General features: G+C 31.1%; 1 protein-coding gene across 4 annotated transcripts; it reads left to right on the forward strand.

The window, feature by feature from the left end:
* Nucleotides 1–7,086: 7,086 nt before the first annotated feature.
* LOC115885346 (facilitated trehalose transporter Tret1-like) lies at nucleotides 7,087–56,534 on the forward strand. 4 transcript variants are annotated; one of them, XM_030904229.1, is made up of 7 exons: nucleotides 7,087–7,299; nucleotides 16,430–16,789; nucleotides 24,515–24,682; nucleotides 42,005–42,122; nucleotides 42,176–42,387; nucleotides 53,091–53,255; nucleotides 55,508–56,534. In XM_030904229.1, the coding sequence occupies exons 2-7, from the start codon at nucleotides 16,684–16,686 to the stop codon at nucleotides 56,233–56,235; spliced, it is 1,497 nt and encodes a 498-aa protein (XP_030760089.1). In that variant the 5' UTR covers nucleotides 7,087–7,299; nucleotides 16,430–16,683; the 3' UTR covers nucleotides 56,236–56,534. The 4 variants fall into 4 exon arrangements, with proteins under 4 accessions (XP_030760089.1, XP_030760108.1, XP_030760099.1 ...); XM_030904248.1 differs by having other exon boundaries at nucleotides 16,645–16,789; XM_030904239.1 differs by having other exon boundaries at nucleotides 7,087–7,225; nucleotides 16,472–16,789.
* The last annotated feature ends 15,555 nt before the right edge of the window (nucleotides 56,535–72,089 follow it).

Here is a 72,089-nt window from a genome sequence, read left to right on the forward strand (position 1 = left end):
AAGTTTCTATCCGCGCTGACATTCTTCTTATTAAATTATCCACGTTGTCTTGGGGTATGTTTTCCCATTCGGCTAATGCTGCATCAATAAGCTGTACGAGATTTCCTGGATTGTTTCGACGAGCTCTAACCCTTCTTTTGAGCTAGTCCCACAAGTGTTCGATAGGGTTTAGATCTGGTAAATAGGCAGGCCAGTCCAAAACTATGACACCTTCCGTTTCAAAGATATTTTCTAGTCACTCTGCTGGTATGGGGAGGTGCACTATCACGCATGAAGTTGAAATTATCCCTCAACTGTAATCTCCAAAGACTGACATATGGTTCTAGCATCAAATCAACATTTCTCCGACCCGTTAAAAAAATAGCGAGGGTGCCATTTAACAGTGGAGTGGTTGTTCATTCACAAGTTGGAGTTTCGGTCACAAGATGTGACCGAAAATAATTGAATACGTCAATCAATCCTAATTTATGTCATATACTAATATACACTAAATCTCGATTTTTTATCGAAAAAAATAAAATAGTTATGGAGGTGAGCCACGTTTGAGACGCACCCAGTATACTACTTCGTTTATGTGGTTTGTGATTGTGTCAATACAACATGTTTTGTCTATGATTTGTTTGAATTTAGTTTCCATACACTATTCCTGCTAATGTGGAATAGAAAGGGGATGGTGGTTTGTATTTTTTAGAGCGTCACCTTTTTTTATCCTCCGAGAATGTAGCTATAATAATCTGGCAAACCTAGGCTTGTCTGATTATGGACATTCTTTTAATTTTCTAGCTTTTCATTAACATCATTCCGCAAACCAAAAGAAAATGCAAAAAGAAACAAAAAAACAAACCCTTTAGCAAATCCGGTACCCTACATAACCGAATTAAAGTATTTAAAAAATGACTAGCTTGTGCGACGCGACGCGCGACGTCAAGATTATGAATTTATGAAGTATGTATTTTTTGGCATTAATTTATAAGAAAGAGGCAAGTCTGCAAACGGGAAAATCTTTCGTAATCTGGTTTCCGAGCCCCACTTGGCGCGACCCAGCCAATTTGCCTCGAGGTCGTTTTTGCGGAACATTCCAATGGAACGTTCCGATCGGATTCGATTTCCTCGAGCGCTATTGCGAGAACGCCTTTTCAGTTTTTCCGCCGTTTTTCCGGCGTGGAAAGCGAACGTATTCAAATCCGACGACGGCGCCACTTCACAGACAGACGCGTTCGGAAATATCCAGACGTAGACGACGTCGTAGGCGTTCTGGAGAGGCGTCGCGTCGGCTATTTCCACTAGTGCCTAGACAAAGAAGAACGTCTGGCTGAGTCATGCTATTCCAGAAGAAAATACTCTTTAATCTTTCACGTGGGATGACGTGACGCAATTGAAAATATGTTTACTTTCATATAGAAATGGGCCGAAGAGTAGCAAAATAACATTCATTAATATATGAAAGTTTATCTGCTGTAAAACAATTTAGCAAACTTGTTGACTTTCGTTTAAAGGTGGTAACTAACCTAACCGTGGTTTTACCTCTTTTTAAATTTGAATAACAATTACCTAAATTGTAATTTACCCTGTATAGGTTGATATTTAATTACAATAATCATTGTATGTTAAATCAAATTAAAATTTGACCCGAAAAGTTTTACAGGGTGAGACAAAACTAATAATGTACATTGGTCACTTTTAAAACCAAGTTACTCCTTTATTTTAAATGGAACATCCAGTATATTATTCCGGTGTTCAATGAAGAATTTATACAGTAGATCTTTATTATTTGAAAAGATCTAGATAGCTGTGATATTCATTTGGTTAATTTAATAAAAATTAGAGGATTTAGAGTAAAATACCCAACGTAATAAAAAGATACACGTTTAAAACATGTTTTAGTTATCACAGAATTAAAATTAGATATAAACGTATAATTATGTTACAGTTGAGGGTTGGAAATTGTTTTCAATTTAATAACAACTTTTTTGAACAACGGGAAGGTACAGCAATGGGTAATCCATTGTCTCCATTTTTGGCTAATTTATTCATGAGCAGGTTTGAAGTGGAGGCTAAGAATCAGTTTGAGTATTTTCCAAGAGTCTGGTTTAGGTATGTGGATGATATTTTTGCTGTTTTTGACACACATTCAGACACCATAGATAATTTTATTTCTAAGTTAAATAATCGTTTTCCTTCCATTAAATTTACGCATGAAATTGAGAACAACGTCAGATTACCTTTTCTAGATGTATTAGTTATTAGAAATACTAATAATTGCCTGGAATTTGATATCTATAGGAAAAATACCACCACACGCAGATATATTCCTAATGAATCATATCATAGTGTTGAACATAAAATGGCTAGTTTAAATTTCTTAGTTCATAGATTACTTAGTTTCCCACTTTCCAACGAAAGATATGAAACAGAAAGAGATTATATTAGGAATGTAGCTGAGTGTAATGGATATTCTCCTTCACTAGTTGATAAATTAATTAGAAAACGTAGGTATAGGTTAATAATTTCTGAAAATTCAACTTTTCATGTGGAGAAAGATACGTCTAAATATTTTTCAATACCGTTTGATAGACAGTTATCCTGTGGTCTAAAAGGAATTTTTAAGAATGTTAATTATAAACTTGTGTATAGTGCTAATAATAAATTACAACAATTATTAGGGAATCCAAAGGATAAAACACTCCACTGGAAAGGTCGGGTATTTATGAAATTTCTTGTAAAGATTGTAATCAGAAATATGTTGGGCAAACTAGAAGATCAATATTAACTAGATTTAAAGAACATTTAGCTCATATAAGATATGGTAGACCGGATAAATCTTGCGTTGCCGAACATATTGTTGATAAAGAACATTGTATGGATCTTAATAATTTAAAATTAATTAAACAAGTCTCAAATTACAGGCAATTAGATGCATATGAAAGCATCAGAATTAAAAAATGTAAAAATAGTATGAACAGAGACAACGGTCCAGTTCCTTCAAGTTCTTTGTTCCTACTACTCTAGTGGTGGAAATCTAACTGTTACGCTCAGTGGGCTTTGACTCGGTTGGCTACATTTTGCCACGCCCACTCGGTGCCCACTGAGCGAGTATATAAACGCTCAACTTGTAGATTGTACTTTAGTTTATAATCATCTGCTGATGATGCTAACATGGTTAGCGAAACGCGCGTCTAGTGTGAAAGTAAAAGTGTTTTGGTGTATTGTGGTGATTTAGTGTTTTATTTTGCTGTATAATTATGTGAAAAAAAAATAGCTAGATGAAATCCAGTACTCAAAATGCGCTTTTTTCTATTCGCTGCATAAAATGATTCTCTTTTCATGTTAAAAGGTATACGTGGAGTTCTACTTCGAAAAGCAGCTACAAAGCTGACCAATGTTCAATATTAATTTTGTCTCACCCTGTATAACTTGTTGGGTTGTTTTAATTTTATTTAAAGTACAATAGTTATTTTAACTACATATTAGATTATACCGGGAAAATTCCAATTTAGGTAGCTTTTATTGAATTTTAAAAATTGTTCTTTATTTTTAGAAAATGTTAAATAAGTAAAAACCTTACATTTTAGTCATATGCTTCCCTAATAAAACTCATCTTTATTTGTCTCCTAGAATAGGAAAATTAATTCATATATAGGGTGTTTTATTACAAAAAACGAAACCCCTGTAGAACTCTCTATATTTTTAAAAAGTGCTCTGAATTAGCCTACATATGCTCACAAAATTTCATTTCAGTACAACTGTCGTTCTCCTTAGAGCCTCTGTGTCGTATGAGTGTCGCCACCCTTTATATGGGGGACCCTTAACCCGGCATTTTTTAACTAAAAATTATCTAAATAAAAAAAAAGTGAAAAAATCCAAATTTTCAAAAAAAAATCGCCAAAAATACCTCTTTGGCGTGCTTCTGGGGTAGAAATATACTACCCCTAAACGTATTTGCACTTATTTAACACTCACCCTGTATAACTATAAAATATATTGTGATATAAAAATTTTAGTTCTCTGTGAGATGTCTTTTATATAGTATGTATTTGTTGTAGAAAAACTGTACGTTTTAAAAATTTATATCCTCTACACACTTAAAACCCTATTCATCACTCCTACGAGACAGACTACCCTGTCCCTTATATTACAAGCTACGTTCTTATATGCACTTTGTCAACAAATGTAGCGCTCACGAAAGGATGTGGTTATAACGAAATGTCATTAAGATAAATGGATTCTTAGGTGTTCTAGGTGTGCAATTTTACAGTCAACTGAGTGGTGTGTATTACGCTGTGTATTATAGTGGACAATAATATGACCAAGACATGATATACTTTTCGTATTATTGCCGCTACGGCAGAATTATATTTAATCATTTTTATTAACACAATACTTCAACGTAATGATATATGTCCTTCTCGTTAGTAAGTACAATAAAAGTTGTTTCGGTGTTATTGAACTATTTTTCTTCGGTATCTGTTGTATGTGCCTCAATAAATTTTGCTTTCAGCAACAATTTTCGAATACAGGGTAGTGTTTCTCATACGACGCGGAGGCTCCAAGGAGAACGGTAGCGTTGATTGAAGAAATAAGAAGATGCGCAATCTTATGGGCGATTTCGTGGCACAAAATCTGTCCGAGATGTAGTTGGCGTTACCGTCAGCCTGTCCGAGATTTAGTATCGCTCTGTGCCGCTGATAGTGGTTTACAGCGCAGCGGATAAAGAATACTGTACCGTAGTTCTGATTTCAGTCGACAGATTTAATGGTTGCCGGAGACAGTGTTGCCAGAACTACTGATTAATTTGTAGATTTACGGATTTTGGGTACAGTACGTTAATAATATTGATTTTCTATCGTTAAACAATTTAATGATAATATATGATTAATAAATAAATTAATATTATATGATTAAACAAAAAAACGGCGTCAGAGTTGGCTTGGAAATGAAGATCTCTGTTATTTCGTATATAAAATAGTATGGTAAATGTCAATAATCGTCATTTTCAAGACAACTAAAGGACTTTTTTTGATCATACGACATATTCAGTACCTATAAAAGAATTTTTATTTTTGTTGTTTATTCTGTGTTTAACACGAATAAATTTTTAATACATAAATGCCAGATTTTTCATCCAAAGATATTTTTGTCAAACCTATTACAAATATTACACATTTTAATACGGCAACACTGTCGCTTTCAGATCCACACCGTCTTCGATATGCCTTCGCTGGCCGAATTAGAGTAAATAAGTATTCTATGCGTTGACCGAAGAATGAATGGTGTCACCACCGTACAGCACTTGAGACGTAAGGGAAAATCAAATTAGCCTTGTCACGAATTCGCCGGTTAGGTTGTGTATCTTCCCAATTCTTTCAATCAACGACGGTAGTTTATATTGAAATGAAATTTCGGGAGCATATGTAGGTTAATTTAAAGCATTTTTTAAAAATATATAGTTTTACAGGGTATCCTCAAAAAAATTACGCATCAAAGTTGTTTTTTTTTTGGTGGAACACCCTATATATTAATTTATTTTTGGATTCTAAGAAAAAAATAAATGTGTGTTTTATTAAAAAAGTGTATGACTAAAATGTAAGGTTTTTGACATACGAGTATTTCACGTTTTACAAAAATAAAGAATAAAGTTTAAATTTCAATAACAGCTACATAAATTATAATTTACCCTGTATAGCCTGATATTTAGTTAAAGTAACTATTGTATAAAATGTCATACCTATGTGGCGGATTTATTTTTCCGTATTTCGCCACTGCACTGCAAGAAAATCTACAAAATAAAATAATTAATTTTTGTAAACACTTCTGCGTTAAACCTAAACGGACGCTGCTTGTCAGAAGTTATGTTTATAGTAATACAAATATGCCTAACAAAGAAAAAAATGCTTAATGTTTCGGAAAGTTATCTCTTTCCGTCGTCGGAAGCAAAAAAAATACAACGAATAAAGAAAAAAACTATTTAAAATATTTAAATTCAACTATTCGAGAACACTTTACTTTTTTAAAACAGACACGTCTACAAGAAAACCGTTGACGTTCTGTTAAAATGACATTTTTAACTTGATATTTAAACTTCAAAATTAACAATATTACTACGTGATAACAATTACTTATTAAGGTAAAACCAAAAAGCCCCAAACTTTCTGTATGCTTATTTTTAAATTTTACGTATGTTATGTTTATTTATCTTGTTGTATCTATTGTTCTTTAAAATCGAAGAAGCGATTGCCATACATTACTACCGTATGATCGAATAAAAACGGCGTCAACGATGGCTATGAAATGAAGATCGCTGTCATTTTATATGTAAAATTATATGGGAAATGTCATCGATCGTCATTTCCAAGCCAACTGGACGCTGTTTTTTTTCGATCATACGGTAGCATCTGCAGATGCATGAGCAAGACATTTATTTTTATTAGATTGAATCAAAAAAGCCCCTTTTATTTTTCTTTTAGAGGTTATCGCTTCTTTCATTATAATTTTGGCGTTATTAAAATTTATTCTGTGCCCTGTGTCCCAAGAATGCTGACAAATCTTAGATTTGTGAAAATCTCCCTTTCTTAAATAATCTTTTTGTTCTTTAATTCTGACATTTAAGGGTCTAGATGTTTCACCAATGTAAAATTTATCGCATTCACAGGGTATTTGGTATATTACATTTTTTGTTTGCAGTGCAGTGGCGAAATACCCATAAATGTTTTTTTTGGAAATAACCATTGTATGTAAAACCAAATTAAAATTTGATTTGAAAAGTTACACAGGGTGAGACAGAATTAATATTGAACATTGGACACTTTTAAAAAAAGTTACTCTTTTATTTTAATTGGAACACCCAGTATATGATAGTAAAATTTACTTCCAATATACAAGTATTTCCCTAGAAGTTATTCGACATAAATTTTTAGCAATCGGGATGTAGCTGAAGAAGATAAGTAAGTTTTTTTTTCTTAAAAAACGTCTTGAGATAGGAATAGGCAATAATAAGAACAAAGAAAGTTACGGTAACTTCTTTTTCAAGGCCAAGATCTTGGCTTAGGCCGCTTCGCGGGTCAAGAACGCCAGTTGATGACCTGCCGCAGCCACACCATCGGCGCTTTGCAGAAACGATTTCTAAGTTGATAGGGTCCAGCGAGTCGAATGATCTCTTTAAACAGTGAAATTTAATTCTAAGTGGTTGTTTCTTGTCAATTTGGCGTTTTAATGTGTGTCAGTGCATGTTAGTTTGAAGGATTTTGAAATTTGGATATAGATGTAGGCAATAATTGGTCGGATTCAGCGCTAAATTTGAAGGTAGAGTTGTGAATCGATAACTATTATCTTCCAATTATGTGAATAGTTGAAATAAATTGTTTTGTATGTATAGTAAAATATCACAGACAGACAACAATTTAGACAACCAAACAAAATATGAAAGTTGGAATTCTCCAACATATACACTCAGATAAAAAAACGCAACGTATAAATTTTTGGTCAAATTTAAAGTGTTATATTTTTGTTATTTTTAGCCCTATTTTCATGAATTTTTTAGCAAACTATATATAATTATATCAACTTTAGTTCGTAAACTCAGTTTTTTATAACCTTTAATAATTGGCATATTATACAGGGCTAATCGAGGAGTTATTTTTTATCCTAACTTTAAAACACCCTGTGCAATAATTTTGTGTGTACATTTTTCTAAAATTTCCCGATAAGAACCATGTCTCCTGAGCATTTTGTTTTTTGGATCATGTCAATACATGCTTTGGTTAATTTTTGAGAGCGAAATGAACTGATCATGATCAATTTGCAATTTTTTCAATTATCATTACCTTTGATGTAATTTTTTAATATGACGAGATGGTTTTGGTGACTATTGTCGTAACGTCATATTACGCTGTATCGGTTACTCTATCCTAAATAAAAAAAAAACGTTAAAGACTAAGGATACAGTCCTAGTTTTAATAAACATTAATAACGATAACAGAACTAACGATATTAAGGAAAACATCTGTAATACTGAAGTATACAAACAGAAAAAAAAAATCTAAAAATTACCCTAATACTGTGTATTGCCTCCCCTGGCTGCTATAACTGCCTGTATATGTCCATTCATCCTGCCATTGAGGCTGAATATATCATATTGCGTTATGCTTTGCCATTCTTCTTTAAGAACCAAGCGAAGTTCATTTAATGAAGCTGGTACCGCTTTGCGACCTCTAACCCTCTTGCCAAGCATTTTCCAAACGTCGAACATGATGGGTACTTCATAGTAGTATATAGTTCACAATAATCACCAAAGCTGCCTTGTCATATTGAAAAAAAAAAACTTCAAAAAGAAATTATAATTGAAAAAATTGGAAATTGTTTGGTGGCAAGTTCATTTCGGTCTTAAAAATTAATCAAGGCATGTATTGTATGATCCAAAAAACAAAATGCTCAGGAGACATTGCTCTGACCGTAAAATTACATTTTAGGAAAATTTACACACGAAATTATTGCTCAGGGTGTATCAAAATTAGGGTAAAAAAACAACCCCTCGATTAACCCTGTATAATATGCCAACTACTAAAGTTTATAAAAAACTTCTTGAGTTTACTAATTAAAGTTGGTATAATTATATACAGCTTGTTAAAAAATTCATGAAAATAGGTCTAAAATTAACAAAAATATAACTCTTTAAATTTGATATAACTTTATAACTCTTTTTTTGCATCTCAGTGTAGAATCTCATAAATATAAAATATATAAAAATGCCAAGTCGTGCAATGCAGTTCTTCCACTACAAAAAGTTCTGAGATCTCATTTAAAATCAAGTCAGTTATCAATACCTATTCAACAACTTTGGTATAAATTGTTCTCTAATAAATTACCTATCAACATTTATATTAAAAATATAAACATTATAATAACTAATTAATATATTGAAAAATAAAAAAAAATCGTCAGACAAATATTCTAATAATTTTTTAGTCAAGAGTTTTATATGCATTAAATTACTAAAAATACTGTTTATTTTTATTTTGTATGTAGAAAGTGCCTCTGGTAAAAATCTATTATAAAAATGCAACACTATCAAGAGTCTTATAGTTAATACCAAGAGCAAGGTCTTGGTCTTGGTTTTGCATTTGCTCATCACTAGATGTACCTAGGCATTTCTAAGATCCATATTCAGAGTATATTTAGATATTGTAATTAATGAATAGTATTTAAATATTTAGTTGACCAGAGAAATGGGGTTTTAAAAAGAAACTACTAATTTCCAATTAAATGCTAATTGATCTAGAGAAACTTGTTGAAATTATGGTTTTGCATATATGCAACTAATTAACATAGCAGCTTGCGGATTGATTATACATTACTTAAGATTTTTTTTAAAATAAATAAATTAAAGGATTGGTAAATATGGAATTCACAGTATATAATAACAATAAGAAATGTTGGTTAAACACTATAATTATATTTATTTTATACTTAAGATTCATAAATTCGAAAAAACGAAGGATAAACCTTTTTTAAAAATTTATTGATGCTAATTTTAATTGTTGTGATAGCCTGTGATGTCATTCTGTGTACAATAATTTGAATTTATTTTTAGCCAAGAATGGCGTTTTTTAAATTTACATAAAAAACAAGTTTCTTTTTGATCCTACACGATACAACATATAAAAATGTGTTTTTTGTTTACATTTTATACAGCCACATGAGCTTTTGGAAGATTTACGATAATTCATTTTATTTCTGACGTATTTTATTTCACAATAGAAAAAAAAGTTACCAAAATTTATTTGGTGTTTGAAACTAGTTGAAACAATGTTTTTTTTTTAATTTTCTGAATTTTGAGGAGTTTTGAAAGTATTTTATATACCTAGATTATTATAGTGTGTTACGAATCAGGACAGATTTCGACAGATGACATCCAAAAAATGACAGAAAATGCAATTTGATTGTTAAATGACAGAAACAATTGTCACTGTCAGAAATCCTGGTATTATGGACAGATTATAGTATTACTTGACAATGGTAAAAGGAAAAAAATATTATTAAAAATTTAAATAATTGAAAAAGCAAACTATCTAGCTAGAAAAATAGCGAGAACTCTAGTGACTGGACTAGAACCGTTCTGCTTCACAAGTGGAAACAAAACTTAAAGCGGAACTCAAGAACCTGGAAGACTCAATTCGTAACCTGAAATGGGAATCCTCCAACTGTCTAAGACACTCGAAGAAATTTCCCAGAACTTACGACCGAGAAAAATTAAAGATTTTTCTTGATTTATGTAAGAACAATCTTTGGATAATCACGGTATTTTTAACAAGACACTATCTTCTCAACGAACACCTCAGTAGATTGAAGCTAAGAAACAACAGCAGATTCTGTGGGGAAAATGGGGAAACACCAGAACACCTCATCACTGGCTGTGCCGAGACGATAACCATTTGTGCCATGAAATTCAGTACGACTGATATCGGAGATGGAGAACTAACCTCTGTAAACCGTCTCAGATACTGTCTTTTGTCACAGTCCTGAGACTAAATGATGAGTTATAACTAAAGAATGGGGGATACACAATAGATCTACATAGAGCACAGAGACGGATTGATAAAAATGAGTGCATTACTGTGTGCTGCTATTAATTGTAGTAATAATTCAAAAAATTGTTCTTTGAGTTTTTTTAGATTTCCATCGGATATAAATCGGCAAGCTGATGGTAATTATCAATTAACATTTAATTATATTTGGTTATTTTAGAAGCTGAGATATTATGTAATTAATTAAATGTTATTATTTTTTTTAGCAAGTGGGCAGATTTTAAAAATAGTTTTTTAGATATACAGCTTGTCTCAAATATGCGCATGAAAATATTTTTCGGTCAGGGGATTTGCCATAAAATTTTCATTCCAATAATAGTTTACGAGATAATTTATATAGATTTATTTTTGAAACAATTTTAGAGTAAATATTTTGTACATCTAAAGTCTCCGCAAATTATTCATATTTTTTAATTGAAAGAATTTTATAATAGCATAATCTCTTATAAATTTAGTGGACTGTATTTTTTATGTTTTTTATTTATTTTAAGTTTATTATAAGTGGTCGTAATATAACAATATTCAAAATATTATAGACAAAATATTGACAAAGCAAACCTTTGAAGGAGGGTAAAAAGGCAAATAACTCACAATCTTTAAGTTGTTTAATTAAAAAAAAAATTAATGCTTAAAAAAGCAAGCGACATTGAATTTAAAATATTCCCATCTTCAGGCCCAAAGCTAAAAACGGCAAAATATTGAGTTTATATTTGAGGGAAGAAAAGTGCCACGCCTAGCTTTAAACCACCTTAAATATACAGGGTGGACCATTAGTGCGAGGAAGTCCAATATCGTCGTCGTTGTCGAAGATGTGAAAAAAGTTTTATTCATATGTTTCAAGGTTTATAAAGGGGCGTATCCTAAAATATTTAGTTATATACAGGGTGTCACAAAAAAGTGCCACGACTATACTTTGCCTAGCTAATAGACCACGACTATACAGCTACGTCAGTGGTCACGGGAGGCGAGAACAAGGTCATATAAAGTGGCAGAAAAAGAACAAAGGATTTGACAAGGAGTAAAACTACTAGTTTCCTTATACTATGTTAATACCCCACCCATACATTCTGCATTTTGAAGGTCTGTGGTCAAGTAGAACTGGATAGCAACACTGGATAAACAATTGAAGGAAACTGAAATTTAAAAAAAAGGAAATTATTGAAATTGGTCACGAATAGAGATTTTTTTCAACTGATTTGCTGTGATGTTGTAATAATTTATGTTCATTTATATTCATATTATATGTTTTAAAGAAATTGAATTAATTAATTCAATAAGAGTGACATTTTATTTATTATTTTACACATTTTAATATAATTAATATTATTTTACATTCTTCCAAATTGTCGTCGTTTTTATCTATGTAATTTATTTATATTAAATATCGTTTAAATAATGACGTAGAATGACTCTTAACGTTTCTAATGAGACATATTGGGAATACTCGTTAAGTATGAATAACTTAACAGAAAAGGTACTTTTTACAGAAATTGTAATTTTAAATACATACTTCCCATAAACTGTTATTGCTGGGAAAACATTCCTAATCACCTTTAACAATATTATGCATTTTTCTGTTATATTTTTTCTAATTAATTTAATGCTAATTACATTATTATAAATTATTTATCCTCATTTATACTGATAGGTGAGACGTGTACTGTTTAATGAGTTTTTTATTGTTTTAAAGTTTTGTTTTCCTTTTTTAATGATCACTTTATATTAGTATAGAGGGTTGTCCTATTTTTTGTAACTACACCGGATATATACCTTTTTCGTGTCTGCCAGACATTTAGACTCGTTACTTGTTATAGACTACTGTTCTTTTGCGCGTGCCTGGAACGGCGCGCTACAATCGCACAGGAAAGAGTGCTAATAATAAGTTTTTTTTAAGTAAGGCTAATCTAAAGGAATTTCTTTGTAAACAGTTTTGTTTGAAAGGAAGTTATTTGTTATATGAGCTACGCCGGAGTCTCGCTGGACCCTGTATGCCAATAAAAAATAGTTTTTAGTAGATTCACTTTTAGCGGTCTTTGCTTATAAGGCCTGCCGTCTATTTAGGAGAATGTTCTACTATGAATTATTACCAAATACTCATTTTAAGGCTGAGGTAACCTAAGTACTCATTTTTTAATTAATAATAAAAACAAAATAATAAAAGTTTAAACTTATGTTTTAAATTAAATGAAGGGTCTTGACTGTTTTTTGTTTGTTACTTCTTTAATAACCTTTATTTTACTTTCAAGTGATTTAAAAGAAAGATTTATATCTGTAGCACCCTGTATATATCAATTATAATGACAATAAATAACTTAATAACTTATAGAGGTAGGTAATGGTATTTGGATAAAAAAATTGTATTATTTATTTCATCTTGAATTATTTTCCTGTTCGTCGCTCATTTATGAATTATTCCACAAGATTTTTAATTGTTTGGGAATATAAGTTACTTAAACGAAATACTTAAAAATCAATTTTGATTTATACTATACCCTAATGCCAAAGAGCGTTTCTCGATGATGATCTCACTCGATATTTTTTTTCTATCTGAACTTTAAAAACAAAAATAAAACAGTAAAATGAAATTAAACAACAAAAACAAACGTCTAGAACCGTTTGCATTATGTTTTCGTTTGTGTACATTTGACGTACCCCTACACACCAGTTCCGTTCGGTGTGTACGAGCCTTATCGTATACCGTATGATAAAAAAACGGCGTCAATTTGGCTGAGAAATGACGTTGATGGCATTGATCATATATTTTACATATAAAATAAGAGAGAAATTAATTTTCAAGTTAAATCGGACACCGTTTTTCATTATATGGTATCAGATGTTGTGTGGTTTATGATTTGACCCTCGCAATTGTCTAGATATCCAGGTTTTTAAAGATTTGTGTTACTTGATTTTTTTAAGAACAGAACCCACCGCAAAGGTATACCGGGTGCGTCTCAAAAGTGGCTCACCCCTATAACTTTTTCATTTTTTGAGATGAAATAACGAGATTTGGTATGTTAGTATATAACATACATTAGGATTGATTGATGTATAGAATTGTTTTTGGTCACTGCTTCCTGTTTCACTGGAAATGACTACAACTTTTGATTTTTAAATAACACCACCGGTATATTTTTAATTCATTTGATAGAAAATAATACTCTGAATAGAATGACATATCATATGTCAACTTTTGACATTTTGGATTAAAAAATATTTTATTTTAAATTTCAATCTAAAGTACCATGGCTGTATTAGAAATGATAATTTTTAATCAAAGGGCCTTGGAAAAATAGATTTCATCGTCTAATGTTTTTCGTGTCTTGTCTTGGCCGGTTAAAAGACACCCAAATCGTATTTTTAATCATATGTCAAGTTTTTCAAATGGAGCAAGGGTGGCTCATTACAATATTCGGAAAAGCATGTTTTTACGCATAATTTTCCTGGCACACTTGATATTTCTAGTCAAATTATCATTATAAAGAGCATGTTACAATTTCTAATAAACCATATGCGAAATTGTATACAGGTGGCCCATCGAAAACGTTCCGCAAGGCATAACGACCAGGGTATTTTTTTTCAGAAAATTCAAAAACACGTCAATTTTATTTGTGAGGGGGACAACTTTTGCCCCAAAAATTATTGCAAAATCTTCAACCCTCTAAGCGGGGGTGTCATCCCCCAATTTTTTTCAAATGGAAAGGGGGGTCAAGTGGTACCGCAATGAAAAGGGCTTTCTATTCTCTATATTTTACCGCTTCGTTTTTGAAAATCGGTCGAGTCATTCAGAAAATATGAAGGATTGAAATTTGAAAAGTTTATTTAAACATTTATCAGAGTAAATGATAAGGATAAATTCCTTCAACCAATTTGCTATTTTTTCTTATTATTTCTAGATGTTTACGCATTTTTTCACTTGCCACAAGATTGAACGATCAGGTGGGGTAGTTGCTAGAGAGCTGTTCTGTGACTTGTGTGTTGAAGTTTTTCTCAATATCGTTAAACTTTTTAACAATTATGGTGTACTCGCTTGCAGAAAAAGTGGAAATAATCGAACTAATTCATTAGAAGACCTGCGAAGACGAATTATTGATGTTTGTCGCGAAGTGACCCCGGAAATTCTTCAGAATGTTCGAGAACGGTTTGAAAATAATTTGTATTACTGTATGGAGGTTGACAAGCAACATTTTCAGCATTTGCTTCATTAATAAGTTAAGTTTTTTTTAATTAATTCAATTTATGCGTTTTTTTTGCAAAAAGTACTTTTAAAATTTCAATCCTTCATATTTTCAAAATGACTCGACCGATTTTTAAAAACGAAGCGGGGAAATATAGGGAATAGAAAGCCCTTTTCATTGCGGCGCCACTTGACCCCCCTTCTTATTTGAAAAAAGTTGGGGGATGACACCCCCGCTTAGAGGGTTGAAGATTTTGCAATTATTTTTGGGTCAAAAGTTGTCCCCCTCACAAACAAAATTAACGTGTTTTTGGATTTTTTGAAAAAAAATACCCTGGCTGTTATGCCTTGCGGAACGTTTTCGATGGGCCAGCCTGTATACATATGATATATCATTCTATTTCAGAGTGTCAATTTCTATCGAAGAAAGTAAAAAAATACCGATGGTGTCATTTAAGAATTAAAAGTTGTAGTCATTTCCGATGAAACAGGAAGTGAGCAAAAACAATTGAATACGTCAATCAATCCTAATTATTTATGTCATATATTAACACACCAAATCTCGTTTTTTTATCTGAAAAAAAAAGTTATAGGGATGAGCCACTTTTGAGACGCACCCGGTAGGCTTTACTCAATTATCTTTAATTATTTTCTCCTTTTTTAATTATTAATTTATAGAGAAATTAAGAAAAGTTTGCGTGCACGTCATCAAAGACGTCGAAACTATAATAGAATAAATACAAATTCTCTTGAAATTTAGAGCGCACTTTTTCTTTTTTTTTTTATAATCATATTTATTCTGGTTAAAAAAGACAGCACGCTGTCGCATAAGTAAACGAGGGCCCATGAAAAAGGCTTTATGTAGGTACCACTCATGGCAAATGTTTCCGGTTGTCATGAAGTTTTTTTTGCAAATGAGTTTTCGTTGGCAAATTTCAGATTATATCTGCGTTTTGTTTAGTTAAAACGGCGATTTTCATACCAATAAAATGGGAAAATCCCTAAACAGACGAGATCAGGAATTCGTCTCGTTTCTACTTAATTATTTTCAACAGAAAGAGAGTGCTGTTAAACTGGAAATAGAGAGGTAGAAACCTTTTTTGTTTATATTTTTGCTTAAGTTTTGCGTCTTTTATTGAAAATACATAGATCTTTCATGTATTTCAACTGCGTCCAATATCAGTTTACTGACTGTGAATAGAATCTCACAAAAAGTTAAGACTTATGTTAGCTACTTAGAATTTTACATTTTTCAGTTTGTATTCAGAAAGCTTGCTAATAAATAATTAATGTGCCTATGCAAATTTGGAAAAGACGATTAAGTAAATGTGACGTTATTAACCAAAAACTTTGCAGAATTCAACTTAAAATAGAATTAACTTAATGACGTCTTTCTTTGATTGGGTTTCAACCGGCTTGTTTGTCAACTGGTCGCAGCATATGAGTGTACCACCGGTGGAAAAAAAATTCCGCCTTCTCCTACCCAGAACGAAAACCGTCGTTTGTTTTTTTTTTGACGCAAACGTCCAGTTCACTTGTGCATTTAGGGTGTGGGTTTACAAATGACCTTAAGGATATAAGCCGGACTTACACGCGTTTCTGTTTTTTCATTCTTGTCTGTCTGTGCTGTATCGCTCGCACTGTCTAATTATTGCCTATATTGACAACAATAAAGAACGAGACAGAGAGACTATTTAAAAATTCACTCATAAATCAGCATAAAATTACTGTTGCCGCTAAAAGACGTTAAGTTTATTAGTTGTATATATAAAAAAAGATATAAATCTTTTGATCTCGGTTAGTCTTGTGGAAGTAGCTGGTCGGTGAGGCAGAGTTGATTGATTTTCTGTGATGGATTATTAGTTTTTTAAAATTGTTTAATTTATTTAGTGTGTTTGAAGAAGTTTTATTATAAAAATAGTGTGAATCATGATTAATATAATAACAAGGTTTTCGAAGTGGTTTGGCTCGAAAGCTGTTAAAGAAGAGAAGAAGGATGGCGAGCCCTTTTTTATGTACCTTAGTGTTGTTTTGGGTAAGTAATAATTTTTATTAAAAAATGTGTTTTTAGAGGAAACTTAGAAATAATGCATACTGAACTATAAATTTCGTATCGCCATTTAAACAATACATTTTTAAGTAAAAATATTATTTTATAAAAAAAATATTTAAAAATATAAAAATGCCCTAATTGGATGCATAATATGATTTTCCAAGTGAGTTTGATAGTAATTTAGATAAATATGTGCGAATAATTGGTGTTTTAATAGGATTAATTTCGAAATATGATTAAAGAATTCTTCATTTTTTTAATTAATTTGATCTTCAAATTTTGTATATTCTTTCAAACGCTAGTGTGTTCCTTCCTGATTTAATTAATTTTGTGAATTTATGCGGCAAGCCTGGGCCACAATGCAGACTAAGTATATAGAGTGTAAAAGAATAAACGTTAAAAAAATGTGGGGGGTGATTGATTTAAAAAATAAGGAATGTTTGCCATTTAAAATTTATAGATGTAACTCTTTTTATTAAATTGTTAAAAATGGGTTTGTTGGTATAAACTAACAAAATTGCAATTTGGGCAGGTTTCTTTTTGTGTATATCTTTTATTCCGCACAGAATATAATATACTTATTGTTAGTTACATTTAATTTAATTTGTTATATTTTTTATATCACTGCTAATTGTGAAATAAAAAATAGCATATAATATTTTTCCATTTTTTTTATATTTAAACATTTTTGTCATTTTGTGCAAATTGAGATTAAGGCATATATTTATTATAATTTTTGGATCAGCCTAATGCAGATACCTTTGTATAGAAACGCCAAATCAAATAATTTTATAAATAAAACATAATTTTATATGAAAACCTGCAATCTTTTAAAAATCGTAGTCATTTAAATGTAATTTATATACACCCTGTATTTGTATTAAAATTTTACATTTTATTAAAATAAATACAGGGTTACTGAAATAAACGGGAACGGTCGATTATTGGGTAAAATGTACAAGGTGCCGCAAAAAGTTAAATACAAAAGTTATAGGATTTTTAAATGTCTAGTAGCTAGTAGTAAATTTAAGTATACAGGGTCGGTCATAAAGTTGTGGCACATTAAAATTTATTTGTTTTAAATGCAACCCCGTGTATATTATTGCATATTTCAATTCTTTCTTCAATTTTAAGCGATAATTGTAATACACATAATGTACCTAAATTCAACCATTTTCGAATTATGAGATGTTAAACGAAAATTTTGTAATTTTTAGACTTGATATAATCTCATTTTATACATATACAAATGCTAATTTGAAAACTAATGTCAAATATTTGTAAGTATTACAGTTTCCGCAGAATGGCATCGTTGAATGAAACCGAACACATCGAAATTAATTAAATAGAATTGTTTTAAATGATATTTTCAAAAGTCAATAACTCGGAAACGGTTGTTTTGATTGAGGTGTAATTCGATTTTGAAACATGCAATAATATACAGGGGGTTCCATTTAAAAAAAATCTTTGATGTGCCACAACTTTATTACCAACTAAAATGTATACTTAAATTGTATACTTAAGTTGTGTGTCGATGAGCTTAATGGTCCTTTAGTAAATGAACTTATCTTTGTCATCGAGAATCCGGAAATATGGAGGAAATATGCAAGTTTCCTTTTTTCATTTTTATAAATACATTATTAAAGAATTAGGTAACTTTATTTTTTGGTTAGATGAAAAATCATAACGTTTCGTTTTTCTGGGACCATCATCAACTTTATTTTGTGAAATAAAGATCTAGATTTTTCATTTCTTTTTTTTAAATCTTATGATGTCTCAAATTACGTAGGTACCCAAAAAATATTTCTTGTTTTTTACAGCCATAACAAAAGTGTATTTTACTCATTTTTTTATATGCTCTAAAAAATGAAATTAAAATCCAGGTTTGTATTCAACATAAGTCACCAAAATGTCACCAAAGGATGCAGCTAAAAAAGTTTTTTTGAGAATATATTTGTAATTTTTTTCTAAAGCTTCATTCAGAACTTCGAAATTAGTGAAATAATTGTTATTTGAAATACGTAATAGTTATTTCAATTGGCATTCAAAGTTCTTCCTCTAATTTCTATGTAAGCATTCAGAACGTCAAAATTAGTGGTAGTAATTTTCAATTAGCCGAAAAAGTTAACAAACTTAACTTTTTCCACTAATTAAATTTCAAAATATCCGAGTAATGTCTTGTTGGCTTGTTATTATCATCCCTCAAGAGTAATAGTGGCTAGAAATAAAAAAATATTGTTTTATAAGAAATTATTAGGCATTCTCTATGAACACAAATGATTTCCGCAGGCTGTTGCTAAGATATTCAATTAATTTTAATTGTATTTTATTATAGACATTGTGAATGCTCGTAAAGTCATAACTATAAAGTATAATTGAAACCATTAGTTTATTCCACTAATTTCGAGATTCTGAAGGAAGCTGAACTGTTAAAATAATCTCATAAACTTATAAAAACCAGAAATTTCAGTTTTTCCTACATATTTCTGGAAATGACAAAAATTCAACTGAATAAAAATTCAACTACTGAACGAACTATCATTGGTCTCATTGACATTTGAGCAACTCTATATATTTATTACCGTTTCCGAGATTCCAATGGTTAAAGTAGAATTTAAAACACCCTGTACTATATCTACTGGTATAAAGAAATTTCTTTTCTTGATTCTCTTCTTTGATGAGCGATGATTGATTTTTTCAATGTTTGTATTTACCAAGCACGGAATCACTATTCAAAAATAAAAATTATACAACATAAAATCAAGTTTAGATATGAACCAGAATAGGAATCATAAATCTAAATCTTTAAAATTACCATTAAAACATATTTTTTATTACTATTTTATGGGCCATGAAAATAGAATTTACATATCAAGAATCTCCACGTGCCACAAACTAAATATAATAATTTGCATATTTTTTTAAAGAATGCTGCATATTACGATTCAAACAATTATCCTTGACTGTGACATTACTGCGATTTTTTTGAATATTCTCTCAGTTAAAAAACCTGAAAAACCTCTGGCGGGTTTAACGTCCAAAAAATAATTATACAATTTATAAATAATCTCTTAAATTGTTGCATTCGAATTTATCTTGTCAACGAGTTACCTTTCGTTGGTAAATGGTTGTTGACGGCCTAATAAACGACTAACATTGTTAAATGTTTAGTTTAATTAAATAATTAATTATAGGGTAAAATTAAATTTCACTGCTTTTACCCTGTTGTGTGTATGACAAGAAAATTGTTTTAAATTATTTTTTTTGTAAATGAAATAATTGTATAATTTATTTTTGTGTTTTGGAATTTTGATGTTCCTATTAATAATTATAAATAATATAACAAAAACTGACACAACTAATAAGAAATAATTAATTGAGTCAAAAGCAATGAAGACTCTGTTAACTATTTTAGAGTAGAATGTTGAATTAGTGGGAGAGGGGTTAATCACTGCGACCTTACAGATCTTACAGTCCCAGGGCTTTGACAAAAGCCAGTGCCTACGGTTTTACAGAAGGGTATTTCTCCATCTCCAATATCAGTCGTACCAAAGTTTATGGCACGAATGGTTGTCGTCTCCGTGCACTCAGTGATGAGGGTTCTGGTATTTCCCCATTTTCCCCACAGAATCTGCATTCGCCGTTTTTTCTTAGCTTTAATCTACTGAGGTTTTCATTGAGGAGACTGTGTCCTGTTAAAAACTCCGTGACAATCCGAATTTGATTTTTCCTGGTTGTAAGTCCTCAGAGTCTTCTTATTAAAGTATCCCAGACCATCGCAGGATTCCCATTCCAGGTTACGGATCTTCCAAGTTCCTGAGTTCCGCCTTAAGTTGGTTTCCGCGTGGAAAGCAGAACGGTTCTGGTCCAGTTAGTGGAGTTTTCGCTTCTTTTCAAGCTAGATCATTTGTATTATCATTACCTTCTATCCGTTAATGAGCTAGCACCCAGAATAGGAGAACTTTGTTTTGTTTGCCTAAATTGCTCAGCTTCTCAATACATTTTTTTACCAACTTATTGGTTGATAGTGAGTTAATGGCTTTTAACTCTGCTTGACTATCAGATAAGATTTTCTGTTTCCGATAGTTTTCCGAAGATTGATTTTAGAGTATAAAATTGACAATAAATTTCTCACAAATTTTTATTGTCGATGAAGGAGGGACATACATATATGTCTATTGAAGTCTCTATGTCTTTACCTTGGTTATTAAATTAGATATTTGAGTGTGGTTTTCTTCTGATCTCTAGGATACATTTTCTAGTCCTATCCTTTTCAAAAAGTCTTCGTTCTTCTTCAGATTGATATAGAACCTGCGCATGGCTTTGTCTGTCAAACCTATTAGCTTTAGATGCCTATTAAGTTTGCAATGTCCTCTTAATGCCCACCACAGCTTTAACACTTTTTCTGGTTTTTTTTTGGTTAGGTTCAAGTTTTTGGCAAATGTACAACTACGAACTTTTTTACTTGTGAATTTCTCCACAATTCTTGATATTTTTTGGCCACTCACTGTTTTGTAGCCTTTCTTGTAAGTGCTTTTGCAACGCCGCAGAAGGGTTTTGGGCCGATGAGCGGCATTGATTGGACTTGTTTGTCCATTTTGTGGCCCTTGTGACTCTCGTACCCCGTACAATAGTCTAGAATTGACTAGATTGATTATTATTGCTTCTACACAATAATGGATTGCCGTTATTTCTGTCTGAAAAGTTGTAACATCCTTGGATAGTATATACGAGGAAAGCTAGTTATTGTTTCAGCCCTATTATGCCAGACGTTCTTGAGCTATCTCAATACAAGATTACCCCAACGTAACAAAATCAATCTAATCTACCTTGGTACGTTTCTATGTTCGATTTCTTTGTTTTGCCTGAAATTTTTATTATATCAGAGCATAGTTCCTAATTTTCGTTTGCCAATTATATCAATCAATCTCTTTTTTTATTGTAGAATTGTTTTTATCATTTTTTCAACTGTTTTTTCGGCATTAATGCATTGAAAAGATGAATATATCAGCATGAATTAAAAATTTTCTAATAAGAATATTGCAATTTAATAAACGTCTATATTTGATATTTTTACTATTTTATCAAATTGTGCCGTATTCTACCGATATTTTCACGTTGCCTGGTTAACCTGGTTTTACAAAGGAATACAACTTTAATGAATAAAATATTCTCTGATGTAATGCCTCTATGTAACAATATTTTTCCTCTATTACGCAATACCGAAAGATAGTGCACCAATTTTAGATAAAAGAATTTAAAATACATTTATGATGCAAACCCGCACCAGTCAACATTTTATAGAAAATATTCATAACAGTGCCACAAATCATGTTTATTGTTTGTTTCAGCTTTTGTTGCATATGTCAACTCGTAACAAGGTAAATAGTCTGATTGCAATCACGCAAAATTGTGTTAAAGCGCGCATATTTTTATTTTGCAGCTTTTCGCGTTCCATTTTATCATATTAGTTTGTTTTTTATTCTATCCAAACAATTGTGCAGAGTTACAAAAATAAATGGACATGATACTATTCAGAATACTAATAAAGTAAAAAATCAATACAAATTGGGTTAAATCGTGTATTTTGATTTTGCAGTTTTTTGAGTTTTACTTTATCCTAAGGTCTATTCACAGGATATGTACACACGCATCCGTCTCCGTCATGGATTGTCCAATTATATATATATATATATATCCTATCTAAGATACGTTGTACGCATCTTACGATAGCGTAGATTTCTGCCTGAAGGATGTTGGAGTATTTATTTCATTTGCGTTTAAGTCGCCTCATAAAGAGCTAGCTGCAGCTTCATTATCATCATCAATCAGCCACTAAAATTCACTGCTGGACGTTCGCCTCCCTCGTTTGCTTTAACTCTCTATCTTGAGAGCTATTTGCATCCAGTTACTGTGGATACGCGTTAATTCGTCATGCCATCTGGTTGGAGGACGGCCTCTGCTCCTGAATGCATCATGTCTTGATCTCCATTCTATTATTTTCTTCGTCCATCATCATCGTCATCGTTTAGCCTTGCAATGTGTCCTGCCCAATTCCATTTCAAACTAGTTATTTTCTCTATGGCATCCATGACTTTTGTTCTGTGCCTCGTACTCATATTAGAGCTGCAGCAATAATGGCTAATTCGTCGTCTGTAAAATCACTCATTTTGCAAATTTTCAGAAGAAACCACTAGAACTAACCCCAATCGTGTCTGATATGTGGGAGTAAACCTTTAGTATTATATTATTTCTAAACGATTGTACAGAATTACAAATAGAACTTGACATATTTAGAATACAAAACTAATAATATATTGAATCAATAGTACATACACAATAAGATAAATATTATATGTAAATAAACTAATACCTAATACATATCAATTAATACTAGTCAATCTGCATATTTTCTTAGCTTTAGAATCTCTTAATACATATATCCTTGACATTGTCTCAATACTTTCCTATTATAATTTTCAATAAAATTATGCATTTTTGCATACCTATTTAATGTTACACCCGAAAATTAAAAAAAATATATATTCTAATATAAAAAACAATTTTTTTAGAAACAAATGTAATGCAACAATCTGCATAGTACCTAGTAGGTTGATCAAGCTTTGATACAAGCACAAAGTTGCATTCTTTTAATCGATAATAAAAATATTAAATATATTTTTATATTAAACTAAAATATATTTATTATACAGGGAGTTTTTTTAAGACTATATATTTTGATTTTTCATTGCATCATTAGAAAAGTGGCTCACTCCTATATCTTTTTTTATTTTTTCAGATGAAGAGGAATAGCTGATGGTGCTAAAATAAAAAAAATACCAAGGGTAGATTAGAAATCAAAAATTGTAGTCATTTCCGGTGAAACAGGAAGTGACCGAAAATAATGAATACGTCAGTTACTCCTGATTTATGTCATATATTAACATACTAAATGTTTTTCTTTTATCTGAAAAAATAAAAAAGTTATAGGGGTGAGCCACTTTTGAAAAACACCCGGTACATGTACAGTATGTCCTCGGGTTGTCTTTACAGGAGAAAAAACTTCTATTATCAACATTTTGAGAAAAATGCATTTTTCATATGAGTTTTTTGCTTTTTCTAAAATGGTTAGTCTTCTGGAAACAGGATACTCGTATAATATCGTCTAAACAAAAACTATTAGTTATTAAACTAATAAAAAGCAATAACAATTAATTGATCTGAAAAATGTTAGAATATTAACACCGGATGCTTCGACGGGTGTCTCACTTGGGTAAAAAATGTACATGTCTGCCAAAATATAATTTTAGTGCCACGCGACTGCCAATGACTGCAAAGAAAACTGTCTATGACTGCCATGTAATTATTATAGGCGATTGCCATAAGACTGCCAAGAAAATCTACATGTAATTGCAATAGTGAGACACCCTTCGGGATGAATATTAAAAAAGTTAAAAAACATCAAAATCGTGTTTTTACTGCGTAGTGTTATGGTTAATAAATTATAATAATACAATACTATAAGATTTTGTATACTAAAAACTCTTATTTTTATTCCTCACTTAAACCTAGATCCATTTAAACAAAGACCAATTATATCGCACAGCCTGAAAAACTTATTAAAGATCCCCGAATAGTTTAGTATGCATTAAAACGCGCCGCTAAGCCGCTCGTTAAGTTTTTCTTCTATTTTTCCGGCTTTTCCAGCTTACTTGACGGCCTTCTCCAGCGGGCTATCGGTCTCGTGGACGTCGCCGGTAATTCCCAAGTTCAAGACGGAAGAGAACCCGTTCAATCACACCGTGTCCACCGCCCAGATAGCGATGCTGGCCTCGTTTTTGCCGCTGGGTGCCATTACGGGACCGATACTGGCAGGTAGGTTAGGAGGTTTTTCGATAGAAAAATCCAAATGAAAAAAAATATAGCAAAATAAAAGACTTTATAATATAAAAGAATTTATGACAACCAGAGCTGCAAGAAATCAGTTTTAAAAAGATTCTACTTAATTTTTACAGTTTTATTTTAGACTTAAAAATCTTAAATCGTATCTAAAAACAAAATGATTTAAATCTTATATTTTGATTCAGAAGCTCGAAATTTAGTGGAATAGATTAGAAGTTATTAGCGTAGTGTTCTTTAAATTTCAATGCATTTGGAGTGTCAAACTATGTGGTCTATATTTGGAGTGTCAACTTTACTTTTCAATTAGTAGAAAAAGTTAACAATTTTTTAAGTTTTTTGATTAATGTATACTTCAAAATATGCTAGCAATGTAATTTTGAAAAGAAATTGTGGTTAGAACATTTTTTCTATTGTTTTATAAGCTAATTATTAGGCTTTCACTATGGATACAACTAACCATCGCAAGTACACACACCGGAAAAATCGAGGGATATCATTTAATTAAAGTTAAAAATAAATGTTTTTAATAAACAATCACATATTTGTAGGCCGATTCTTTCTACTTCGATTGAAACGAAGTAGTCACTCTAGTTATTTCTAAATTTGGGATATTTGCAGAAATATTTGTGCATTTTTTGTCAAATGTATAAAAAGCACCTAGCATCAATTGTTCGAATTTAACCTGTACTGGCTATGTTTTAATGATAAATGGTCAGAATTCATTCAAATAACTCTGTTTAGTATTAAACGACATTATGGAGCGTAGACATCTTAACAGAGACGAAATGCTAAGGGCCATGGGTATGCTCGAAGCTGGAATGCGCCAAATCGACGTAGCTAGAGCATTAAATACAACGCAAAGTGTAATATCGCGATTAAGTGCACCCTACCGTGAAAGTGGTGATGTTGCTGAAAGGCACACAGGGCGACATCGCATTACTACCCCTCAGCAAAATCATTTTTTACAATTAAATGCTCGACGCCGATCGACTCTTACAGCACCAGAGCTTAGTTTAATTCTCCAGGAAGCACATAATGTAACCGTTAGTCCTGACACTGTTCGCAATAGATTAAGAGAGGTCAACTTAAGAAGCAGACGCCCCTGGAGAGCTCAACCCTTAACGAGAGGAAATCGAGAGATACGATATTTGTGGGCTCAAGATCATGTTCAGTGGTCGAATGAACAATGGGCCAATGTTCTCTTCACGGATGAGTCACGCTTTGGAATTCATCCGGATTCGAGAAGGCTTAGGGTTATTACGATTACACGTTATTAAGATTACTTTCGAAGATATTTTGGAAAGCATGAGAAGGTATATAGCCTTCCACGGTTGGGGTTTAGCCCTTTGCGCCCTTCACAGTCGAGTACCTTGTCTCCGGCTCTGGTACCCTTGAGGTGGAGGCTGGAGGATATGTCTCTATTTTCTCCACTTCTTTAACTTCGTCTCTCCTTAGACCTGATACCGCTGTAGTCCCGGATCTATAATAGAGGATATATCTCTCTTTTTCTATTTTCTCCTTGGATTTTAGGTCAATTCCTATTGTAACGCAAGGGTTAGTCGGTTCACTTCTACAGAGCTCCTCTTGATCCGGACTGTTAAGCTAAGACAACCCCACAATCTGTAACACATATCCACAGACAGTAGAGGGTGCCTGGTATGACGGACAGGGTAGTCTCATTCGGCATCATCGTTATACGTTTTGGTGCAATTCCCTGACCAAGACTATAACCAACACTGTAACCAAGCACAAGACAATGAGATGCTTGACCCAGTCAAAGTGCTAGAGGGGATTCCCCCTAGCACCTGACTAGGAGCTTCTCCACCAACGACAAGGTCTCGCATTTCCTAGAAAAAGACACTTACCCAGTAAATGTTGCTTATCTTTTACAAGCACATAATCAGTATGATTCGTATATGCTTCTCTCTTCTACGCATGATCTCTTAAGAGAACATCGTTGGGCAAGTGTGCTGCATTATTGTTTTTAGGAGTAAATAAAAAATGAAATCAAAATCCAAGTTTAATTGCGTTACAGAATTAATAGAAATTTATAAATACTAATTTGCCATTGACTGAGATCAAACACCCATTACCAAGTAAGTGTTAATTGTAATAGTTCTTTCATAGATGGCCAAAGCCTTGCATCTCTCAACTGATTCATGTGACAAGCAATGTCATAAAATAAATGTGTTTTAGTTCAGCAAAAAACATTTATTTTTACTCGTAATTATTTAACTAAATAAAGAGAAATCTCTGTTATGTTACAGTCCAACAAGTTAAATATTATGTACTATTACGTGATTTTTACCAATTTAAATTAACATGGTAATAAGTGCCCATGGTTAAACATCCATTAGAAGTGTGTGGCGAACAATAATATACAGGGTGTCCCAGAAATAAGTGCAAGTATTTTAAGGGGTGGTAGATCTCCATAAAAGAAACATATTTTCTCTTAACCGTTTTTCAAATAACTCCAAAATAACGGAATTATTTTACTTTGAAAATTTCCAAAAAAAAATTATTTTTTGCTAAAATTTTGGGAACCACTGAATATTTTCTGGATTTTTTTTCTTGTAAATTTAATCTAATACCCATATTATCAAGAAATTATGTTTTTAACTAAAAACTAAAAAAAATCCAAAAAATTTCGAATTTTCAAATTTTTTTTCGCGAAAAAAACCTCATAGGCGTGTTTTTGGGGTTGAACCAGTTAAAATACTTGCACTTATTTCTGGGACAACCAGTTAAAATACTTGCACTTATTTCTGGGACACCCTGTATATATTCAAGATTTTTCTAGCTGTATTGAAAATCTAATAACCCCAACTTTTAGAACATGAGAAGAAGCAATGTGTGGAATTTTGTATTGTTCTATCTTTTCAAATAAAGTCTCAAAAAAATTAAAATATATCCAAATATCTACGAAAGTAATCTTATCTATACTAATATATAAAATCCTTAAGTGACTGACATACTGATTAATCACGATCCTGCTCAAACCACTCAACATAAGAAGCTCAATTTTGGCATACAGGTTGATTCTAGGGTGTAGGTTCGATAAGAAGGGATTTTTCGAAATTCCAGTTCCAGGATGGTGAAACCACGCCTCAAATATTACATTATTTTTTATTTAAAAAACGGTCAAGTTTCCGAAAAAACGCTTAAACGCGTATATTTTATTTTGTTTTTTTACATATTTTAAGATTTTTTCATAATGTATACAGGGTGTTTCGAAAAATCTGGTCATTGATTAATAACGATCCTGCTTAAAGCGCTTGACGTAAAAAGCTGATTTTTGGAAAACAGATTGACTTTAGGGTGTAGAGGTTCGATAAGAAGGGATTTTTCGAAACTCAAATTCTAAGGGGGTGAAACTATCCCTCAAATATTAAAATATTTTTTATTTAAAAACCGGTGAGTTTTTCGGAAAAACTCTTAAACACGTATATTTTATTTTGTTGCTTTACATATTTTAAGATTTTTTATAAATTTATACAGGGTGTTTCATAAAATATGACCATTGAGTAATCATGATTCTGCTTAAACTGCTTGACGTTTAAAGCTGATTTTTGGCATACGGATTGACTGTGGTGTGTAGAGGTTCGATAAGGAGGGGTTTCTCGAATCTCAAATTCCAAGAGGGTGAAAACGCCCATCAAATATTACAATATTTGTTATTTAAAAAACGGTTAGTCTTTCGGGAAAACGCTTGGACGAGCATAATTTATTTGGTAATTTTACATATTTTGAAATTTTTTAAAAAATTATATAGGGTGTTCCAAAAAGTTGACTTAAACTTGACGTAAAAGCTTATTTTTGACAAACGGATTTTTTAAAAGTCAAATTCCAACGAGATGAAACTACCTCTCAAATATTACCAAGTTATATAATAATATCGCCATATTGTTTTTTCTTATGCTGACAGAAATGTGAGAAAATTTTATCCAGTTTGTATGTTAATGGAAATTCTTGCTTTGCTTTATCATCACCATTACAAATGATTAATTCGACGCGAACGAATTCGCTGGTATACGCTAGTATTGTATAAAATGATAATATCTTAACCAATTTTATCACCGGTTTTCATACTTGTTACATATGTATACAATTTTATACCGTGAATTGTAGTACAATTTCAAATTAATCTTTTCAACACCTAACAAAAATATACAGCTAATTTGAATAATTTTAATCATTTGACATTTTGTTTGTTAGGAAATTAAAACAGGTGTCTCTCAGATTCAGATCAATCAATCAACTGTGATATTTTTTTATTTAATGTATCACATTACTTCTACGTAGTTGATTTTAAAACTATTATTATAATCTGCCATTCTTAAGTAGGCACTGACACTACTATACATATTATAATAAAAAAAACCTGATATTCTAGTTCGATCTGTATCAAATTTTTTCATTCATTCATCAATTGGATACGAGACACGAGATGTTGACCTTCTTGTAAATCCTGAATCAGTCTTCATAAAACTAAGTGAAAAAAATTCTGATTGTTTATTCTGATAAATAAATTTGCCACTCAGCTTTTGCTAAGAAACAAGAAGCTAGGAAAATCCAAGTTTTAAACTGGTTACTGTTACAGGAAAAGTATATGTTTCGAGAAATTTATTTTCCTCTGTTTTGCATAGTATCTGATTAATAGCAGACTTTCATAAAATGTTTTTATGGGTATTTGTTTTTTTTTCTATGCAGATGAGTTCTTATAAGGAATATATATGATGAAATTAGTAAATACCACCATCAACATTTCCTTTCTTTATTCTCAATATTTCTCTTTTAAAAAAGTGTTTAGTTATAACGTTTTTACATCACTATTTTTTTAGTATTTCAGTTACGTTATGAGATTCATAACACAACTAGTGGTGTTATGAATCTATAACACAACTAGTTGCTATAATAATGAAAAACAACTACGATCATCTAAATATATTAACTTTTCCGGCAATAATGATTCCGTGGCACGTACTGCGGCAAGTTCTACATCTGAAGGGAGACTTTCGGAATCGCTCATCGTAATTTTTAAAATGATTTTTCTGGGCAAAAAGTGCTCGTGTTTATTTGACAGGGCAAACTGACTTTTCAGCATAAATGTGACAAATGTCATAGTTAAAGGTGGGTGACTAATAAACGAAAATTAAAACAGCATTTTCATATTTTTCGGTTGTAGATAAAACGTTGTACATGACACGTGCGTTTAAACATGATTACAACACTCGTGTGATTAGAACGATCTAATCGTTCACACTAGTTGTTGTAATCATGTTCATAAACACACTTGTATGCATGGCAATGTCAATATGACAGTAAATAATATTGATGTCCTAGTTTAAAAAATGAGCGATTGGGAAAGTATTCTCTCTGACATTGAAGAAGAGGCATTCAGAGCCATTTCTAGATTGCTTCCAGCAAGATCGAAACAGAAGTATAAATACATACATACTCAAGTATGAAAAATGGTGCACCGAAAAAAAAAGTACACAACTATGTAAACGAAAAGGTCATAACATATTTTTCCAATTTATCCGCTACTTATAAGCCTTCGTCTCTTTGGGCTTTCTATTCAATGATACGTACTATGATATCTATTAAAATGAACCTACTATATGCTTCATCAGGCATTTACTTGAAAGATTGTTCAAACTGTATCATTAACATTTATAATAAATAAATGTTCATGTTTTTTTCCATGTTTTTTCAAACTAAAAACTAAAAGAAATGCCAAACTTTTTTCAAAAAAAAAACTCAAAATTATGTTTCTGGGGTCGAAATATACTATTCCTAAAATATTTGAACTTATTTAAGACTCGCCCTGTATAAGTGTATTCAAATAGAGGCATGAAACAAATAAAAATAAAATTGAGAGTATTAATTTCTTTTTCAAAAATCTTCTAAATTTGTAAACTTTTATTTTGCTGAGCATCAACTTGCACAACTTTGTCTCCATTTAAACGACCTCGTATATCTCTTCTTTTTAATCGAAACTCGATTTTGAAAACATTACTTGATCTTGCATACCCTAAGAGTTTTAAGTTATTATTTAAAAGCAAATATTAGGAAAGAAACGTGATCATTCGTTAAAATTAGATGTAGCACAGACACAAGCGTAGATCCCTGCGGCATGCCGCGTTTACTTTTAAAAGATGAGAAATATTCACTAATAATACCGGGTAGCCGGTAGATTATTTTATTATAGCGATACATCGATAAAAAATGGGTTTAAAAAGAACATTTTATATCATACCAGCATGTACCCGCGACTTCGTTCGAGTCGAATTAGTAATTTGTAATGGTGATGATAAAGTAAAGAAAGAATTTCCATTAACATACAAATGGGAAAACATTTTCTCACATTTATGTCAGCATGAGAAAAAACAATATGGCTGTATTATTATGTAACTTGGTAATATATGAGAGGTAGTTTAATCTCGTTGGAATTTGACTTTCAAAAAATCCGTTTGTCAAAAATAAGCTTTTTATGTCAAGCCGTTTAAGCAGAATGGTGGTTAATCAATTACCCAACTTTTTGGAACACCCTGTATGATTTTTTAAAAAATCTTAAAATATGTAAAACAACAATATAAAATATACGTGTTTAAGAGTTTTTTCCGAAAAACTCACCGTTTTTTAAATAACAAATATTGTAATATTTGAGGAGCGTTTTCACCCCCTTGGAATTTGAGATTCGAAAAATCCTTTCTTATCGAACCTCTACACCCTAAAGTCAATCCGTTTTCCAAAAATCAGCTTTTTACGTCAAGCGCTTTAAGCAGGATCGTGATTAATCAATGACAAGATTTTTCGAAACACCCTGTTTACATTTTTAAAAAATCTTAAAATATGTAAAAAACAGAATAAAATATACGTGTTTAAGCGTTTTTTCGGAAACTTGACCGTTTTTTAAATAAAAAATATCGTAATATTTGAGGGGTGGTTTCCCCACTTGGAACTGGAATTTCGAAAAATCCTTTCTTATCGAACCTCTAGAATCAACCCGTATGCCAAAATTGAACTTCTTACGTTGAGTGGTTTGAGCAGGATCGTGATTAATCAGTGAGTCAGTCACTTAAGGATTTTATATACCTATAGGGAAATTTGAACAACTTTTGTTGCACGTCATCAACGACACCATGCGTCGTCTTATGGAGTTTGCTGGTGGTCGTATTATGATGTGCAACGGAAGTTATTTTAATTTCCCTATATTAGTATATTATGTAGATACCTAAATTCAAAAATTTTTTGATATTGATGATAATGAACAGATTCTTAGAAACAACTTACAATCATTCAATTTTCAGAAATATTTTTATTAATATGCAGGTACAAGAAAAGGGGAAATTTTCGAAAATCGAAAAAGAATTTTTTGACGTCAACATAATTTTCAGAAGAGGTCAATAAAATGGGAATTTCATATTCAAGTAAGAACTATGAACAAACAAAAACAACGGAAACGTGTTAAATTCTTAATATTATAATTTGAGCGAGTTTTTGATTTATCACATATAAAGTTGGGATTATTCCTTTTTTCTAGATATTGGTTTTTGTCATAAATTTCTGAGAAATTAATAATTTTATGCTCATATTTCTATTAACAAATTTTTTCAAGTATAATATACAATTTCGATATTGATGTGTTTGGATATTTGTAGTAAATTTTTAGTACATTTTAAATTACTAATGAAATAAATTAGTTTTGCGCTAAATTTTGATTCAGTGCGATGCCCCACATAAGGCGTACAGAGTAGCGTAGCGTAGAGGGGAAAGGACCGCGAAGCGTTTAAATTTATTAAAATAAATGGAAGTGGCCCCACATACAGCGAAGCGTATTGCAAATTGACGCGTATCTGCTCGCTGGTTGGAATTTTTGCGCGTACTGCTCATTTCGTATTAAGACTGTTAAAATCCATCTGAAAACGCACGACATGTGGGGCAACGACTTAGATATTTCAGTTCTATGAGGCAATTATGTAATGCTAATAGTATAGTGAGGGTTTTTGTTGCCATTTTTGGGGTACGGATTGACTGAATGATATGCATTAACTGCAACAAATCGATTTGACAGTTGTTATAATTTGTTCTCTATATTTTCGATTCAAGTTTTTCTATATATTTCAATGTCTTTCTAGATTTGAATAGTCTATTTCCCACTATTTTATGTTGATTTTCTATTTTGTAATGTCTAGTATGTCACTGATTTACAGTGAACATTAATTATTTCCAATAAACCATAAGTGTGCGTGACGTGAGCTATTAATTGGAAAACACTTTGCCAAGTACCAAATCTAATTTATTTAAAACATCATTTTCCGATGCTTTAATAAGCATTCTTCCATTTTTTTATTATAATTTTTGCGTTGCTAAAATCTCCCTGTGTCCCATTAATGCTGACAAATCTTAGATTTAGCGAAATCTGGCCCTTATTTTAATAAAATAACTTGTCTTTGTTTTATTTATTTAGATATAATTAACTATACTTTTTCTATGTGTGGAATTTTCAATATCTGAATATCTACTAAGTTTAATTTGGTTAATAATGTTACTTTAGATAATATATTTATAGATATCTATTGCGGTTTTGAACATTAGAAGGAAACATTATCACTTTGTTTTCCGTAACACAATACTGCGATTGATGTCAAGTAATGTCAATAAATTTTACAAAAGAATAGAAAGGAATTGATAAACATGTCGTTTGCGACCTTCGCATTGAACACTGCGAGGAAGTGCAATAAATGGACAACTGTAACATATAGACACCTTTTAAGTAATTTTTTATTGTTATTTTAGTATTTGAGGAAGTTGTTTTTCGACATGTATTAGAAAGGATTTGGTATTGTACTTTTTTTCTAATGAACTAGCTCAAGGGTACTAAAACTTGCGGTGCTAATTATTAATTATCAAGTGTCTTAAAATATAACTTATCAATGTAGAGAATGTTTATTGATAGAAAAAATATTATTTTAGAAGTTTATAATGTTTGATTAAGATTTAGAATAATTCTAATATCTTTTGATACACACCGTTTATATTTCTATATTTAGACATAAGCCAGAAAACCAGAAGTTAAATAAATGTTAACAATTACTCTTTATAAAGCTCATATTCGCTGATTTGCTAACACTACACTAGTAAAACTTCTCCAACTAATTTTGAAACAAAGTTTAGTGAATGCTAACATTCAAATTCGCTTTGTTTTTAACTTCTAACAACTGCCCTTAACTTACTATCTGAAAATTACGATTAGAGACAATTGCTACTAAATTTAATATTGATGAAAGAAAATTTGACGTGAGACATTCAAAGAGTCAAGACATTTAAAGTAGTGATGGAATAACTCGAGCGAAAATTCGCTCGAGTACTCGGTTATTGAAATAACCGAGATCGCTCGATTATGAACGAGCGATGCAAGTGACGAGTACCAAGCGACGAACGCAAGTCATCCTAGAATGAAATAAATTGAAATCCGATTTTAATGTGATATACTCGATAAAAAGCCGAGCGCATTTTCTACATACATTGCAGGTAGCAAATTTATACGACGGGTGCGTCTCAAAAGTGGCTCACCCCTATAACTTTTTTATTTTTTTAGATAACAAAATAAGATTTGGTATGTTAGTATATGACATAAATTAGGATTGATTGGCGTATTCAATTGTTTTCTGTTACTACGGAAATGACTACAATTTTTGATTTTTAAATGACACCCTCGGTATTTTTTTACTTTATTCGATAGAAAAGGACATTCTAAATATAATGACGTATCATATGTCAACTTTTGACATATTCGCTCAAAAACAAATTGTATTTTAAATTTCAATCTAGAGTGCTATGGCTGTGTTAAAAATATTAATTTTTAATCAAGGAGCTTTGGAAAAATAGATTTGATCGTCTAATGTTGTTAGTGTCTTGCCCTGGCCGGTTAAAAGATGCCCAAATCGTATTTTTGATCATATCTCAATTTCTTCAAATGGAGCGAGGGTGGCTCATTAGCATATTTCTAAAAAGATTTTTTTTACGAATAATTTGATACCACACACTTGGCACTTCGAGTCCAATTGTCGTTATGAACCGCATGTTACAATTTCAAATAAACCATATGCGAAAATCTCTAAAGTTGACATGTGATATGTCATTCTATTCAGAGTGTCATTTTCTACCAAATAAAGTAAAAAAATACCGATGGTGCCATTTAAAAATCAAAAGTTGTGAAATCGGAAGTGACCGAAAACTATTGAATATGTCAATCAATCCTAATTTATGTCATATACTAACATACCAAATCTCGATGTTTTATCTGAAAAAATAAAAAAGTTATAAGGGTGAGCCACTTTTGAAACGCACCCGTTATATTTATCCGTTGCGTATCTGAAGGACAAAATGTTACGACCTATATCGACAATGCTTCGAAATAAACTAAATCAAGCGATCAAGCGAATCGCTCGCCGCTTACTACTTGCCGCATACTTACCGTTCATTACCGAAAGAATATGTGCCCTGCGCACGCAACTTACTGCTTGGCGTTAACGAGTACTTACAACAAGCGAAGGGTAAAACCGTATTTTTAAATACGAGTGATATTTCGCTCGAGTGATCACTCGGTTATTGCAATAGCTTGATACTCGAGTACCCGATTATTGATATTAATCGGTTTTTCTATCACTAATTTAAAGCAACCAAATACGTATTAAAATTAAAAATAAAATAAAACTATGTGTGTAAAAATGTGTGCATATTTGAAGTGAAACTTCTTACTAACAGCTATTAAATTCCAGGATTTGAAGAACATGTTTGAAAAACTAATAAATTAAAAATTAGTAAATCATTTGATTCACTTTTACAAAACTTGTATTAAAATTATCCGTCTGTCCGTCTGAGGACTCCATTCGGGTATCTCGCTCCATGTGCCGAGTTTAATCCCAATAGACCCATTATTAAGAGCAATCCTGATGATTTCGTCCATTTAGACGCATTGGTTCGAAACGTAGAGGGCGTCATACTGTAGCCCGTCCGAAAGTATGCCAAAATTGACTCACACTTTTGAAGCCCTGATAAAGATGTAAACGAAACGTTGTATCCAAGTTTGCAGGGTGGGATCGTGTGCACTGTCGCTCACATAGCCTACCCACCAAATTTGTTCACAGTCGCACGACATAAACTTTTGACGTTTCTTACGTCTAAACTAACTGTCACAGAGACACGTGTCGTACACGGTCAAGTTTACCTTGATTCAATTTATGGGCATATCAAATTTCATTTAAAACGGACGAATTTTTAATTTGATTCATTCGCCGTCAAAATGCCATGAAAAGAACCACACGTTTTTTTTCGTGCTCCACCTACATTCCGAGTTTCAGCCTCCTAGCTCGCATAGGGCCCGAGTTACGACGCTCCAAAGACCCATCTTATCTTCCTCATTGACTTACCACTTTTTTTTTCTCGCTAGCTCGTGTATCAAGGCTGTGTCACGGCCTTAAATTTTTACTCCCATCACTTGTGAATAAGTTTTCCTTCAAAAAATTTCAAATTATTATAGTAAAACGACTAAGACACGTTATATTATTCAACAACAATGAAGTGGCAAAATTAAAAACTATTAATATTAATTCATTAGGTTAATTATAATTCAGCGTACATAACCATCTCAATAAATTCTATAACAATGCTCGAACACGCTAAACGCCAGATCAATTTGCATCAATCTACTTTAAAATCGATTTACTTATGCAATATTAATGTCAGCGTCAAATAATACTTGAAAGCTATTGCCTCATCGATTCGACCTTCGCCTTGATCTTGAAATAAAGAGCAGACATTATTTAAGAGAAATCTTTGGTTTAAAATGATACAGAAATGTGTACACTCAGATGCAAAAAAAAACGCAACAGAAAAATTTTTGGTCAAATTTAAAGTGTTATATTTTTGATATTTTTAGCCCTATTTGCATGAATTTTTTAGCAAACTGTATATAATTATATCAACTTTAATTCATAATTTCATAAACTCAGTTTTTTGTAAACTTTAGTAATTGGCATTTTATACAGGGTTAATCGAGGGGTTGTTTTTTTTATTCTAATTTTAAAACACCCTGTGCAATAATTTCGCGTGTACATTTTCCTAAAATATAATTTTGCAGTAAGAACCATGTCTCCTGAGCATTTTGCTTTTTGGATCACGTCTGTGCATGCTTTGGTTAATTTTTAAGAGCGAAATGAACTGATCACGATCAGTTTGCAATTTTTTCAGTTAACATTACGTTTGATGTAATTTTTTACGAAGACGAGATGGTTTTGGTGACTATTGTCGTAACGTCATATTACGCTGCATCAGATACTCTATACTAAATTAAAAAAAAAACGTCAAAGATTAACGATACAGTTCTGGTTTTAATAAACATTAATAACGATAACAGAACTAACGATATTAAGGAAAACATCTGTAATAATGAAGTACACAAACAGAAAAAAAAATTGAAAAAATACCCTAATACTTTGTATCGCCTCCCCTGGCTGCTATAACTGCCTGTATACGTTTGTTCATACTGTCATTGAGGGTGTGATTTCAAAGCAAACCGTTTTAAAAAAAAAAATAAAAAAATTCAACTATTTAAAATTCGCCCTCATTTCAAGAACTAAAAGGTCTAGGACAAATCTGTGTGTGCCATGTTTTTTAGCTTCATAAAAAGTAGCACATTAATGCGAAGATCGCATTTATGCACCTCGGTACATAGTACATATAGGATAAATAGCAATGTGTGGTTCTCCATGAATAACATTGATAGTGAACCATACTGTATTGAACGAGACCACACATGCTTTTTAACTCTATAAACAAGGAAACTAATTAAAAAAGCCTTTAATAGCTTAAAAGTTAACCCGTTAAAACAATGGTGTGCATTTTATTATGTGAAATACCATTAAGGTTAACTGGTAGGAGCGGTCACTGTCCGCGAAGATAATAGAAACAGATATGTATTGGGAGCAGATATGTATTTCCGACTTACAGATATAGATAACAAAACACGGCAATCGAATGTCAAGAAAACAACATATATTATTCTTGTATAATTGAATTACGTTAATGTTACTAAAATGTACGTAAACATTTAAATTCTGAAAGTGGGCAGATCAATGAATAGTTTATGCAATAGGCAATCTATTAATAATCACAGCACGAATGGCTTATAGGTTTTGAATTTTTAAATGTTATGTAAATTCTTGCAGTAAATCAACCTGGGGTGCCATTAAAAACTGTAAAAGGTGTAATTAGCGTGTCAGTTAATACAAATTGACTTATCTGGAAATAGTATATATTATTTTGCTTGTTTTAATCTTGAATTTTGCGAAAATACAACAATTGCCTTTTTTGTATGCGTATATAAAAACTGTGTTAGAGGATTTTAACAATTAGTTTTTATTTTGGATTTTCTTTATCTTCTTGAAAATTTACTTTAGCATATTAAAAATAGCATATTGTATTATTCGGAGTAAAAATATTTTTTTGTGCTTCGCCTGTATTGTCGTCAAACGTACAGCTTCAACAGAAAATGTATCATTTTTACTCTTAATAAATAAATAAATAAATAAATAAATCTTTATTGACTACGTATTTATACAAAGTATAATTGTAGCAGGTCAGAGTAAATAACAAACAGATAAGAATTCATAAAAATACTAAAAGTTAGAAAAAAAACAATACACGGAGGCAAAGTGTGTAACATTAAATACATACAAGACAAACAACAATTTAAGAATTTTTGTACAAATAAATAAAATTAAATCTAAGTTCCCATCTACCTGCTCTATAAACTCATCCACGCTATAAATTCCAGATTTCCCTAAAAATATCTTAAGCTTATATTTAAATTTATTAAAACATAGAGTTTTTAATTCCATTGGAAGACGGTTGTATAAATCAATGCGTAGAGAGTTTCTAGCTGATTTATCCAGTCTATAGAAATTGGTTCGTATTAGATTGGCAGATCTTGTTCCATAATTATGACAGTCAGAGTTAACTGTCAGATAAGATTTAGTTTTATGTACTTCCAAAAGTTGATTTAATATATACAGAGCAGGCAGTGTAAGTATATTCAGTCTAATAAAGTGGGGCTTACATGTATCTCGATAGCCAACACCACATAATATTCTAATAATTACCCTTTTTTGCAACCGAAATATTTCAATAGAATTTGTCGAGTTCCCCCACAAAGCCACTCCATAGGACATATGGGAATGAAACAAGGCATAGTCTGTGGCATAGTACGAATTCAACAAAGACTCCTGGCAGATTAACGCTTTAAGTTTACGCATCAAGTATACCACCGACGAAAGTCTGCGTTTAAGATTTTCAATATGTGGTACCCAACTGAGTGTACTATCCAGTGTAATACCCAATAGTTTAGCACTATTCATTTCTAAATCCTTAGACCATCTGGAGGAAAAAAATATGTTTTGCGTTTTATCGCGATTCAGTTTCAGGCAATTTGTGTGAACCAAGTCTCCGCACGTTTCATCAACCTTTCGCTTTCAGTCACTAGCAGATCCATATTTTTATTTCTACAAGACATTGAACTGTCATCCGCAAACGCTCGACACTTATTTGGTAGAAGGTAATTAAAAAGGTCATTAATATAAATAATAAAGAGCAGTGGTCCCAGTACAGATCCCTCTGGCACACCACTCTCCATCAAACCTACTTCAGAAACCGCATTGCCAAAGTCCACGCACTGTCTACGCCCGTCGAGATAGCATTAGATTTACCAGCTCTCCCTTTTCAAAGCCCTTGACTATGTCCGACACAACCCTACCAACAGCCTGAACCGCAGATCTCACCAATATCATCATCATTTTCAGCTTATTCAACTATTTCCAATTATGCTGTAGCCTCCCTCACATATTAAGATACTCTCTTTGTAGTTGGACCCAATGTTGTCTATTGTTGGATATGGGGGCCTAAGTTATCCCTGCTAATTTCCTAGTATCATGTGCCCATCTCAAGTTTGGTCTTCCTGTAGGTCTCTTGATTCCTCGTAGGTACCATGCTATGATTTTTTTGGTCCACCTGTTACTATACTATTTAATAGGGAAATATATTTTATTTTAGCAAAGAATAATTTTTTATAGTCTCTAATATTTTTTAAGTTGAATTTCTTGAACTTGAATGAATACAGAAAAAAGTGGATTAAATTTTCTATATCTCAGTCAGACAAGAAACGTATAACAGGACACCCTACCTGTTTTTGAATACAAAAACCTAATTTAATTATATACCAATTAGCGTAGATATATGTTGTTTAATGAACTTAGCCACAAATATTCATAACAAAGAAAAAAGCAATATGCAATTGAATAATAAATGATGTTAAACTACTTTCAAAATATAGATATTAAATTTATTATTTTGCATGTAACTGTTTTAAATTTGCAGATATTGAAATAATAATTCTTCTTACATCAGCTTCTTCTTCATATTCTTTCTTTACATCATATGAACAATGAAAAAAGCAAGATTAAACATTATTTTTCTTGTCAGTTTTTGTATACTTATTCATGAATTGCACAAATTAAAAAATGCCTTTTTTTAGAAAAATCCAGTAATTGTTTGAAAATTAAGTTGAATTATTGTAGTAGAGGATAAAGCGTTTTGTTGTTGAATGCAGTGTGGTTTAATAATTTGTATCCAAATAATTGAACCAAGTTGTTTTCAACAAAAAAAAACGCTTTATCTGCTACTAGAGAAATTCAGCTTTGTTAAGAAATGAATATTATGATTTAAGCTCTAATGCCATATAAGAAATTTGCCCAAGTTCTTGTGCTGCACTAATTTCAGGTCTATAACTGAATATTTTTTTAAAAATTTTTTCTTTTAAGCTTCATTCAGAACATCGTAATAAGTGGAATAAATTAGTGGTTTCAATTACGTTATATACTTAAAAATTTAATATTATTCACAATGTCTAAAAAATACAATTGAAATTAGTAGAATATTCTAGCAAACGCTTGCGGTAGTCAGTTGTATCTATAGAGAAAGTTTAATAATTAGCTTATAAAACAATAAACTTTTGATTTCTAACCACAATTTCACCAGAATCAGAAATACTTCATTTAGAACCTCGCAATTAGTGGAACAAATTTGTGGTTTTAATTACACTTTATACTTTTTAGTTTATGATTATTCACAATGTCTAAAAAAACACAACTAAAATTAATAAAATATCCTAGCAACAGCTTGCGGTAGTCAGTTGTATCCATAGAGAAAGTCTAATATTTAGCTTAAAAAACAATCAACTTTTGATTTCTAACCTCAGTTTCTCTTGATTGATGATAATCAAAGCCCAAAATGACATTCCTCGCAAATTTTGAATTATATTTAGTGGAAAAGTTAAGAGTTTGTTAACTTTTTCTACTAATTGAAAATGAATACCACTAATTTTGATGTTCTAAATGCTTACATTGAAATTAAAGGAACAAACTTTTACGCTAATTGAAACCACTAATGTATACCACTAATTTCGACTTTAAGCTTCATTCAGTACCTCGAACTTAGTGGAATAAATTAGTGGTGTCAAATTAGCGTAGAAGTCTGTTCGTCTAATTTCAATGTAAACATTCAGATTCAAATTAGTGGTAGTAATTTTTAATTAGTAGAAAAAATTACTAAACTTTTAACTTTTTTTACTAATTATACTAAAAAGTTCGCGAGTAATGTCATTTTGGCCTTTGCAAGCCTTCAAGAGAAATTGTGGTTAGAAATGAAAAGTTTATTTTTCACTATGCTATTCTCTGCTTTACGTTGGTCAGATCGAGGGTGACAGCAAAGTCGGCCTGACCATGGAGAAAAATCTCCGAAACCGGTCGTCGAATGGCTGTTCCCTTCGGTCTGATGAACTTAATGCAGAGAATAAGCATATATGTAGGGTTTTTTGGCCCCTTTTTCCGCTACTCGTATTTTGTTTATTTTCCGCTACTCGTATTTTGAAAAGTTTATTGTTTTATAAGCTAAATATTAGGCTTCCTCATTACTGACTACAGCAAGCTGTTGCTAGGATATTCTATTAATTTCAATGGGATTTTTTAGATATTGTAAAATTTTAAGTATAAAGTATAACCTTTACTTTCAAAATTTGATCCCAATTCCTCATTGCTATATTTTTTTCATGAACGATTGCTATTTGTTGATAACATTTTGTTCATATGTCACTATATGACATACATTATCTCTTTTAGGTTTAACACAGTACTGTGTATACCCTGTATAATTTATAACAAAAAACATATTTTTAAGGTTACATGGCTGATAGATTCGGAAGGAAAATCACAATGATGTGCCTCGCTGTACCCTCAATATGCGGTTTTTGTATTTTAGCCTTTGCTAAAGTAATCGAAGTTTGGTACTTTGCAAGGTAAGATTCAGTTATCGGTCGCATTATTTGCTCTATAACATCATTTCTTTTAGGTTTCTGCTAGGGATTGGAGTAGGATGTTATTTCGCTATATGCCCTATGTACGTGGCGGAAATATCTCAGAATCACAACAGAGCCAAGTTTGGATGCCTGTTTGGCGTTTTTATAACGCTGGGCTTGTTTTATCCATTTTCGATAGGGCCGCATCTTATAATACCGTTTTATGCGATGAGCTGTAACGTGCCTTTGATTCTATTCTTAATATGTAAGTATCTATTTGTATATTTTTATCTTAGACTTAAAGAGCCCTACACGCAACGATATCTGGGAGATTTGAACTGTACAGGGTGGGCCAAATTGGACGCTTTTAAATGGAAATATCCTTTACTGTAGGAGACCAATGAATTTGGAGAATAATATTGGTGTCTGGAGCTCAATTTTTATCAATAACATGATGGTGAAAAACGCATATCGATGTTACCGTTTCGGAGTTACGGGGTATTTTTCAAAAATGTGCATTTTTAACAAATCGCCGTAACTTTTTTGCTATGGAAAATTTTGTATTTTTATGAAAACATTTCCAAAGTAGTAAGTTTTTTTAAAATTAATCATTGAATTATCAACAGAAAACCTGATTTATTATATGGGACATCCTGTATATTTTTAATTCATTGAAAATAATTTAAAATTGCCTTTCCAAAAATATAGTATACTTCATATTTTGTTTTATTCCTCTTCGAAATATAGAGTGTTTAAAAATTCGCCCACTTTAAATAAGTAGACTTTGAACGGCTGTATTGCAAAAAAAATTCTAGCTGTGAGCAGCAATTAAAACAAAAATTATATTTGCAATGAGAGATGCCGAATTTTATAACAATTTAAACTATACTAAACAACATCAACACATTTAAACTATATTTAATAACAATATAAAAAAGCAAACCAAGACATGAGATTTTGCTACAGGCGTTCGACATATCGACCGTCTTCTGTTATGGACAGACGGGGTAGTTTTTGATAATTTCTCGCGGAATTCATTAACTCAGTGGGGGTGAAAGATACCCTCGCATAACCGCTAAGTACTTCTAATTCTTGTCTAGATTATACGAGCAATTTAACAATAAGGACCTTTATTCTTCCGCAAAGGTAGAAATCCATAGACACTAAGTCCGACGGCCTCGACGACCAACGGCTGGGATCTTGGTTAACTATCCAATTATTCTCGAAATTGGCTGCAAAAATTTGCTCATATCTTCAACGTTCTGAGACGGTGGCTCGTCTTGCTGTAAAAATCTGTTTTCGAGTTCCATTAGGGGCAGATCATCAATAATGAGTCTACTAGTTAAAAGTGGCGTACTTTCGAATTCTGTATTTCGAAAGGGACTATAACAAAATATCAAGTGTGCTATATTTTTGGAAAGGTAATTTTATGTTCTTTTCAGCTAATTAAAAATATACAAGGTATCCCAAAAAAAAAATCAATTTTCTGTTGATAACTCTTAAATTATTAATAAAAAAAAATATATACTTAAACTACTGAATTCTACGTAAAAAGTTGATTTGGAAATGTTTTCATAAAATTTTTCAGAATAAAAAAGTTACGACAATTTGTTAAAAATGCACATTTTTGAAAAACATCCCGTAACTCCGAAACGGTAACAAAAGTCGATGTGCGGTTTTCACCATCATGTTTTTGATAAAAATTGAGCTCCAGACACCGATATTAGTTTTTGTCTATCTCCTATAGAAAAGGGTGTTTCCGTTTGAAAGCGTCTAATTTGACCCACACTATAGAATCCTTCGATTCAGTCCAAATATCAACTTGTATTGACGGTTTCGATAAAGACCTCATCGAAGAGATGATACCTGCGATCTTTCAACATGTTCAATATTGCAGATACAACATATTTGGTGGTAACTGTATAGACTATAAACTGACGAAATCATGTTTTATAAAATCTGAACGTGCAGTGTGAAAACATCGCTATCGATTTGATAGATCTGAACTGTGCATGCGATTTAGCATGCAGATCAAATCGTTGCGTGTAGGACCCCTCTTAGATCAAGAAACAAAATCAAGTACTAATAATAATTCACCACATTATACTAAAATACCTTACTTTTACCACTAAATTCGAGTTTCTTTTACCACTTTAGCATCATTAGCAGATGATTATTCTGAAAATTTTCTTTATGTTCATCTGCAGGTTTATATTATTTATTATAATAGTGTACCAAACTTCAGTGGGTAATTCTAGATAAAATAAATTAATTACAATGTAATTAAGACAAGTTAATTATTACAGTTAATACTAGTGCTTCTTTTAAACTTTAAGAGGCTGTTTTATTTACATTCTCCGTCTCTAAAACTTGGAATAACAAAGTCATTTCAAAGTAAATAGCATTTCAAGAATGAAGTTTGAAACTTGCTGTTTAGGTTTATTACAGCGGAAGAAAATAAAGTTGCTCTTTTTAGTTGCGCTGGCCGTTTACCATTTTTAAACGTGATAAACCGATTAAATCGTAAACGTAAGTGATCGAGTGAGTTGTGGTTTTGTCTAATATTCTTAATGTTTGATGATGACTGGCGTTTATAGAGTTAATGGAACTAACGATCAATAACCTCAGTATAAACGATGTTATGATTTTTTTACATAACTGGATTTTTGAAGCTTTATACAGAGTGCTACAAATTCGAGGTAGGAGCATTGGTATCTCGGAAACCCTAATAGATACGAAGATAGTTAAATTGGGGCAAAGTTGCGCTTTGTTTTTTTTTGTTTGTTCATGCTTGTTTTTTTGGAAAATCAATTTTATTTTTTCCTGTCATTACATTTTAGAAAATCAAAAAATTAATTACAAATTCTCATTGCTACTTTATTAGGGCTATATGATAGTACTTTTAGATTTTCAAATTAGCTGATAATTTGTAAGATACAGAGGCCAACTTATTTTTTTTAAATACGGGCCTGCATTTTTTATTTCAGGTTTTGAAAGAACTCGGTCTCCTTAGTATAATATGTCACACTTGATACTTTTTTTTGTTTTGGGTACCTTAATAACAACAAAACTAAAGAGAAATTAAAACAATTTTCGTTGCACGTCATCAATGACACCATGCGTCGTATTATGGAGTTTGCTGGTGGTCGTATTATGATGTGCAACCAAAGTTATTTTAATTTCCCCATATTTATTTATTATTTAAAGTAATTTCAAGTACGACTCTGGATTTTTAAATTATTTAATCTGATTATATTCATCGCAACAATATTGATCAGCGCTAATTAACATTGAATAAGGAAAATCGTGCCAATTCAAAGATTCAAATAAATCATATCCAGGTCAGCAATTTAAGGATGTTATTTTTAACTTTTTTTATTGTGAATTTGGAATCTAACGTACGATCTAATAATATTCATAATATTAATTGTAGTTATTATAAATAAATCAACTTCTATAAACTAGTTTTTAATGCTCTACATGTTCGAAAGGGTTACCACCCTCCCTAATACACAAATTTATTGTTCAATCTTATTTATAGCTCTTTGAACATAACTTCTTATTATAGTTCCGAGTGCATTTTGTACTCTTTATTGTAAATATTGAAATGTATTGATTTCACTTTTACAAAGTAATGCCCCTTTAGTTATTGCATTTGATTTTCCGTATTTAATGTCTTACCCCACGTCATTATTAAGTTTGAAAGCTTATCAATATTGTAACGATAAATAGACTAAATCTTAAAAAAAAACAGGCGATCTTGAAATTAGTTTAAATAAATTATGTTCAAATGTCCGAAACAAAAAAAATATTAAGTGCGGCATATACTCGGAGACCGAATTCTTTCAAAATCTGAAATTAAAAATGCAGGTCCGTATTTAAAAAAAATTAAGTCGGCCACTGTATCTCACAAATTATCAGCTAATTTGAAAATCTAAAAATATTATCAGATAGCCCTCATAAAGTGGTGATGAGAATGTGCAATTAGTTTTTTGATTTCCTAACGCCAGGAAAAAATAAAAATAATTTTCAAAAAAATCCGTTTTTTCTAAAAAACTCAGAAATCCATGAAATTTTAAAAAAAGTTTGATGGTATCTTGGTGAACATTCTAAAGCGCAACTTTGCCCCAATTTAAAAAAAAGTAAAGTAAAGATTTCAGTTAACGTCTCCTTTTTGCTGCCAGGGCCACTTTGTTTACGCGGAATCCGAACCGCGGTCCTCGGCCATATCATGGCCAATGGCCTACCGACTTGGCAAGTGTCTAAATCGACTCTTACTCACGAGATATCCGATCTCATCCGACCTCGAACCGGCGTGAAAGAGCAGTGTGTGTCAATAGATTTTAGACTTTTGCCTTTTTTGGACAACAGCACGATACAGAGTTTCGAACCGGTCATCCGTCCATCCACTAGTATCACCTTACGTCGCTTAACTTCGGTGTTCTAATGGGAACCGGTGTTTCGACGTAGCTGGGCCATTGCCCTACCCCAATTTAACCATGTTCGTATCTATTACGGTTACCGAGATGCCAGTGCTCGTACCTCAAATTTGTAGCACCCTGTATATACGGTGAGTCTTAGATAAGTGCAAATATTTTTAAAGGTGGTATATTTCGATCTCGGAAAAACGTCTACTTATTATATTTTTTTTCGCGAAAAATTGATTTTGTATTTGGTATTTTTTAAAAAAATGGACTTTTAAAAAAAATAGTGAAAAAATATAATGCCTTGCTAATAAGCGTATAGCAACATAGGTATATTCGATACTAATTAAACTTTTAGTTGCGTAATCGATGGCGCGATTTTTAAATTCATTATTGCCAACCATGGACATATTCGGCGCCGGACTGACTAATTGGAATTTAAACTTCCCGCTGGGGATTCAGGTGGTAGCCCTAATGTAAAAAATGTCAAGTTGTTACATTTATTTATTTATTTCCTGACATTGTCATTCGTTTTGACACTTTAGTTTTGTATTACGAATTTTTGGTTTAAATGAATTATGATGTGATAGCAGTGGCGGACTAAGGGGGGGGCGGAAGGGGCGGGCCCCTTCTTCTAGGGGGCCTCCAAATCTTAATAAGTAATTTTTTATTCAACTGGCAAACAGGCCATTATGTGTTCAGTTAGTTACAAATTGCTTATAAAGCAATTTGTAGTTAGAGTATGCAAACCATAAGTATACGCAAACTAAACACAGTATAAATGGAAGCAGATATTTACTTAATTATCAATTATTAGGCCCCAGCAATTGTCAATGGAATTTTTGTAATTTTTTTGATTTATGTAAACATTCGCTCGGGGTTTGTTTTATTACGTCAAATTGCATTCGTTTTTCAATTTAAATGTATTATTATAAGCTTTAAAAAAATGATGTTCTCGTTTTTGATACCTTTTTGAAGCTGGGGCCTTCAAGGGGGCCCTTAATTCTTTGGTCGGGGCCCGTCGCGCGTCGGGTCCCTACGTAAAAACGGCACTGCCGATGAATAACATATTTATATCTACAGTATGTCCGCCGATTGTCTTCATAAAAATGTTTGCTTGTTCTAAAATGGTAATTCCTGTTTATACTTTTCAAAATTTCCATACCGTTTTAGAGAAAAATAAGAAAAACATGAAAATGTAGTTGAATTTTTGAACTAGTAAAAATAAAACGCCTTTCTATGGTAATATAACTTCGTGATAATTTTTTGATAGATTATTATTGACAGAATTTTAATTAAAGTTATATTTTTTGCTGTTTTAAAATGTTAAAGAAGCACAAAATTTATTTAGTTCAATGCTACGGAAAGGGTGATAATAGTTATCGGAAAATGTGATACTTTAACATCAAAAAATATGACGTTAATCAAAATAAATTATAACGATCCATCAAAATATTAAATCGAAATTATATTACCATAGCGTTTTAATTTTTAGGACTTTTAGTTTTTTTAGGATTTTTTTTGGGGAAAAATTACATTAAAAAACTACATTTTTATGTTTTTTGTTATTTTTTCTAAAACGGTATGGATATTTAGAAAATTATTAACGCCATTTTACAACAAGCAAAAATTCTTATGAACGCATTTTTTTAAAAAAGAAAAGTTTCAAAAAAATTTCCTCTTGTAAAGACAATCCGGGGACATACTGACTGTAATATACAGGGTGTCCCAGAAATAAGTACAAGTATTTTATGGTAATATAGTTCAACCCCAGAAACACGCCTATGAGGTTTTTTTAGCGAAAAAACAATTGAAAACTTCGGGAATTTTTTTAGTTTTTAGTTAAAAAACATAATTTCTTGTTAATATGACAACATAGGTATTAGATTAAATTTACAAGAACAAATTTACAAGAGCAAAATTTTTGTATTTGTATATTTTCAAAGTAAAATAACTCCGTTATTTTGGATTTATTTGAAAAACGATAAAGAAAAAATATGGTTCTTTTATCTACCACCCCTTAAAATACTTGCACTTATTTCTGTGACACCCTGTATATATATCGATTTTTATTAGAATTAGTACAGTATATAAATACTTGAAAATTGTCAACCATTATTCATACGTCATTCAATCTTTACAAAATGTGCAGACCGGGGGCCACATTTAGCTTTGCCGCCCCGGGCTCCCGACAGGCTTAGTCCGCCACTGTATGATAGGTAGTTTAAGCTTAAAAATTTTTACTAGCAGACCTTGCTGTCAAACATTGTTCTTTTTAGAGTCTCTTTTAGTGCAAAGTGTAAAAGATAGATTAATAGCCGTAAAAAAATCATTGCAACTTTACTAGAATATTTTGAATGGGAAAGTGGTAGTAATGGCCCTTTATGTCCCTTAATTGCTGTTAAGAAGGCGAGTTTTGTTGATGTTAATGATAACTGTTTATATGTATAATTATAATTAATTTATTTTGGATTTCTAAAATATTTTGATTAAAAGAAAAAATAATGTAAAAGTCGGCAACGCTGTGCCGGTCAAGCTGAATCACTGTAGATTAAATTGTAGTAATTGTAGACAATTGTAGATTAAATTTACAAGGAAGAAATGCCAGAAAAAAACAGGGGTTTTCAAAATTTAAACATTTTTTTTAATTTTAAATGTAAAATAACTCGGTTAATTTGGACTTTTTGAAAAAAAAACATAAAATATGTTTCTTTTATTGAGATCTACCAGCCCTAAAAACTTGCACTTACATAAAACTCATCCTGTAGTTTCAGGAGGTATTTTTTGTCGGTTAGGCAAATTTGTATTCCAAGTAATAATAATCTACTGACAAGTTGGTTTCTGTTTGGATTTAATTAAGTTATGTTTACAAAAAATACTTTTTTACTTTATAGATTTCTCTTTCAGTGACGAAAAAAACATAATTTTTTCAAGATTTTTTTTTCAAATTAATATTCTGATCTGACTTTTTAAATATTAGGTTAGATAAAATAATTATAATTACTACAAAAAACGATTATAATAAACACGCAAACCACAACACAATTGATCTACAAAAAATAAATTTACATTAATTATTTGCTTTAAATCTTATGACTTAATTAAAGCTCAACCGATACAATATAAACAGTGACAAATTAATATTTAACTAGTTAATTAAATCTGAAATTAATTATAACGACATAATAACATATTTTGTTTAATTTTGTTTGAAATAATTGCTTTGTATAGATAGGTTTTATTAATAATAGTTAGAAATATCAACACATGTTTAAATAATGTTTTAATTGGTTAAAAATACTGTAAGTTTTGAGTATTACTAGTGATGAGCAAATACAAGACTCAGCCCAAGACACTCTTTGATCTTGGTCTTGGTCTTTTTTAATATATTTTTACTAGAGGCAACTTCTACACAGAAAATCTTTAAATAAATAGTTTTTCAAGTTATTTAATTCAAATAAAACTAAAAGAATGAAACAATATGTGTATGATATTGTTTTTCAATAGTGGCTAACCCCTTACAACCATTTTTGTTTTTTCAGAAAAAAACGATTTTATGTTAGTATATGACATAAGTATTCAATTATTTTCGGTCACTTATCCTGTTTAACTAGGAATAACAACTTTTGATTTTTAAATCAAACCCTCTGTATTTTTTTTTTCCTTTTTTTGATAGAAAATAACATTCACCATATGTCAACTTTTGACATTTTCTCTTAAAAAATTGTATTTTAAATTTCAATCTAGAGTGTATAATATATAATTATAATCAAGGAGCCTTGGAAAAATTGATTTGATCGACTAATGTTTTTCGTGTCTTGTCCTGGCCAGTCTTAAGATGCCCAAATCGTATTTTTAATCATATCTCAATTTTTTCAAATGGAACCAACAAAAAAATGGAAAACAAATAGAAAAAGCATTTTCTTACGAATAATTTGGTACCACACACTTGGTATTTTGAGTCAAATTGTCGTTATAAACCGCATGTTACAATTTCAAATAAACCATAAGCGAAAATGTCTATATGATGTGTCATTTTCTATCGAATAAAGTAAAAAAATACCGAAGGTGTCATTTAAAAATCAGAAGTTGTAGTAATTTCCGGTGTAACAGGAAGTGACCAAAAACGACTGAATACGTCAATCAATCCTAATTTATGTCATATACTAACATACCAAATCTCGTTTTATCATCTGAACTTTTGAGACGCATCCGGTATAACTACCCAAATACTATACTAACAACAGAAATAATGTTGTAAATAGTTGCGCACTAACTAGTTAGATTGTAAACTAGCTGCCGGTTACCTGCTATTTTAGAAAAATGTGCGCATTTCTTCAAAATATCATTATAATTTTAGTTAGTTAATAGAATGACATACCGGGTATCCCAGGCTGAGCGTGCATTAGAAGTTTCTAGAGAACCACAACATCTAGATCGGAGATTTTTTGCACATCATTGTTTTACAACGAGATCTATCGATTAAAATACTTTCAATATAGCGGCACTTCCGGAAATACCGGAAGTTGACAAGAACTTTCTTATTTTGAACGGATGTCCCCATTTTTTATTATATACTTAAATTCTCTGTAAAATTCTAAGAATATTGATGTTAAACACTGTATACCTAACATTAACCGTTTTTGAGGAAAAAAATATTTAAAATTGTTGGACCAAAAAAAACTACCTGTCAAAAAAAATTGTATAGCCTAAAAGTCAAATTTAGTGATTACCAAAGCCACTGTGACATAAAGAGAAGACATGTGGCTATCTGTTTCAAAAATTAAATTGTTCAAATGTCATTTAATAATGGCGGTAGCTGTCATAGAATTGAGCTATTAAAAAATTTTCATAAATATTTTTTTTCAAATGGAAACCCACTTTTTTATTTCACTAGTGAAAAGATTTTTCAATTTCCAATTGGTTACTTTTTAAGTATGCATGTTCCTATATCTAAAATGAAGCGTTTTTAAGATATTTAAGATATAGTTTGAAAACGTATATTTTTCTTGGTTTTATCTAGTTTCCTTTGACATTAAGTGTCAACCAGTCAGACAATTTATTTCCATCTGTCAGAAAACAAATTATTTGAATTTCCTATATAATGAATACTGTCTTCTTAAGAGTGTATTTATAAAAATATATCTCGTATTTTCGTTCTTTATAATGATATCTAATAGTTGATATTAATAATATGCCGTATGATCGAAAAAAAACAGCGCAAAGTTGGCTTGGAAATGATGATCGATAACATACCGGTTTTTGAACACAGTGTCACAATATGACATAGCCAGACAACATCACTTGACGTTTAAAGCTATAGGCTATTGGTTAAAATCAAGAAAAACATACGCTTTAAAACTAAATCTTAAAGAACTCAAAAACTATTTATTTTAGGTATGTAGGAACATGTATAGTCAAAAAGTAACGAATTGAAAAGCTTTTTCACTAGTAAAATAAAAAAGTGGGTTTCCATTTGAAAAAAATGATTTATGATAATTTTTTAATCGCTCAATTCCATGACAGCTGCTGTCATTATTATGTGACATTCGGACAATTTCATTTTTGAAATAGATAGCCACATATTTTCTCATTATGGCACAGTGGCTATGGTAATAACTAAATTTGACGTTTAGGCTATACACATATTTTTGACAGGCAGTTTTTTTCGTCCAAAAATTTTAAATATTTTTTTCCCAAAAACTGTTAATGTTAGGTATAGAGTGTTTATTATCAAAATTCATAAAATTTTACAGGGAATTTAATTATGTAATAAAAAATGGGGGCACCCATTTAAAATAAGAAAGTTGCTGTCAACTTCCGGTATTTCCGGAAGTGCCGCCATATTGAAAATATTTTTAATCGATAGATATCGTTATGAAACAACGATGTACAAAAAATCTCCGATTTAGATATTATAGTTCTCTAGAAATTTCTAATGCACGCTCAGCCTGGGACACCCAGTATATTACATTTTCAATTAAAAAATGTATTTTTTTATTTTTAGCTTCGGCTCTTAGAAAAACACTTAGAAAAAAATATTTTTTTTTCTCTAAAATGGTAACGAAATTTGGAAAAATATAAACGGGATTAACCTATTAATTTTAGAACAAGGGAAAAATTTTAATGAAGAATGCATCTTTCTCAAAATGTTAATAATAAAAAGTGTTTCCTCTTGTAAAGACAATCCGGGGACATACTGTACACTCTAGTATTACCCGCCAACTGCACAATATTCAGTATAACTTTTGTGGCATAACTCATTCTATCCTGTATAATTCACATGCTAAAGTCGTGCATTTGTTCTAAAACTAATCTTATCCACGCGTCTTTTGGTACCAAAACTTGTTAGGTATATCAAAATTGTCAAAAACAGATAAGACGAGTTTTGATACTCAACCCCTCATTTATATTCAGATATTTTAATAAACTTAGATGAAAATTCTTAATTTATTTCCGCCCTCCTTTCAAAATCCATAAAACACAAACGAATGTTTGGCGAGATAAAGAATGACCTCAATATAAATCTAACTTTGTGTTCCAGTTTTCGGAATATTTATGCCAGAAACGCCGATATTTCTGCTGGCCAAAGGCAGAACGCAGGAAGCCGAGGCGGCTTTGGTTAAATTAAGGAAAAAGAAAGCCGTGGAGGTGCAAGATGAAATTAATGAAATTATGGTTGCAGTAGAGAAGGACGGACAAAACGGAGGTAAGGACGAGAAGGATAACGATGTTTGTAGGTATAAAGATGCAGGCGGGATAACCCCGTGCTCTGGAAAAGTGTTGTTTATTTAGTTTAAAGTTAATTTTGTTTATAGACGTATTAGTGCTTTACCAAGAGTGTATATAGGCGGTGAAAATATGTATGATGTTAGGAAATAAATTGTTTTTAGATCAGCTTACAAAGAAGCACGTATTTTACAACATTACGTACAGAGTGTCCCATTTTCGTGTGTTTTACAGGGTTTCTCGTTTATGTGTATAGATGCAAAGACAGAAGTGCTATTTTTTACGAGACTAAATATACTACACATATATTCGTCGTAGCCCTCTTGATTTCTGAAATACTAGGCGAATTTGAAAATGTTGCATTTTTTGAACACTTTATGTATTGATTATGTTAGAACTTATCGAAAAGGTGAAAACTAAGTACCGTGGAGTTTTTCCCGTAAAATCTAGCAGTTAACTTGTGGAGATGTCATCCTTGAAATATGACTAAAACTTATTTTTTTTTAAATGGGATACCTAGCCTGTAAATATTTTTTTATTTATTTGTCTTAATCTAAGCTTAAGTAAAAAATGCATTATTTAACTTTTTAACATAGGTGGTCGTTTTAAATTAGGTAATCAAAACAATCGAATAATTTAATTTCATTAATTATTTTTTTTAATTATTCACAAATAAATAGTTTATTAATTAAATTTATTTATTTCAATTCTACGCCAAATTTTGGTTACTGGCTATTCCACGTTAGTTTCTGTGTAAAAACTTTTAAAATTTTTGCACAAGTGCATTAAAAATATCAATAACTTTGATTTGATTATCAGCTTGTTTTCTAAGAACTGCATAATTTCATTTTCAGTGCAGTTTATTAAAATACCACGATGGAAATCAAAATCTGGGTAAATTAAATAAAATAAAATAATAATACTCGTTTAAACTAGGTTGATTTATGTTAAAAATTTTAATACTTTTTTTAACTTATTTATAAAAATAAGAATAGAGTATACAGTGTGTCCCAAAAATAAGTCCAAGTATTTTAAGGGGTGGTAGATCTCGATAAAAGAAACATATTTTCTCTTTATCGTTTTTCAAATAAGTCCAAAATAACCGAGTTATTTCACTTTGAAAATTAAAAAAAAATGATTTTTTTCTAAAATTTTGTGAACCACTGGATCTTTTCTGTATTATCTTTCTTTTAAATTTAATCTAATACCTATGTTGCAATATTATCAAGAAATTATGTTTTTTAACTAAAAACTAAAAAAAAATTTCAAAAGAGTTTTCAAATAATTCCTAATTTTCAATTTTTTTTTTCGCCAAAAAAAAATTATATGCCTGTTTCTGGGATTGAATTATACTACCAGCTAAAATACTTGCACTTATTTCTGGGACACACTGTATATATTATACTCTTCGAAAGCTCATAACAAGGCAAATAAAATAAAAAAATAATATAGAGTGTGTCTTATTTAAAAAAAAAACAAAAGTTTGAGTCATATTTCGAAACTGACAGCTCTCAGCGAAAAATAAAAATGTAATATACTAGGTACATTTTAAAATATTTAAGTTTGAGTCATATCTAAAGAATGACAGCTCCCAGCGAAGATTTAATTACGCCACTGGATTTTACGTAAAAAACTCTACGGAACTCAATTTTCATGTTTTTGATAAGTTATATGATAACCAAGATACGAGGGGAGTGGAAAAATACAATAATTTTAAATGGGCCCTGTACTTCAAGAACTAAGAGGTTAAGGACAAATCTCATAAAAAAGTAGCAATGTGATGTGAAAACCGCATCATTGTATCTCTACTCATAAAAGAGAAGCCCAAAAAACGCACAAAATGGGACACCCTGTATACCTAAATTAATTAATCGTACGACAATTCTTGAATGATGTGTAGATATGATAACAAAAGACATTTTTCAAAAATACTATATTTTTAGTTGAAGGGTATAATAAAGATCTTTATTAATTAACTGAAATGTAATTCAAAATCCTGCTTATTATATTTACTTTTTAAATCATTTGCATAGTACAGTAAAGCACTAATTCCACCTGCATTGATATTCATCCTGCAATAATTATTAAACTAGGATACATTATGCAATTTATGATTGTTTAATTTGCAATTCAAACTACCTTTGTTTATTTAATCTATTTAAATTTATAATTATATTGATCATGACGTGTAGATCTAGAAAAAAATTGTGAATAATTGATTATTTTTTTTAGGTGGATTTAAGGAGTTTTTACGATCACAGCCGGCAAAAAGGGCTACAATTATATGCATAGGATTAGTTCTGTTACAAGAATTGTCAGGAATCCATCCAATGATGGCATACTTGAAACCAATCTTCCAAGCCAGTGGCACAACCATATCACCAGACCTCTCAACTGTGATATTTGGTCTATCACAAATCAGTTCCAACTTTATAACAGCCCTAGTAGTAGAAAAAATAGGAAGGAGAATCCTTTACATGGTCTCAGCTGTAGGATGTGGAATAGCTTGTGCTCTTTTAGGAACATATTTCTTCCTGCAAACCAAGGAAGTGTCACTTGATTCTGTTTTCTGGTTACCTTTAACATGCATGGTTGCCTACATGATCTTTTTCAGTATGGGATTGGGACCTCTGGCCTGGTCAATTGTCGGAGAGATATTTCCTTCTAACGTCAAAGGAATTGGATCTGGTCTGACAGTATGTGTATCCTTTACTGCTTCATTTTTGGTACTGTTCATGTTCCCGATAGTGACGGAAGCAGCAAGTATGGCAGCGCCATTTTGGATGTACACGGTTGTTACGGTATTAGGCTTGATATTCGTGTATTATATGGTACCTGAAACTAGAGGGATGACTTTAGCAGAAATACAAGACAAATTGAAGAGTTATGCTAAGAAAGATAAGAAAAAAGAGACTGTTAATGATATGGCTAATAATTTAGAAAATGTCACTCATTTTTGAGTGGAGGATTAGGTTAATTTATTTCAGACTGGATGAATTGTGTGCTGTTAAATGATATAAAATTAGCAATAAAATTGCTAACAGACAGTACAACATTGCTCATGTTTAAAGTAAAATATTCAGAGCAAGGAAAATCATCATTTTTCATGATGGTTATAAATAAAAATAATTTAAAAAATGTACCAAAATAAACTTCTATAAAAGGAATTGAAGAAAGTCTTGTATGCAAAAGAAAGCATATAGAAATTAAAAAGATAAATTCCCAACATTTTTAGATAGCCAGGACTAGAGCAAAAAAATATTCAAATATAATTTTCTTACACTATTTTTAAGGCATTTTGAACCATTTGCATTGAACAATGAGATTTTATGAGGTGGCGATGTAATCATTTTTCCACATCAAAAATTTTATTTATTGTCTTTTTGTAATGCATCTTTTCAAAGGAGGAAAATATTATTTTAATTTTGCTTTCAATCTTTCTTAAGTTACTTAAATTAAAATGTTAATTAAGTTCGGAAAATTCCTTTTTGTTGGAATGGTGAAATATTTTTATTTAAATATACAGGGTAAATATACAAAAATAAGTAAAAAAGTTCGTATAAATGTATGTCCTAAAATTATTAGTTTCGGAGATACAGGGTGTAGAAGTTTCATTTTTATTTTCATTTTTTCCAAATCATTTCTAAAATAACGTCAATATTTGAATGAAAAAAATATTTGAATGAAAAAAATGTCTGGGAGTTTTTTGACATGAGAAATTTGATTTTGATGTCAATATGACTCTTACTTGTAGAGGGCGCCACCTACATATTTTTTAGCTGGTTTGAAGAGTAATAACTTTTCGTTCGTATCTGTATAAAATTACTGGGTAAAAAATATACACCAAAAAAATAATGTTCTATACCATTCGGGATCTTTCCTCGGCGCCATAAAATCCCGAATTTTAGCGCCCACTGTATAACACCAACCTGGAACAATTTATGTCCGTTCGTACACCGAAAGCCCGGCCGCTCGGTCCGGTTTCATTAAAATACGACGTTTTTTACGTAAAAAAGATCTCTTGGTAAAAATCGCTAGGAATAATGGTTCTCGAGATATTTGGAATCGAAATTATCAATACCTGTCGTCGTTGACATAAATTATACAATTTTAAACATGTTGACTAAATAGTTATTAAACTGAAATCATAAATTTGAAATGCTTTTGTGTCAAAAGTTCAACAGAAATTTTTTTATCGTCCTTTTTTCAAAGAAAAATTTATGATTAATTTAAAAAAATAAAAAGTTCCCAAATTTACCATTTCAGTCAAATAACTATCTACCCAACATATTAAATTTTTTCCAAAAATGACATGTATTGACTATTTCCATTCTAAATATCTCGAGAACGGTTGCTCGTAGCCATTTTTACCAAGGGATAGTTTTGACGCAAAAAATCCCGGAAAGGTATATTTTTACACCCAGTAGTTTTATACAGGCACAGACGAAAAGTTATTACTCTTAAAGACAGTTAAAACACATGTCGGTGGCGCCCCCTACAAATAGGAGTCATATTGACATCAAAATCCCCCCAAATTTATCATGTCAAAAAACTCCCACACACCAATTTTTATCTAAATATTGACGTTACTGAAACTTCTACACCCTGTATCTCCAAAAACTAATCATTTTAGGACATGCATTTATACAAACTTTTTTACTATTTTTATCTGCAGTTTCCGGAATACAGTTCGGACCACCCTGTATATCATAATATATTTCAGCATCTCTTTGCCATTTGTATTTTTTAGTACTAGAATAGTTTTGTACATATATTTTATTACCTTGTAAGACCATATTAATTTGTATAAATAAAACATTATTGTTTTTTAATTGTTGCAGTTTACTTTTAAACTTTCGTTTGAGAGAGATGGTTTGGTTTATAATTAGATTTTGTTTCATATGAGACCTCACAACTTTTTGTAGAAGAATCGCGTGAACTCTGCGTTGCGAGACTTAGCGTTTTGTTACCTTTTATGTTTTTGACGGTAAATAATTTCTTTGTTGGGTGATTTAGGCCATCCTCCTTTTCTTCGGGTAATATACCTTTCAATATTACGATCACAGTCGATCGATACAGTAGCTGATCAAAAAAATATATTTTAACATCAAGGCAATCAAAGCAGTCAAAATTAAAAAAGAGAGAATCAGTAAAAAGTTGAAAGCAAATTAATCAAAACTGATTCTTACAACTTCGTGTCGATACCGGGTATCGGTAGCGGATAGATACTTGATTTAATAATTCTTATCTTTCATTTAATGAACAATGAAATTACGGTATTTTCCATTTTTATCATTCCTGAAAAAATTGTTGAGACTTCTGGGAAGGAGTACCGTATATTTTGAAAAGTGTGTTACCGTCGAAATGAAAGAACTTTGACTAGCGATAATTCATAAACTAATAGTTATTTTTTTATACAATTCTGCAGATAAAAATAAGTAAAAAAGTTCGTATAAATGTATGTCCTAAAATTATTAGTTTCCGAGATACAGGGTGTAGAAGTTTCATTTTTATTTTCATTTTTTCCAAATCATTTCTAAAATAACGTCAATATTTGAATGAAAAATGGAGTCTGGAAGTTTTTTGACCGAAAAGATTAATTTCGGGAGACGATAATGAAATTTTTTATCCTCGTGTATAAAACAATATTTTTTTCCATAGCGAGTTACGTTTTAAAAAATATTCAGAAATTATTATTTCAAGGAATTTATTACGAGTAAAAAAAAATATTGTGCTGGGTTGGCGTTGGTTTCTATGTAATTTGACAAATAAATAAAGCTCTCTTTACTTGTCAGTTTTGAGTCAATATTTTTTAATTCTCTTTCGTGTCGATTGCTGATTGAATTGGAGCCAGAAATGGCTCAAAACGAAATAAGTAAATTACCAAGAGATACTCAGGCTGAGGCGACAAACGCTATATCCAAATTATTTCCGTTTAAATCCCGAATAATAAACGTGCGTGAAGAAATAAATACATCTAATAATAACTATCCTCGCTGTTAAAGTATCATTTAATCTACCCTAGCTGTTAAAGTACTATTTTATCTACTATTTTTGATAGATATAAGGCAATTTTTTTGGCAACAGTTGCTATGAAAAAAAAGATATAATTATAATTAGATGTGGCTATATTTTCAGACAGCTCCACTTTTTACGAAAACGAGGGGGGTAAAAATTCCGTAAGCTACTTCTAGAAAAGGATAGTGCATCAAGGTAGATAGACAAATAATATACCGTGCTGGCAACTGTTACTTTTGGGTTGGTATTTACATGTGTGTAAGAAAATCGCATAGGGATCTTATGAAGTCGAAGTGAGAGAAATGCGACGGTATGCTGTTGCGGCGTTGCCGGTACGCCTTTCCCTATCAGGTAAAGTAAAATCACGATCGCAAACCGCTTATTTTTAAAAGATTTTTAAAAATTTGAGATATTTTCGATAGATTTAGAGATTTCGAGATATTTTCGATAGAGTTAGAGATATAGATTTTTGAATTGTTGAGTTCTAATAGCGCGACTACTGTCGAACACCCACTCAATTCCACTTATTTTTACTAAAAATGCAAGTGTTTCTAACTTGCACTTAAAATTTTTCAAGCTATAGGGAAAATTACAACGACTCGTTAATAAAATAAACAAGTAAAGCATCACGAGACGTAATTAAATCGTGAAGCTGAATGCATGATGTACACATTTCCCTAAAACTTTAAGTACCGACAGAGGTACTGATTGAGGTGACTCACAGTGCTTCGACCATATGGCTCTAGAGGACAAAAATGCAAAACTACTCTTTTATTGTAGGCAATTTATTCAAACTAGGTTTATTTGACACAAATGATGAGTACTCTCATTGTACTAAATGATGATGTTCTTAGTCCCACGTTTATGAAAAAAAATCTTATAAATAATAAAAATGTTGGAGCTGTATTCCATCTAAGGAAATAATAATTTATAGTATGAAAACGGTGTAAGTATTAAATAAACCCCTGTGATAAAAAAGAATTGAAATAACATTAGCACATGATTCCTACAATATAAGCCTAATATAAGATAAAAATGTCTTTCTTTAATGAAAAAGAAACATTAATGTTATATTTAATTAAAAAAAAAACTTAAGATACTATAAATTTACTTTAGGACAACAAAATGCATAGATCGTAACTACTCTGATTCAGAAGAATCACTGCTGACAGAATCTTCCAAATTTATAGTATCCAAATCACAGGTAGATGAAGTATCCTCACATATAAGATATTTCTGTACATCATGTTACTTTTTCGCGTTGTTACTGTTCATTTTGTCGGTATGAGGGGTTCGGATGTTAATAGTTACCTCTTTAATAGACCATATCCATATATTATTTTTTCCTTTTCTTGGGTATGAGGTTTTATAATAAATTGAAAAATGGAAACTTTTTTATGCGACGTTTCGCTCCAAAATAGTGGCCTTTTTCAGGCACAAGTGGTGTCTCATTTGACTGGAAGGATCATCAATATCTAATAAAGAACACATTTTTGAAATACAAATAATTTTGAGTTCTTGTCCTTATGATCAAGCCAAGTATTAACCAGATCGGCATTGCTTATCAATTTTACTCCATCTGAAAAGTATTATAAAATAAAGTTCGTAGCAAGCAGACGCAGGTGAACTATACAAAATTAAAAGTGTATGAATATGACAACAAAAATATTCAATAAATACGATATGTTTTGATATGTTTTTTTAAATGCCTTTTTGAAGTTTGAAAACGTAAAATTTTTATACCCATTTAGAAATCATCTTAAAAAATAAATAAGAACTAAGCAATCATGTACTTGTTTAGGAATAAATTTAAAGTACATACCTACCTTGTTTAACAATATCCATAGTGGCTTTCAATTAAGTACGTACCGTTTAGCTCCATAATATACAGAACTACTATGAATATTATTCTTTTCACTGATAAGATAATGATCGCAAAATTTATTTTTAGTGAAAATATTTGCTAACAAAAATCGCTGTTTATGAAAAATAATATACAGGATGGTTGAACATTGCTATAAGTATAAAATTACATATTCAGATATTAGTAAATTTTAACTTATTTTTGAAGGGAGTTATGACTATATGGGTAGGGTAACCATGATTTAAGCTAATATTAATTAATTTAGTAAGATATAAAGGTGCTTTAAAATATTTCCATAATTGTATTATCGTAAAATCGCAAAAATACGACATTATCATAAAGATGGCCGAATTTTATTCCTTTCTTATAAATAAATATAGTTTTCGCAAAAAAGATAAAATAAAGAGGATAAAAGAAAAGAATGACACCGTGAAGGGGAGAGAGCGGCTTGCTTTCTGTTTACTGTTACGATTTTTGCGGGATGGAACGAAAAGAGAGACTTAGCAGAAAATACTGCCGGATCTGCAGGATCATCGCGTTCCTTTATTAGATGTGCGTCCTGCGAAGGTGTTCGCTACAAACTTACGACCTGAACATGATTCTTAGAAAATGGTTTCTTTTTTTTGTTCATTTTTCTCGTTTTTTTTCTCTCGCAAGTTGTTTATGTTACTGGCGCGAATTTTATTGGGTCTGTGATATAGATAACAATGTAGGTGGAAATGAATCTAATATAATCAATGAAATACATAAAAGAATTTCTGATTCGTGGAGTTTGTTTATATTGAATTGTGATTATCGTAACAGAAAATTATAAAAACTCTGAACTTTTACTTTAATCATTATATTATCATCATCATTTTCAGTTTATTCAGCCATTTCCAATTATGGTGTAGCCTCACATATTTAAATACTCTCTTTGTAGTTGGGTAATGTTGGCTAGTTGTCTAATGTGGGCTATGAATAAGTGAAAAAAGCTGGATTTGGGTCGGAAATTTTTTTTTGAAAATGTTTTCTTTGCTATACAACCTTTTTAGAATATCTCCCAAACCCTTCAATTATAAGAAACTATTTATACACCGTCGGATAGACGACTGATGGCGCCCTTTCATGATCTATTTTTCGTTCCTTACATTTTGATAAGGAGTCGTAGAAAACGATTTATAGTTGAAATTTTGCCAATATCCGATCACTCCGATTCGAGCATCCGATTTATCATTAAAATTTACCCAGCCAAAATCGACCTTTTTTCACTTATTCCGATTTGAAAGATTTTTGGGCTTGAATCGATGCAGATCAATTAGTAAATTTTTTTAGTATCCACAGTTTGTCAAAAAAGGACATACAGGGGGAGAAAAAAAATAAAAACCGATTAAAACATTACAACAAAATACAACATTACAGGGGGTCAAATTGCCATTTATATAGAATTCTTACATTAATGCCTTCTAGCCATACCAGGTGAGAAAAGTGGAAAAATTTAATAAATTAATAATAAATTCGATTTTTTTCAAAGGGGTATATCCAGAAAATCTACAATCAGAATCTTTCAAATTAAATATCTCGAACACTGTGCATTTTCGAAAAACAGTTTAAATGAGGCGAATACCGGGTGCGTCTCAAAAGTGACTCACCCCCTATAACTTTTTTATATTTTCAGTTAAAAAAAAACAGATTTGGTATGTTAGTATATGACATAATTTAGGATTGATTGACGTGTTCAATTGTTTTTGGTCACTTCCTGTTTCGCCGGAAATTACTACAACTTTTGATTTTTAAATAGCACCGTCGATATTTTCTTACTTTATTCGATAGAAAATGACATTCTGAATAGAATGACATATTATATGTGATTTTTTGACATTGTCACTTATTAAAAAATTGTATTTTAAATTTCAATCTATAGTGCCATGGCTATGCTAAAAACATTAATTCTTAATCAAGGAGCCTTAGAAAAATAGATTTGATCGTATAATGTTCTTAGTGTCTCGTCCTGGCCGGTTAAAAGATGCCCAAATCGTATTTTTAATCATATCTCAATTTTTTCAAATGGAACGAGGGTGGCTCATTAGCATATTTAGAAAAAGCATTTTTTGACTAATAATTTGATACCACGGACTTAGTATTTTGAGTCAAATTTTCGTTATGAACCGCAAGTTATAATTTTAAATAAGCCGTATGCGAAAATGTCAAAAGTTGACATATGATATGTCATTCTATTCAGAGTGTTATTTTCTATCGAATAAAGTAAAAAAACATCGAGGGTGCCATTTAAAAATTAAAAGCTGTGGTCCACCGGAAATGACCGAAAACGTTGGAACACGTCAATCAATCCTAATTTATGTCATATACTAACATACCAAATATCGTTTTTTTAAATGAGAAAATAAAAAAGTTATAGGGGTGAGCCACTTTAGAGACGCACCCTGTATAGAGTTCTACTAGTTCTATCCGTAGAGGTCTCACTGGTAACGCTAAAAGTAAAAAAAAGTTACTTATTATTTTAATACAAATTTTGTGAAAGCGAATTAAATTATTAAGAGTAAAAAATTATTTGTTAAACGTTAATAACTATTTGTGGCACGTAAAAAACTATTTTATTATTTTTTTTTATTTTACATGTATAAAACTATTTAATACACGTAATAAATTATTTTTTACACATAAAAAACTATTTTTTACATATAAAAACTAGTTTTTACGCGGAAAAAAACATTTGTTACGTGTAAAAAACTATTTGTTACACGTATAAAAGTATTTTCTACGCGTAAAATATATTTTTTATTACTTTTTCAACATTTCAAACTACACTTTTTCAAATATGTCCTTCAATTTATTATCTGTTAGTAAGAAATTCCAATTCAAATATGCGTACATAGTGCACATTCATTTTTTTTAAATTCTTGGTAATAAAAAAAATGGTAAATAAAATAGGGTCAAACTTTCGTTAAAATAACATTTCGTTTTCCCTCGAATACATGAAAATTTTAAGGTGTCCATATTTCGTTAATGTATGATTTTTAACCTATTATTTAATTTAATGGTTTCACAACTTCAAGAACTCATTTTCCAAAGTAACTTATCATTTGAAGAAGTACCTACAGAGATAAACCAATACAATGGAAAACAGGATAGACTCGCTAACAATAGTGTGATTTGGAAATGGCAATAATCGGCAACAAAAGAGCCATCGCCAGAAGCTACAAAACACCAGGGAGCAATTATTTAGCGAACAACAAAACAATTATTTCCAAATATTGGAACTGCATGTATAATGAATGCCGGCAAATAAATAATGGACAGATTTGTCGGCCATTTGAACTTGTAACTACCGCGTATTCATTATATTCCGTTGACGTTTTGTCATTTTTATTAGCGCCAGCTCGAGCGGCGCGCAAAGATTAATAGTAATTATTTATTTAATGTTGATTGTTTCCAGATTAATGCCGTTCATTTTATTGGTGGCATTAACGTTTTATTGGGTGTGCTAAATCCCAGTTATCAAGTCGATTTCGGATTTATCAAATTTATTTTGTTCAGTCAATTTTATATTTTTTAATGTGTCTAGATAAAAATGAGGAAGGTTTATATTAGGATTCTGGTTTAAAATGTTCACTCATGTCTCACTTGGGTAAAAAATATACACACAGGGTGGCGCCTCTCGTACGACCCGGAGGCTCCAAGGAGAACAGTAGTATATATCGAAATGAAATTTTGAGGGTATATGTAGGTGAATTGAAAGCATTTTATAAAAATATATAGAGTTTTACTGGGTGTCCCAAAAAAAGTTACACATCAACGTTGTGCTTTTTGTAATGGAACACGCTATATATTAATTGGTTTTCGGATTCTAGGAAAAAAATAAAAGTGAGTTTTATTAAAAAAGCACATGCCTAAAAAGTAAAGATCTTGACATATTTCACATTTTGTGAAAATGAAGAGTAAATTTTAAATTTCAATAACAGCTACCTAAATTTTAATTTGTCCTGATATTTAATTACATTAACCATTGTATGTTAAACCAAATTAAAATTTGACCCGAAAACATATATGGTGAGACAAAATTAATATGGAACATTGGTCACTTCTTAAAGCAAGTCACTGCTTTTTTTTAAAACCACCCAGTATATTATTCCCGGTGGTCAATTGGAAATTCATATATCTTCAAAATATTATTAAAGTTGCCTACCCTTCAGACAAAGATTTTCCTAAATATTTTAATTTTTATGACTTGGCGTCAGTAGATCTTTATTACTTGAATAAATCTAGGGGGGTGGCTGTGATATATACCTTTTGCTATTTTAACAAAAATTAAAGGACGTAGAAAGATACACGTTTAAAACATAGTATTTTAATTATTACAGAATTAAAACTAAATATAAACGTATAATTATGTGACAAAAATTAGCTAGATGAAATCATACGCTTAAAATGTTTCCTTACCTGTTCACTGCATAAAATAAAATGATTCTCTTTACAAAAGATCTTTTCATTTTAAAAGGCATATGTGGAGTTCTATTTCGAGAAGCAACTACAATCATTTTTTCATCTCTTATGTTGTCGACAATAGTTGGCCGAGTTTTGTAAACGTTGTTTTTTTAAGTGTCTTTAACATATCCCCATAAAAAGATCCAGACTAGATAAGATCAAGAGCATTTAAGTATTCTATTAAAACTGGTAAATGCAGACTGCCATTCATCAACTAATAGAATCATATAAATTCTCTCTGAGGTAGGATAAGTATCTATTGATAAGTATCAACGGACACAAAATGATAACTAGTTATCAAAGTGGGCTAATTAGAGAGCTATGTTGAAGTAACATCAGACATATCACAGCCACCTATAATAAAGATCAACTAACACTAAATCATAAAAATCAAAATATCTTTGTAAAATCTTTGTTTGAAAGGTAGGAAATTTTAATAGTATTTTGAAGACATGAATTCCTCATTGAATATTGAACTAATGTACTGGCTGTTCCATTTAAAATAAAAGGGTAAATTGCATTTAAATGTGACCAATGTTCAATATTAATTTTGTCTCACACTGTATAACTTTATGGGTCAAGTTTTAATTTGATTTAAATTACAATAGATATTTTAACTATATATCATGCTATACCGGGAAATTCCACTTTAGGTATCTTTTTATTTAAATTTACAAATTGTTCTTTATTTTTAGAAAATGTTAAATATTTCAAAAACCTTACATTTTAGTCATTTACTTCTCTAATAAAATTCACCACTATTTTTCTCCTAGAATTCGAAAACCAATTAATATATCTTACTTAATTACAAAAAACACAACTTTGATATGTACCTAACTTTTTTTGGGGACACCCTGTAGAATTGTCTATATTTTTAAAAAGTGGCCCGAATTAACATACTTATCACAAAATTTAGAAATGCGGGGAGTGTCCCAAATTGCAAAATTTTCAAAAAGACCTTGTAGCTCAAAAACGAAGCGGGACAGGTTTGTGCAACAACCGCATCCTCTTACCTTCACTAATAACGGACATACCGTATGATTTCAACTAAAATGGGACACCCTGTACATTCCTAATATACTACTACTACCTACTTTAGTATTCACCTAATAAAGTTTCTTTTTGAGAATGCCGAAAATAAACGCAACTAGTACAAACCCTTAATGTTCTATTCCGGGCACGTCAAACAACAAAAAGAAAACTCGAAGAGTGAGTCGTTCGAATTCGAAATTCTATAAGAAGGGACAACTCCGCCGTAAAAAGTTTTATAGCAAACTAATATTTATTTAAAGTGAGTGCATTTTTGGGCGATGCAACTGCTACGGCGTAAAATTTTACGGCCAAGTTTGAAATTTTATGGCAAAATCAGTACTTTGCCTAGGGAATTTAATAACTACACGAATAAACTTGTAAAACTGTTTTCTGAACAGATAATGGAGGGCAGTAAAAAGAACGTACTGATTTTTCGTCTGTCTTTACAAAAAATAAAGTAAAATATAACTTTAATAAAATCTAGAACGTGTTTTAAAACATTTGCGAAAAACTTTTAGAGGTAATCTTTAGTTAAACATAAACGGTAGTTTGTCATACAACGTCAAATCAATGACTAGTGAAGCATTCAGTTTATATAAGATTGAACTCATGACATAAATATTCCGAGATCGACATTCCACCAAGAGATAGTCTTCTCACACCGATGAGCCCAATGAGACTGAAATGACTAAATCAAGTATTTTTTCATCTTCATACGGAATTTTTTGAATCAGCATCATCTATTAGATATGTAAATAATCAACGTTTGACCTACATTTAAACAGATCAGCTGATTAAATTTTGAGGTTATCCAATCTATTTGAGATTTTACTCAATACAGTAAAGCTTGATTTTCATGCATCCGTTGTCCGACGATACGTTGATACGATATTAATTTTATTGGTAGAATTTAAAGACTTTGATTGGTTTGAAAATAACGCAGTTTTTAAATTTGCATTTTAATGCCTCCGTTTATCGGATATATATTGGTGTCATTTTATATTTTCGTTTCCATAACGATTTTGCTATTTTACTTATATCTTTATTTAGGTTAGATTAAATTTGTCAAAAAAGTGTCAAAACGTCCGTTATCGTATGAACGGGTCCGTTGATGGGCTGAAGTAAAATATTTACGCATGAAAAGTGGCGCGAAAATGCTATGACCAACAGAGCACCGTCGGACCAATGTATCAACGTATAAAGATTCATTTTAATCCATCCGTTATACGTTGATACTTCAGTCCGGAGAATCCGGTGACAGTTTCACATTTCTGAGAGCAACGACGATTGAACTTGTTTCCATGGCTAACTAAGTGAAATTTTTTTAAAATTATAAGAATTGGCTATAACTCAGTAATTTTTCGAAAGAAACATATTATAGCTTATGTCGCTAAAAACTTAAAAAATGGCGCTTTTTATGAAGTCATGGCCAACTATGGTTTCCATTTAAAAAAAACATATGTTTGTGTCATATGTCAAAAATGGCAGGCTTTAGAAAAAAACGGAGGACACAATGTCATTAAGAATGTGATTATCTAAAACTTTTATCTGAAAACTTTTTGTCTAAAATAGATTATAATGGAATTAGGGACAATTTTTAAAATAGCCGAAATTTGTATTTTTCAAAATATCTAGTAAGCCATGAACTTTTTCAAAAATCTGAAAGGCGCATGTTTATGACCCCACAAAACTGCAATTCTTTCCCCATTTAACCGACTCTCTATCTCCAATAGTTTCCGAGATACCCATAGAGAACATCGTAGGAAACTCGCCCTGTATGTATGAAAAATGTGATGAAACTGTTTCGCAATATTTTTAAGCAGAGATTTTGTTTCGATTTTGTGTCTAAAAATGCTACTTGGGTTATTATTCAAATGGAAATATTTAATTAATAATAAGAATTATTTTGGTATTTATTCACAAAAACAAGAGTGTGAAATAGAAAAACAGAGGAATTTAAATTCTCAAAAAATAATCCTAAATAATTCAGATGCCATATGAATGTATTTTGTGCCAAATACACTTATTTGGGTATTTAAGTTTAGTGCTGCCAGGAATCGGTAGTGAAATGAAGTGTTGTTCAGTGTGGAGTTGCGGTTTTAGGTAAAGTGATAAAACGACGCTCTAAGCTAATTACATTGTTGTTAAGTAAGATTTAGGTAAGTAATGTTAGGTAAGTTTTTTATTTTTGATCTGAATATTCCAAGTCGTTTTTAAATCTTTCTAGTAGATGTGTCAACACTGGGCGTCGAATAAGCCTAGTTCAAAATGTTGCCTTTTTTTTAATTTTCAAAGTTAAATAACTCGGTTATGATCAATTTATTTTAAAAATAGCAAAGAGAAAATATGTTTTTTCCCCAATGCTTGCACTTATTTCTAAGACACCCTGTATATATAAGAAAAAGTTTTACGTAATTTATATTCATTTAAATGCAATTGTTTACTTTATCTTTGTTGCACTACCCTGTAATATTTAGTTTTCGTACTATCTGATCCAATTGGCGACAGAAAACACGGAAAACACATTCCGAACTTCCCAGAGAACTTAATGGGCTGGAAAATTCAGTCTGTAGTGTTTATTCCAGGTCATATTTATTTCACTTCTTTATTTTAAAATCCTTTATACATTTACACGTATCAGAGTCGAACAGCTTGACTCGGAGTATTAGACATTTTTTTTCAGCATCATTAAGCAGGTATGTTAACGAACGGAAATTCTATAGAAAAATAAAAGTAATAAAAAATAACTATAAACTACGTAAAGAAATTGTATAAAGAACTTTGCATTTGGTTTTCTCTTTCAATCTTATCATAATTTTTTTTTTATAATTATGGTATATGGTAGAATGTCTTATATGTTGTGTTTTCTTTTGATATAACGACTTGTTTTTCATTTCAGTCAAAGACTTGCTTGTTTGATAAATTGGGACGTTCGTTAAGCCATATTATAATGAAAACAATAAGCATTTGTTCATATAAAAATAAAATTTTAACAAAATATATCATCTAGGCACCTTAAAATAAAAGGAATAAGAAAATTTAGACATTGACTCACTGACACATCATCAAAATTCTAAGGTACTTCTAGAAGAGTTACAAACTTCGAATTCTGAATTTTAGGTAGGTTTAAGCTTATAAACAAAGGAAAAAATTAAAAATCTCGAAAGATCCTTATGGATTAAAAGTTACCTGTCTAGACATCACCGGTTACTGACTTTCCACTCGAGAAAAAGGTAGACAACTAGAATTAATCGAAGCGGTCTCTTCTGATTTTATTTGTATATCAATGTACCAACAATAATTCAAGGATTAATTCAATTCTATTCAATTTTCTAGTCAAACTTCTTTAACTTCGCCAGCGACTCATTCACCGTCATCAAAATTCTAAGGTACTTCTAGAAGTGTTACAAACTTCAAATTTTGAATTTTTGGTAGCATTAAGCTTCTAATGGAAGGAAAAAATGAAATATCCCGAAATATCCTTATGGATCAAAAGTTAGCTGTCTAGCCACTTCCGGTAACCGACATTCCGGCAATGATAATAGGAGGACCGGTGATAAGTCGGATTATTTTGAAAATTTGGGTTCTCATATATAGGCACCTGCTCCATCTATCTAAAATATTATCAGCGTTACAGAGTGTTGCCGGATCATTTGAAAAGTGGTAGCATCTTTGTTGAAACATGTCTATGAGGTTTTTTTCGAGTTTTTTGAAAAAAATTTTGGATATTTTTTTAATTTTTACTTAAAAACATAATATGTTCATAATATGGTAACATAGGTAGTAGATTAAATTTACAGGAAAGAAAATCCAGAATGTCAAGTGGTTCCCAAAATTTAAGCGCAAAATCAATTTTTTGGAAATTATCAAAGTAAAATATCTTGGTTATTTCGGACTTATTTGAAAAACGATAACGAGAAAATATGTTTCTTTTATCGAGATCTCCCATCCATAGTTAACTGAAAAAATATTAGAACTTTTTTTAGTGAAATACATGGATTGGTATTGACGTCATCTTCTATGTTATATATATATATATATATATATATATATATATATATATATATATATATATATATATATATATATATATATATATATATATATATATATATATATATATATATATATATATATATATATATATATATATATATATATATATATATATATATATATATATATATATATATATATGTTTGCGAGCCGGTGTGGACTCGACCTAACCTCACAATATGGCCCGCCCTCGGATGACCTTAACATCGCATAGACACCGCAATGATTCATTCGTTCGAGAAGAATCGAGACCCACTAGAATGGACGCGTACATACGAGAACATTCGAAAACCTTCTCTATGCGCCTAACGATCTTTGGACTATTCTAGATTTCTTTTACCTGTCGGTATAAAAGCCGGCGGCAGTGGCCTAGAGAGGGCAGTTATAAATATACCAGTGCAGTTGACGCGCTAAAATTCAAAATAAATTCTTAGTTATAAATCGTTTGTAAATAGTTCTATAAGTCTTTTATCGTTATTGTTTTTGTTAATTAGTGTTAAATAAATAGTGTTTAAATAAATTGTGACTTTCTATCCACACGGAACCGACGAAAAACGTAACAATTGGTGTCAAGTGTGGCGTGTGTGATAGACAAGAAAAATAAAAAGACTGACCATGGCTCTGAAAAAATTGTTGAAAGACTTGAAAGTGTCGGAATTAAAATGCGTTCTGGAAGAGAGGGAATGCGAAACAGATGGAAAGAAAAGCATTTTGCAAGCTAGACTGAGAGACGTTTTGGTGGAGGAAGGTGAGGATCCTGACACATTTTGCTTTGAGTTGGAAGGTGACCTTGACTCGTGCCTACAAAAATTAGAAAATAGAATGACAGAGAATTCTCAAAAATTAGACGACAACTTGAACAATTTGAATAGTAAAATAATTCACTTGAATTTAATTTAGAAGAGAAAATCAGTGATAAAATTATGGAAAATTCCCAGGATTTAATCAATACATTAGAAGATAAGATCATCGAAAATTCTAAAGATATACAGGCCAGCTTTAATAATAAAATAGTAATTTTGGAAGAAAGTTTTAACAATAAAATAACAGAGATTGAGGAAGATGTAAATAGAAAAATCGAAATTTTAAAACAAGAAATAGAAAAGGCCAATTCACCAAAATGTCAAGAAACATCGGAGGCACCGAAACTAGTCGAAAATAAGTATATCTCAAAGTCAGTTATTAAGCCTCCACAGTTTGACGGAAAAACCGCTTGGGCCAATTATTTTTGCCAGTTTGAGGCCGCTGCGAGAGCGAACGGATGGACAATCGCTGAAAAGGCTACCGCTTTGACTGTCGCACTGCGAGAGATGCGACTGATATTCTGCAGACATTGTCACCATCGGAACAGGGAGATTA

The sequence above is a fragment of the Sitophilus oryzae genome, unplaced genomic scaffold, assembly GCF_002938485.1.
Source record: "Sitophilus oryzae breed Bouriz unplaced genomic scaffold, Soryzae_2.0 scaffold_111_pilon_pilon, whole genome shotgun sequence".
In the NCBI taxonomy this organism is placed as follows: Eukaryota; Metazoa; Arthropoda; class Insecta; order Coleoptera; family Curculionidae; genus Sitophilus; species Sitophilus oryzae.

Bases quoted from the DNA above. Each gene is read 5' to 3' on its own strand.
- LOC115885346 (XM_030904229.1), top strand. From the start codon at position 16,684: ATGATTAATATAATAACAAGGTTTTCGAAGTGGTTTGGCTCGAAAGCT. The intron at 42,123-42,175 runs GTAAGATTCAGT...CATTTCTTTTAG, and splicing joins GAAGTTTGGTACTTTGCAAG to GTTTCTGCTAGGGATTGGAG. The intron at 42,388-53,090 runs GTAAGTATCTAT...TTTGTGTTCCAG, and splicing joins TTTGATTCTATTCTTAATAT to TTTTCGGAATATTTATGCCA.